At 40.3% G+C, this 72089-nt stretch overlaps 1 protein-coding gene across 2 annotated transcripts; it reads left to right on the top strand.

The window, feature by feature from the left end:
• Window positions 1–14644: 14644 nt before the first annotated feature.
• Window positions 14645–68716, top strand: LOC124795824 (acetyl-coenzyme A synthetase). Of its 2 annotated transcripts, XM_047259906.1 has the most exons (12): window positions 14645–15004; window positions 33828–34023; window positions 40980–41106; window positions 41184–41329; window positions 42977–43081; window positions 51758–51873; window positions 52207–52399; window positions 52505–52638; window positions 52743–52932; window positions 53631–53820; window positions 59477–59722; window positions 68379–68716. In XM_047259906.1, the coding sequence occupies exons 1-12, from the start codon at window positions 14697–14699 to the stop codon at window positions 68582–68584; spliced, it is 2157 nt and encodes a 718-aa protein (XP_047115862.1). In that variant the 5' UTR covers window positions 14645–14696; the 3' UTR covers window positions 68585–68716. The 2 variants fall into 2 exon arrangements, with proteins under 2 accessions (XP_047115862.1, XP_047115863.1); XM_047259907.1 differs by lacking the exon at window positions 42977–43081.
• Window positions 68717–72089: the final 3373 nt, after the last annotated feature.

The raw sequence follows: 72089 nt of genomic DNA, 5'->3' as shown, positions 1-72089 counted from the left end.
TATTGCTCGAGGAAATCAAGGAGAATGACACCCGCTCGTCCCAGAACTCTGTGGCCACCTTTCTTGCAGAGAGTGATATTTTTTTGCTCCATTTCTGCATTGGCTTGGAAGTGACGTCCGAAGAGTGTGGCTTTCAATACAGGGAAGAGCTGAAAATCCGTTGGGGCAAGATCGGGACTGTAAGACATGTGATCCAAACTCTCCCATCCAAAGCGACAAATCCGATCCTGTGTGAACTTTACTGTGAGTGGTTTTGCGTTGTCGTCCAAGAGCACAACACCGTCACTCAAGAGCCCTGGTCTTTTTCGTCGAATGGCGGACCTGAGTTTGGTGATGGTGTTGCAGTAGTGGGTCGCATTACTGGAGGAGATCAAGGAGAATCACACTTGTCACGTCCCAGAACTCTGTGGCCATATTTTAAATTTTTTCTTCGCTAGTGAACTGGGATGCTCCCACGTCATTGAGGCGGCCTTGGATTCTGGGGCAAAGTGGTGCACCCGTGTCTCTTTGCCAACAGGAACTCATTTCCCTCTCACGCCTACTGAACCAAGCGATTGAGGGTGATTCCTATTTGTGCACTCTTGCGATCCGGTGTAGGTTTCTCGGCACCCGTCTTGCAGACGCTTTCGGTAACCCAGCACATGATGGAGCAGGTGATGGGCCTGAGAACTGCCAATGCACAGTGTGGACGCCGCGTCTGACACTATGTCTTGTACTCTAGCAATGTTTTCATTATTGGATGTGACTGGACGCCCACTTCGATCTTCATTCTCCACACTCTGCCTTCCGTCTCTGAACACGCAACACCAGCGACCAAACCTTTGACAAGACATGACCACTTCATCACCTTCGTTAAAAGGCGGATCACTACACTCTTTGCCAAAAAATTTCTAAAAATGAATCAGTCTCTATTCTCGAAGACTTACTCCCGCTGACGGACACACCAGTCCCATGTGCCCATTCATACCGCACCAGCACGCACTTCCACTGGCGGCCACATTGCCAATACACGTCCGTCTGCTATCGTGATGTATACTCGAATAACCTCGGTCACTCCAGTTGACCGAGAGAGGTGGCGCAGTGGCTAACACAGTGGACTCGCATTCGGGAGGACGACGGTTCAAACCCGCGTCCGGGCATTCTGCTTTCAGTTTTCCGTGATTTCTTTAGACAAATGCCGGGACGGTTTCTCTGAAAGGGCACGGCTGACTTTCTTCTCCATCATTCCCTAATCCGATGGGACCGATGACCTCGTTGTTAGGTCCCCTTCCCCAAATCAAGCAACCAACCAATTACTCCAGTCTGCTACGACTTTCTCTTCTTGGGCCCTCTGCGCATGCGTCATTCCTCGCCATTTCCAACCAGTTACGTGAAAGTGATAGTGTAACACCAAGACAATGTAACAGAAGGAACCGAGTGACGGCAGAAAAGATGAAAATTAATGTTCCTGCTGCTGTTGTGGTTGATCAGCAAGTTAGTTCCCGCGCAATCGCACGAGGAAGTGGCATGAGTCAGGCAAGTGTACTACGCTTTCACCATCAACATACATTCCATCCCTGTCGCACCTGTCTCAGTCAAAGGCTGGATGGAGACGATCGTGATAACCAAGTTAACTTCTGTACATGGGCGTTAAAAAAGGATACTCCGGATGTATTATGTATCTTGTTTAGTGATGAAGCCACATTTGCCAATCACGGTGCGGTAAACCGCCGAAACGCGCACTATTGGTCTGTTGACAACCCCAAACGTCAGCGCCCATGGAGTGTGAACGTGTGGTGTATGATGATTCTTCTACGCAGTAGTTTCGCAGCCTCCTAATAGACAATCTCCCACGGACTTGTAAGAGGTTCCTCTGCAGACGGGTTATCCAGCCAATAGTGCCAGAAGTACTACATCATATCTTGACGAATTGTTTCCAAATCGTTGGAATGGACCTCTACCTTGGCCGACCCGTTCCCCAGATTTGACGCCTGGAGACTTTTTTCTTGGGGAAAGCTGAAAGACGCTGCTTACAAGGACATATCAACTACACACCAACGACGGATTACTGCAGCCTGCAAGGACATCTACGTGTTCAGGAGTCATTCTATACCAGACTGGAAGTGTGTATTGCCACTGCCCGTGGCCATTTTGAACACAACCTGTGATGGTCAGCCGGCCTGAATGGCCATGCAGTTCTAGGCGCTGCAGTTTGGAACCGCGCGACCGCTATGGTCGCAGGTTCGTATCCTGCCTCGGACATGGATGTGTGTGATGTCCTTAGGTTAGTTAGGTTTAATTAGTTCTAAGTTCTAGGGGACTGGTGACCTCAGACGCTAAGTCCCATAGTGGTCAGAGCCATTTGAACCATTTTTTGTGATGGTCAATTGTCTCGTTACTGGTCAGAATCAAAATAACTAATGTTTGTTCTTTATACCGTGCTACCACAGGTACTGTACAAGTGTTAGCGTGGCAACTTTTTAAAATAGTATAACTCGTAAATGACTCGCACTAAAATCCTGCAACAAGCACCACTGACATTCTGATTTACCCTCTTTTACTTTGTTAATGCCAGTAGGCATTGTTGCACAAAAAATACACTTTCTATGTATTATTACAGTCTGTTTGTTGGAGAGCAATACGAGCCCCTTACTACCTATCCATTCTCTGAAAACCGTACTTCAATAGCACTTTTCATTTCCGCAATATTTGCGGTGAAAGTTCTAGGTGATTCACCCTGTATATTAAAAATATGCCTTTGCCCGTCCGAATGCTTATTAGAGTAACGTATGTAAATTTGAAGTTAATCGGTCAGTAACTCTTTCAGATTTTTTGGTAACAACTTTAAACAATGTCTTGTTTTTATAGCCTGCTGATTAAATTGTCTCAGTGATGTCGCTTAAGCAATGTGACGCACTCATTGAGACAACAGCTTCACTTTCGGCAGGAACAGCATAGCAATCCCCGTCCATCATCCAGATTTAAGTCTTCTATGATTTTGAAAACCGTTTAAGAAGGTGTTTCCTTTGATCAGGTTACGGACATTTCATTCCGCTGTAACGATGAAGTGGTTCAATTCTGATGACTGCACTGTCGTTGAGGCGTCAAACGCTAATCTCCATTTAGTGATGTAGGATCGAAAAGCTTACGTCACTCTGTGAACCACACGGAATATAAATTCACTCGTGACATTATGCACATGTTAAGGCTGCAACACTGTGGAACGACTTGTGTGATTAATTAAAAAAGTCTTATTTATGTCATTGTAAATCTTATAAATAATGACTATTCTGTGACAGAATTTCAACAGTTCTGTGAAAATAGCGGTAATAAATTTTTAGGCTACTTAATTTGTGGTAGCGGGATTAGAAAAAAGTTAAAATCTTTTCCAGGTTGTTGTCCTTATTTTGCTGTCATGGTGTTCTGTACGTTGGGAAATGCACACGACCAGCAAGGCTGAAAAATAGAGATCAGTTACGGTGAGATTTCACGTGCATCAACTAACCGAATTCTATCAAGGCACAATGGTTAAAATCCCTGTCCGAACCATTTAGGTTTTCTGTGAACTCTCTAAATCTCCAAAATATATGCCAGGATGGTCAATTTGGAAGGGCATCCCTGATTTCCTTCCCCATCACCCCAAATATCAGATCCTGCCCTGTCTCAAACGACCTTAAAATATCGTTAGAAGTTTACGAACGAACCTAACCAAAATTACAGACTCACTTTATTAAATTTAAATAAAAAATTCGATTTTCAGCCAACTCATCGTTTATTTGCACGAATACAAATATTAGTCTGTGGAATAATCGGACAAGTAGTGTTAATCGCTGAAAGTTTCATTTAGAGCTGATAACACTACACTCAACGCGTATCTAATTGTACTCCACAAACACCTAAAAACATTATTTCGTGATTTGTTAGTACGCGTCACATACTGCCTTCATCGTCTTTTGAGCAAACTTAATCTGCTAAAAGTAGCATTTCTAATGCCAGAGGCTTTACAACAAGGCAAGTACACGTACCGACTATACACATATCTTTGATCACTAAGGTTCTAAATTCTCAGTATTCCGCGAGAGCAACAGTGATTGATTCAATGTAACATTGAAGAGCTAAGTGTCATTTCTTGCACTACAAAAAGATTGAAGCGTCACTTATACTCGGTAAGGTAACACACTGTTGTGGATTACGTATATTGGTATTTCATCAGCAAAATTGTTAACGAAGTGAAAAGTAAATGACACTATTTCGTGTGCGCTATGTGCTTACACATAGTGTGCAACTCTTGTAAGTACCTGGGAACGAGCTTATATATTTAAGATGTTTATTATATTATTTACAGTGTCATGTACAACTTCATTTCTGCATTTAAGTTCAAGTAGGCAACGGTAACAAAATAATGAAATCCAAACAGATTGATAATAATATTACATCATATCTATTACTGTAAGAAGTCCTTGCAGAAACACACCGCGCTGTCTCTACATTCAAGAAGCCCTCCCCCCGCGCCAAACACTCACATACAAAAATCATGTTCATGGAAACCAGACTGAACGAGAAATTCCAGTGGTATGATTACAGTGCACTTCGTAGCGAAATCAAAAAGCAGCTAATGTAAACGGTTCCAGTATCCTTACACTAAGTAACGTTAATGGTAACTACTCCCGTGTGACAGCAAGCAAGGTCATTTACTTTTTGCTGTTTATTCATCGTAAGAATACACATTGATCCATCACTCTATTTCCTAAACATCGTTCGTTTAATCTATATGTTTAAATGATATATGTGTCTACAAATTATGAAGGAAGACAGCCGGCTGAATTTGAAATTGTAGATGGAAAATATGTCCAATATAATGTAATAAGGAAAGTGACAAATGACAGTTTCAGATAGCATAATGATCCTTTTATCAATAAAATATGTTAAATGGTATTGTGTTAGCTCCATCCCTACTAAAGAAACGACACTGATCCCTAAAAGTGAAAAATTACTATAACCCTTGTATTATGAAATGATCTATAGAACCACGTCAGTCGGAATTATGGGTCGTGCCTCCAGAATATTCCAAGCGCCCGTCTAAATTTGTACAAGTTCTTATAATTGTTGAGTAGAGATCTGGACGACGAACTAAGGAGCAAACTCCAGTCACTAATCAAGCTTATCTATTTATTATGTAGATGTAAATATCTACTCAAGAGATTTTCCAACTGAAAAAATCATTATTTCTGGGTATTAAAATTATTATTTTGTGATGGCTAAACTGGAAAATACAAAGACCACCAAACCCAGTTGAATGTTGAGCGAATATCTCTTGCTACATTACATATGTCACCACAAACAATATTTAGGGGGATATGAGCGAGTGGACACATGGCATGTGACTCCTTGCATTGCTCTAAGAATTTAGAACATACGAGAAGTAAATGCTCAAGATCAGATATTTCTTGATGATGCACTTGCAGGAGGGAATCACTACCTCTTAATTTGAACACGTGTGCTGAGACAAACCGTGTCCTAATCGCGCTCTAATTCAGCACATAATAATTTCTGATTAAAATTGATTGAAGTAGTTATATCTACTATCGATAGATGGGTACACAATGTCTGTATTTCTTGCTATGATATAAAGCAGAGATATTTAATACATGTTTATTGGGACGACATGGCAGCCTTGCTTTGTAATTGGTTCATCCATCTTAAATTTAGGACAGAATCCATTGTTGCCAATTTTCGCTCCATATTTCTTACACATGACTATATAAATAACTGAAATCGCAGAACTGGAGGATTTTAATGATGTTCATTATTTCTTTGCAGTCTGTGAGGCCATACACTTGTATGTGCTGTGCTCAGACGGATTGTCTTTAAACTCATTCAATGGGTTTTTATGTTTGTCATTGATGGCTTTCCCTACCGAAGAAAAGTATTCATTGAATATGCCTGCAATTTCAGGTTGGTCTTTTATATACATCCCATTGTGGTTAATAATAAATTCCATATAGGATTTGTATCTCCATGTTCTAGAAATGATTATTAGTGTCCAGACACCAATAGTAACATTTTGTCAACCTTGCTTGCAAAATAGTTGCTCCTCGTCTGCGTTAATAAATCTTCATTGTACTCGTGATAAATTTTGAAGGCTTCTTTCAGCTTGAGATTTTCTCTATGATTCAGCATTACACAGTGGAATTTTCCCTTTGCTTTGATGATGTTACTATTTATCCGGACACTTTCGTTTTTATTTCTTGCATGTTTAACTTGAACAGGTCTGGAACTCGGCTTTAGAGTTATCGCAGGGAACACTATCATTGTCAAACCATGGATTAGATTAGATTAGTACTTGTTCCATAGATCATGAATACGATACTTCCTACTGATGTGGAACGTGTCAGGTTAATAAAAGGTCTCTATACAAGATATGATATGACACTTAAATTTTTCAATGTATTTGTGGGGGGTGGGGAAATTACCCACTTACTATATCCAAAAATTCATCTAATGAGTAGAAGGAGCTGCCATTCAGAAATTCTATTAATTTCCTTTTAAACGCTATATGGCTATCTGTCAGACTTATGATGCTATTAGGTAAGTGACCAAAGACTTTTGTGGCAGCATAATTTACCCCCTTCTGAGCTAAAGTTAGATTTAACCTTGAGTAGTGAAGATCATCCTTTTCCTAGTGTTGTAGCCGTGTACACTGCTATTACTTTTGGAATTCGTCCGAATTGTTAATAACAATGGTGTGTGTGATAAAGTGCATTTCAGTCTACTGATGCTGTCATACTGAGTCTTTTGCTTATACATTGTTCCTTTCTAATGACAAAGAGACCCTCATAGAACTCCAAAGGTAGCTGTATTGCATGGCTGCAAAGATGGAGAGCTTTTGAACAGATGCACACAAGGCAAGTTGGGCAATGTTTGTTATCATGTCATCTAGACATACGGGGATGATTTCATTGGTCTGGTAAATTTGCTCGAAAGAATGGTACATTTTCGTTGCGCCTTCATGGTTGATAAGCTCGATTATTCCAAGGATTGTATAAAGAATTTCAATAGTGTACAGCGAACAGTTCACTGTTGACAGGCATGTGAACTAGTCAGCGTGCCGACTGCGATTGAAAATGGAGGAAACCGTGTTCAGTAATGTTATTAAACATTTTCATTTGAAGAGCTATACCACCGCACAAATCAAAAACAGGATTGGATCAAGTTTACACGGACTCTGAACCATCATTGAAGACCATTTGCATTCGAAGCGCGCTCCGGCTGCCTAACTGAGATCGCCAGAAAAAAAATCCACTGACAAAATCCCCGATATTATAATGCAAGATTGCAGGATAAAAATTCGTGAGGTTGCTGAGGCTGTAGGCATATCAACTGAGCGAGTGCATACTATACTGAACGAAGAATTGGCTGTGAAGGGGCTGTGGGAGAGATGGGTGCCACGACTGCCCACAATCAACCAAAAGTGAATCTGGCACAACATTTTCAACACATTGTATGGCGATGTTTCATCGCTATGCCCAGGACCTTTCGTGCCGATTTGTAGACTGTTGATGAAATTTTCTTCTTGTTTTACTTTTTTACTGTTTTAGTCCGTTCTATCTCCTTCCAAAACACGGAAAGCAAAGAGCTCGCAATAGATACGTCCACTGTCAGAAGTATCAGAAGGAGTTTCGATAATAACTTTCAACTCTGTTGTTTCCCGACCAGAGTCCCTTACCTCAAACTGATACATTCATCCCTTTTAATCATCGCTGGAAGTCTTTAACATCATCACGGAATCGCCCTATATGTACGTACATGGAAATTTCTGTTTTATGTGGTACAACGTTTTTGCATTTACTGCAAAGAAATAATGAACATCATTTAAATCTTCCAGTTCTGCACGGCACGATGGCCCCAGTATTAAAGTACTAAAAGTCTAGAAAAATGCCTCTTTATCTGCGTCTCTAACGCTAAATAATACAATAAAATCAAATACCTTTCCAGACACATTAAAAGTAGCCCAGGTAATACCGATCTATAAACATGGTGACAAATATAAAATTGAAATTGTAGACCAGTCTCAGTGCTGGTGTAGAGATCAAGCTTTTGTGGGATGTGTGTATTACACTTCATAAAACTGACATCGAAGACATCAAAGAAATATTGATAACAAACCATTAACTTACACCATAAACATCGAACGAAAATTGGCGCGCCAGAGTGCTTACAAAGGTTCGGACTATCAAGATCGAAGGCGAACTCCTTGGGAATTACAAACGGTTCAGGACGTTCAGGTACGTATCCACTCTTAAAGAATGCATATAGAATCATACTGCTGAAGGGGGTGATGATAACGGGTGGAATGTGGTGGCATGCTGCTGGATGTGTTTCGTGGAGCTTATCGTCAAACTGGCTATTCTTAAGGCGTAGCTGCAGGTAGTGCGATAATATGTTTTATGTTGTTGTTGTTGTGGTCTTCAGTCCTGAGACTGGTTTGATGCGGCTCTCCATGCTACTCTATCCTGTGCAAGCTTCTTCATCTTCCAGTACCTACTGCAACCTACATCTTTCTGAATCTGCTTTGTGTATATACCGAGAAAACAGACATCCAGAGACTGAATTTGTCCAGTGGTTCCACGTGGTATGAATTGCAATGTCACACTCTCTTCAGGGGGGATAGTTTGCTGAAAAGGAATAAGACTTTTATACTCACCAGGAATCAAGCAAAAGCAAGTACAGGCCAAAAGCAGTCCTCATATGGCAATTGTAGTTCTCTTACGCCCATTTTTCCACTCTTACTTGCTGTGACGTAAATATTCCTTAATATCCTTGCAAGATTACGCATATGAGAAAGTGCACTACGAGGCAGAGCCTCTCCAGCCAATTTACCACCCAGATTAACAGTCGGCATAATTGTATCCGAATGCATTAAGGTACTTTCTTGGTAACTCTAATTTTCCAGGGTTCCTTTCAAATGCATTTCCTTTTCAAATCCCAATTGATCGGAGTTGAAAAATAAAAATTCCTCACTGAACGATGGGATAAGTTTGTTTATCTCATTCACATAGTTTCTGGCCGATTCCTCAGTTTCCTGTGCATCGCCAAGTTGACGCTCTGTTTGAAATTTGGTTATCCTACGTCTTCCAATTCTGTAGCACTCTTTGAAGTTATGCAAACTTCACTGCTATCCTTGAAATCATTGTAATCTATGTAGCGCGCAATTTGATATGCATAACGTAGTAGTCAACAAGTGCACCTCGTTCTCCCATGAATATCCGTCGTTTGCCTTATGTACTACACGCACATATTGCTGCGATTTTATTCGAAATCTGCTCTCTCTCTCTTTTTATTTTTATTTTTTTAACTATGCCACGGATGACCTATGTATGTAATTATGTTTGATATTCGCTCCTTGGACAACGGTTGTCCTTTACTGCGTTTCACTGGAGATTGTCCTTTACTGCGTTTCACTGGAGATGGGATTTATGGCACGCTGTCTGACAAGGATGATGAACTACATGGCTCGACACCTGTTTAAGATCACTTCCAGTTGTTAAGCATGTATTGTCATCATTCTACTCCTCATGCATATTGTCCGCACAGTCGAGCGTATACGACACCACACATTTCACTGGCTCAACTGCAGAAACGTTAATAGTTCATCTGGCACTTTTTCTCACTATGCGGAATTCCTTGTGTTCCTTTCGTCAACTGTTGCTGTAGATATGATGCAACGTTTGCCTTGTTTGTCTTTGGCATTGCTCTGCTTTGTGTCAGCTCCGCTAGCACCGTAGTAATGTTATGAGTGACTCGACTAACCAGTTCAACCAAGCTCTGTAGTTTCATGCTGTGCTCACCATTGGATATTTCCTTTCCCATCTCCGTCGTCATTAGCAGCCAATATCGTGGGTGGGTGGTAGATAATATGTGCGACGTCCATCGTCGCGTCCGCAGCTCGTGGTCACGCAGTCGCGTTCTTGCTTCCCAAGCACGGGGTCCCGGGTTCGATTCCCGGCGGGGTCAGGGATTTTCAACTCCCTCGAGATGACTGGGTGTTTGTGTTGTCCTCATCATCTTTCATGAAAGTGGCGAGATTGGGCTGAGCAAAGGTTGGAAATTTGTACAGGCGCTGATAAATGCGCAGCTGAGCGCCTCACAAACCAAACATCATCACCGAATGTCGTGAACATTATTGGCATTTTGCGAATTCGCACTCAAGGGCCCCCTTGTGAGACAAAATGCGACACACGACGGATAAATTATCCGAATGGGGCGAAAACCGATAGGTGTCATGTGCAGACAAGCAGTTGATTTCAGAAAAATTGAATGATATAATAAACAGAAAGAGCTTCACAAACTGAGGAAGTCAATAACGCAATGGTCCACCTCTGGAGCTCGTGGTCTTGATGGTCTAACGTGCCAATTGGTCTGTATCTGGCACGATGTCCCTGAGGAAGACATCCAGTAACATTATCAATCAATGCCAAACCTTGCATAAGGGACAGGGGTGGACCGACGCGTTACTGACTTGCTCAATTTGTGAAGCTCTTTCTCTTGAATAAATTATCCTGTTCTTCTGAAATAGTAATCAACTGTTTGTCTGCACATGTTCATCACAACCACCGATTTCCGTCCCATTCAGATAATTCCCTTTCTTTAAAGATTTAATTGAAAAAGTTGCGTGTAACAGAGTTATAAATTATCTCAAAGAACACACTCTAATGTTTGAAAATCAAAATGGAGCAAAAATGATCTACATGTTGCAGATTTATATCTTAGCCTTGAGAAAGCTTTTGACTGTGTGAAAGCTACTATCCGGTTAGATAAACTATGGAACGTCGTCATAAGGGACACTGTAATGACCTAATCAGTTCCTACTGGAGTAACCGACAACAGTTTGTACTGCTTAAGACTGAAAGTGAGGTTCCTAATCTGAAAATGGGCTTCCTTCTGTTTTTGCTTTATGTGAACGATATTCAGTATTCTCCAAGAATCTGTTGTCCAACTTTAACGTTTAGCCCTTTAGCACGGCCATCTGCTGCGGTAATTACCTTAGATTTCTTTCTCTTTAAATGCGTCATTAGTGAGCACAGGGTCTATATAAACACATCTCAATTACTGTTCATGTTGGGCGACTACTGCTATGTCAAGTGGAAATCATATGGGATGCTTTTCTGTCCATGACAAACAATTCCCATATCGAAAAAGCCTCTTACTTCTCTCATTGCCTCTTAAATATAAGAATTAAATTTCAGTTGTGTCAGTGAGCAACTTTGCCTTACAACCTCTATAATTCCAACGGCCTTGGCTCATTGAACACACCAGACCACTGAAGTTAATCAGTGTCGGGCTTGGTCGGAATGGATACCCGACTGGATACGCCACGTGCTGTTGGCAGTGTTCCCTTTTCCTTCACAACAGGCAGGAAGGGGTGTAGTGGCGTAAAGTTCCTGATTACGAGACTTCGCACCAGTGTTCTGTTCCGAATCTCTCTGCAGTGTCTCACAAAGTGAGGACTCGTGACACTGTTGATGGTGATGCGTGCGTCCGATGGTGACGCTTGAGAGGAGCAGGCTACGTGGCAGCACTGGATTTCACCCCTCTTCCCTGCACAAAAATGACACCACACTACATACATACATAGCCCCACACGTTACAATCAGCGCAATAATGCCATACGACTGTACTTAATCCTCCTTAGTACACGGTGTACGTCAGGTTCTAATGCTGGGGGAAGGAAACGGAATACCCCCTCCAATAACACGATGACTACTGCAACACTGCACCGTTAAGACTACCCTCAGCTGGGCTCACATATGCAACTAAAGTGGCATCACAGCTAGTGGCACCACAGCTGCATGTGTGAACACCAGTTTCCAGTGGTGTCACTCAAGAGAGACAATTCTCGTTGTGCAACAAAAAGTTCATATTGTACTGTGTGACACCATTAATCCTCCCCCCCCCGACACACACGGCATACATCTCTGAATACCACCATTCGTATGCTCCCCAGTGGCTGTATTTCGTAACAGTGGCATTCTGACTTAGTTATAGTGCAATAATTACGGCTGTGTTTTCATTTTATTACTGTAAAAAATGTCGAAAGAGTGGTCTGTAGCGACGCTTTCGCGTCTTCTGGAAACACAACCTCATATTATCGTTCAATTTTGTGTAGCAACCATTATATATATATATATATATATATATATATATATATATATATATATATATGTGTGTGTGTGTGTGTGTGTGTGTGTGTGTGTGTGTGTACAAAATATTTGCAAATGAACGGCGTATTCCACAATCCGGAAAGATTTTTGGATGAATAAATAAATAAACTTAGAACGTATTGTAACCCAAACAGCGAGTAGTATAGCCTCGTAGTTTGAGAGATCGAGCACTGTATAAATGGTTTATTGTATGTAGGGAAACAGTCTCCGAGCGTGATGTGGTTGCAGTGTAACAAAAATTAGAGGTAGGTACCGCATTAGAAATGCCTATATCAACGAACGCAATAAACTTCTGAAATGTTATTTACATCCCATACATGGTTTGCCATAGCAGACAGCGTCTTCAACTTATTGTGTTATTTCTTTCAGAAATGTTTTTGTAGTCCCTATTTTATTCCTGCGTGATATACTGGGTGATCAAAAAGTCGGTATAAATTTGAAAACTGAATAAATCACGGAATAATGTAGATAGAGAGGTACAAATTGACACACATGCTTGGAATGACATGGAGTTTTATTAGAACCAAAAAAAAAAAAAGATACAAAAGTTCAAAAAATGTCCGACAGATGGCGCTTCATCTGATCAGAATAGCAATAATTAGCATAACAAAGTAAGACAAAGCAAAGATGATGTTCTTTACAGGAAATGCTCAATATGTCCACCATCATTCCTCAACAATAGCTGTAGTCGAGGAATAATGTGAACAGTATTGTAAAGCATGTCCGGAGTCATGGTGAGGCATTGGCGTCGGATGTTGACTTTTAGCATCCCTAGAGATGTCGGTCAATCATGATACACTTGCGACTTAGGTAACCCCAAAGCCAATAATCGCACGGACTGAGGTCTGGGGACTTTGGGAGGCCAAGCATGACGAAACTAGCGGCTGAGCACTCGATCATCACCGAACGACGCGTGCAAGAGATCTTTCACGCGTCTAGCAATACTTTGTTTTTTTTTTTTTTTTTTGTTCTAATAACATCCCATGTCATTCCAAGCCGTTGTGTCAGTTTTTACCTCTCCATCTACATTATTCCGTGGTTTATTAAGTTTTCAAATTTATACTGACTTTTTGATCATCCGGTATATTTTGGAATCCAACATTTTCATTTTGTTTTCCTTATTATTTAATTTCTGTCACAGCTCTAATGCCATAACGTGCACTATGACATTAATATTCGCCCACGATTTCCGTTGACGCCATATTGAAAACGGTGCAAGTAGCGGTACGTCGGATTTGTTGCGTCCCGTGTGAACGGTAGCTCATAGTGCCACTATAGAAAACATGATTTTTGGCGACACTTTAGTTGCATGTGTGAATCTGGCGTAAGGGTCTAGGGCAGATTTACCTTCTAACTCCGTATTCCGGTCCAAAGGCGATGCTTTCATGAGGTTGGTTATTTGTTGCTCGCATTCGGCTTTCCCTGACCGATTTCGCCTGATCCTTGAAGGCCTGAGAGCAGTTTTTGCAAGTACTACATTCATCTCCCATGGAGCTCATAAAGTTCACCTCCACCCCTCAAAATTATCAGCATAAACCGTCGCTCTACTCCTATTCGGGATAGCCAGATACCGCTCTGGCGTTACTTATGTTACGCTGTGGTGGACTTCCTCATTTAATTTGTACTTTTCAAATAGTTTCTAACTTGGAACCTCACTTTTTCTGCCTATAATTATATTTGTAACTTGTTTTGAGGCCGTGAGGTGTGGTCTTCAATTTAAGAAGCACCATGACGTGTGACACATTAATATTTCAAATTTCCGGTTCAAATGGCTCTGAGCACTATGGGACTTAACTGCTAAGGTCATCAATCCCCTAGAACTTAGAACTACTTAAACCTAACTAACCTAAGGACATCACACACATCCATTCCCGAGGCAGGATTCGAACCTGCGACCGTAGCGGTCGCGCGGTTCCGGACTGTAGCGCCTAGAACCGCTCGACCACTCCGGCCGGCTCAAATTTCCGGTTTTTTTTTCACTGATTACGTGTGAAAAGGAGTTAACACATCGTTTTTTCGCCCGAAAGTATATCCAGGCATTTAATTGTCATTATGGTTGCTAGAACTGAAATATTTAATGCTCTTCTTTCTAAAAAAATTAACACAATTATAGTAAATACTTGTTCTTTACAGAAACTGGAATATCATTGTAATGTATATCACATTTCAATTGCTCACGTTCGTTACTGCTATGCATTTGTCTGACGTCTGTTTTTTTTTTCTAGGTAGGAGAGAACACGCACACAGTTTTGTAGAGGAAACAAGCGCCTGGACCACGATTTGCTGCAGCACAATAGGGAAAGTAAGGAAACAAAGTGGAAGGGGAACCCGCGCGGCAGGCAGCTCGCTATGTGAAACGCAGGCGGTACCTAGCGGCGACCGCGACAACCACGCGTAGGAGCGCTCGTGCTGCGATATAAGGCAGGTCAGCGCGCAGCATTCGTTCACAGTGGCCGTTGCAGTGTGGTGTGAGCGAGGTCTGGCTAAGTTACCGAAATGAGTGATAGCGAGGCCGTGTACCATCCGGACCCCGCTCTGTCGCGGCGGTCCTACATAGGATCCATGAAGCAATATCAGGACATGTACAGACGTTCTATTGACGAACCTGAGGAGTTTTGGGGTGATATGGCTAAACAATTCCATTGGGAAACTCCTGTGACTTCAAAGTTTCACTCATACAATTTTGACATCACCAAAGGACCAATTTCTATAAAATGGATGGAAGGTGCAACGACAAACATAAGCTACAATTTGCTCGATCGAAATGTACGGAATGGACTTGGCGACAAAATAGCGTTTTACTGGTAAGTCAAGAAGCCTACTTTTCTTTGCTTTCCTTTCTAAGCTTTTGCGCTTTACACTCGTAGTAAATAAAGTGTTAGGATTTGTTTTCTAAACAGAACACAGAATATATTAAATAATGCTCATTCAATGAGAAATTGAAGTATTTGAATTAAAAACATCGTCGATAATTTTGCTACCGCGAAAGTGATATTTGAATAGCGCGGTGCCTTGTTATTGGTTGTTGCTTTAATTTCTTTTACCTGCAACAGAGCACCAAGTGATTGCAAATCAAGTTACGGCTGTTTTTATGTACTGTGAAACATACACGTATTTCCTGTGGTTTCTTTAGGTTGTATTTATTGATCGTAATTACAGTTCCTGTGTATTGTGTTAGTAGAACGGAGCTCCCATCTCACATCAGGACGCATCAGTGCTACCACAACACCAAATCTGAACCAATAGCAACTAAAAGGAGTACGCTACGATTGGCGTTGAGCTAAAATCGACCAATTAAATATGGCGTAATCATAAACATTAGGCTACGCTACAGGTCAATCTGATACCACATTCTTTAATTGGCGTCAACATTCGTTTCAGCACCTAACATAGACCTCGGACTAAGATACAGATCAGTCCGTTGCTACAACCAAATCGACAGATCTCAGTCGAACGCCAGTTGTATCGTATTCATTTTAGCGACTAATTAACACGTAGAGCAGATCATTTTCGAAGAATCGTGGTCCTCTTTTCTACGCCTTGGATAATGTTTCCACGGAATTTAAGTTGGTTCTATTTTCCATAGATATTTATAAGAACTGATACGAGCTTATGACGTATAGTATATACACCTGCCATTTAATTAAAATTTTGATATCGATCTGCTTAAAGAATGTATTTTTTTTAGACGAGGATTTTTTAGCACTATTAACTACCTACTTGCATTTCTGTACCAATAGATAAAGCGTATTGTTAGTCTATCGTTTTCTAACCTTTCTCTGTTGATATCGGCTAAATCCAAGTGTTCTAACATTTAAAGTATCTTAACGTGAAGTCCTCAGATGAAAGGAAATGTATACTATGAAGGCCAGCCGAAAACCTACCCTGGAGAACTGGCCTTGTCAGTACAAGGAAAGTGGCGCTAGGAAAAGTGTTTCCTTTCACTCTCATTCCAGTTTTGTAATTTGTCAACTTCGAGTAGCGTGCCTGAAACTATTGTACTGGCGCTTCGTAGTAATTTAGTTCTTAAATTTTAATCTTTGAAATATTTTTTTCATTAATACGTTTTAAGGAGTCTCGCCAACTCCTGTGTAGAAGACTTTTACAATGATTAGAGCCTATGAAGAGTGTACAGGAAGTGCCCATTAGGTCTTAATGTAGCGGATGGATTTATGAAAATAATTTCGAAATATGGAACCTGCTACTACTAGCTACAGACCGCACTGCCGCATACATTTTTCTTTACGATACTTGTTTTTCTATTTAGAGAGTTGTTATTAAGTTACTTTGACGGAAAAGTTAGCGGCAGCATTGTCTTTTGAGCCAAAACAGGAATAATATAGATTCGAAAAATCTTAGTCGACAACTCACCGAGGAAAAACTTCGTGTAGACTTGCAAAAAGTCATTCACTGCTTGCTAGTCGAACTGAATTTTATTAAAAGCCCCATGTGATCTTCAAAAATAGTATTTTTTCCTGTATTTGAAATGCAACGTGGTTATTTTCACATGATACACGACCAATAAGACGGTAGAAAATTTTTACTACAGCCATAAGCGTGGTAGTCATAAATTGGCTCGGTAATTGAAGTGTTTTCGTTGTGTTCAGCTGTAAGCGGTCTTCTTGCCTGCTGCAGAGTCGTAAGTTTTGAACCATGGGTAAAATTCTATACTGCCTTTTTAGAGCTCCAATGAAAGGACAGATTGCATTGGCAGGGAGTTGGGAAAGAGAAGAGACCGGCGGTGTTAACGTGTAACCAGCCACTCTTGTGCATGTACCTATATAACAGACACCACAGTAAGCTCTGGTCCATACCACACGACTCGTGAAACGTCAGTCGCCAAGTTATTTTGATCTAAGTATAATAAACAAACTGGTTTTAAAAGTGATCCCTGGCTCTGTTTCGTCCCATTAAATATTAAAATTAATATTTAATATCGTAATATTTAGACTACATATTGCGGTCAAAACAAAAATTGGCAAATACTGTGAGCATATTATATACATTTGAGTAGTTTGATATGTCTTAACAGTACGTGTTTTGACACAAGCTGCAATACACATAAGACAATAAAACCTATCATTACATATATGCTATTACCCTAGTCATCAAAAATCTTGCGTCTTCAGACTGTACTGTCCCATACTTTCAGTAGACATCACACTAAATCCAGAGATTCTGAATTTGTTTGTTCTAGTACGAAAATGTTAGAGACACATCTGGAATAGGAAAAACCTAATAACGTGGCTTGTAACGCTGAAGTGGCGGTCTGAATAAGGTGATTCGCCATGATGTAACAGATCTTGTTTGGCACTATAAACTAAAAACTGCCAGTAAAATATTACGCACACCCACACAATGTATTAGTACGCCGAGAAAGTATATGCAAACGAATAAATGTTTGGACGCGAAATGTGAAGCCTGATTAAAACCGTATATTTAGAACGTGGTCGTGTTCTTATTAACCAAATTAGTAGTTTTCGTAGATAGTTTTTGATATGTTATTTGAAGGCAGTTGTAGAGACTGATCCTCATGATGTTCCAGGATGAAAGTTAAGCAGCAGTTCGTCAGTTTCAATAAATATAAAGAAAGCATTTTCATATAAACAAAATGCCTTGAGATTTGTCCCAAAAGTTACTGAATGAAAGATCTTGGCAGCCCGAGTGTCCACAGCAAGGTAAACAGACCTCGTGTTCTTGTAAGGTAGCTTTGTCTGCTCGCCCAAGCATTCGGCGTAAAGTTTACAAAGTGCGCTATCTCGCATTTGAGGGAAGAGACTGGCGCCAAGGTTCCTTCACTATGACCCAGATTTAGTCCTTCCGATCTTTCCAGCCCGAATACTGTATCTTGTGATGCATCATGTAGCACTAAAACACGCGCGCGCCCACGTGTAGTCTTCCATTTGACGAACTATACTCGTGGTGAAAAGCAGTAGGCAGCCTAAGAGTACGGTATATAAAGATGCAACTGAGCTTTTACAATAGGCACGGGCGTCCGCGGAAATTTATCAGAAGAGACAAATTTCTGAAATTGCTGTTTATGTAACTTGAATTTGAGGATATGTCGACATCTAAAATCGAAATTTGACAGTGTCGAGACAGTTTATTGTATCTTAAAGCTGTTAAATAGCAACTCAGTATTGTAGGTAGGTTACTTTGATACCGAAATTTTTCATTAACATATGCTAAGTACGTATTTGAAGGCCAATATTTTGATTAAACGATCTGTAATTACGCCCTTCTTAAGATACTGAAAAGTCAGGGCTGGGAAAATTCTGCTGAATACCAACGAAAAAGCGTTACTCCACATCGCTCTCGCCTATACTATAGGCCACTGCATACGAACCGATTTATCGTCCGACTGACGGACCATCCAATTTCGTGGCAACCTACTCACGCCCCAACCGACTACTCGGCGATTGCAGCGCTGCCCTGTTATGTCTTGACGTCATTGAGACTGTATTACGAGATCCTCTTTCAATTTACACAGAAGGAAAATTGAGGTTTCCTTTGGCCTTTTTAGAGGTAACAAGGCTAAAAAAGCAGAGGAAGCTGTTGGAAAAGAAGCGGTTAACGCAAAGAAGGAAAATTACCCACGCTCTGTTACTTAATGAGCTGGGCGCTCTTCGCACTTATCTAAGAATGGATGAAATGTGAGTTTAAGAGCTGATCATCAAGCCGTTCTTGAAGAAAATTCATGAGGCTGTAAGCTGCGAGGACAGGCTGTTAGCTGCATGACGATCTCTTAGCCACCGGCAGAAGTACAGCGACTCTGATTCAGTGCTGTTTTATCCCCACAGTTACTAAAATGGTGGCTGCATGAGACAAATCACGGTGAAGCAAAATAAAACAATGTTCATGTAACCGTTATTAATTTGTTTGTTGCATAAGATACTCCTGTAAGTTTAAGAAACTCGTGTCAAATGAGAATACTGACTGCAAATGGTAGTGGCGCACACAATCTAATAAAGACGATATATATATATATATATATATATATATATATATATATATATATATATATATATATATATATATATATAAATGAAGCGTATAGCAACTGTTTGAATTGTAAAAAATTCTGCACTTTGCTCTTCAGAGGAGAAGTATCGGATACAGGCTGGATCCTAACACAACAATGAAGCAAGTATTACTTATGAATTAGCGTCCACTAGCTGTATTTCGGTCTTCAGATTTCCGATGTATCGGAAATAAAAGCTAAGAACCAGTATTAAACCCAGTTCATGCCTTTAACATTGCTATGCTAAGAGAGCTTCAATGTCTTTAACGTTTAGAGTTACATTAAAAAACTCCCATCGTACTTCTCACAGAGAGACAGCTTTTGTTGGCACATTGGATAGACTTGATAGTATGTGGGGTTCGGAAACACAGTCGGGCGTTGTCTCAACTGTTTGATAGTAAGTCGTCATTAATAAATGCAGATTTCGATGAATGTGTGCGGGGAAAAAAGAACGGTGGTAAGCGTCCGGGCGAACTCGAATTTTGCCTTGACCATATTTTACGTAGGAGGAAGTAACATTTTGGGTAACTAGCCTAAGAGTTTTAAGAGTAAAACCACACCGTGAGGTACAGCGCCTCTTCTAACGTCTGAAAATGGATTTGGACCATTATCTTCCTGACGCCCTCGCGCTTCTTACGTGGACCTGTAAAGAAACGCGTTGCTCTTCTTTGGTCCTCTTTCTTTGGGTGCTCAGTAGATAGATCCTACCTGCATATTTACTTATTTATTATGTTTAAAATCTGCACAAGGCACCATCCACAATTACGTGAATGTATTATCCCTATTGAAATAGTTTGTATTGTCCAATGTGCAGTTATATACTTAGACTTCAGTAAAATATTGGTAGATGCGATAAATTAAGTTACAGTCCTAGGTAACCGCGGGCATGGTTGGAGGGCGGGGGTTAGGCGGCGGCAAGAGGGACACCTGCTCCCTCCTGGAATTTGAGTACAAGATTAATATTAGTGAAAGAGTTCTCGCTGTCTAGCAATGACTGTCAGCGACTCTACTCAAATGCACATTTAACATTGCCGACCATGACGTGAAATACAGGGTGATTCAAAAAGAATACCACAACTTTAGGAATTTAAAACTCTGCAACGACAAAAGGCAGAGCTAAGCAATATCTGTCGGCGAATTAAGGGAGCTATAAAGTTTCATTTAGTTGTACATTTGTTCGCTTGCGGCGCTGTTGACTAGGCGTCAGCGTCAGTTGATGCTAAGATGGCGACCGCTCAACGGAAAGCTTTTTGTGTTACTGAGTACGGCAGAAGTGAATCGACGACAGTTGTTCAGCGTGCATTTCGAACGAAGTATGGTGTTAAACCTCCTGATAGGTGGTGTATTAAACGTTGGTATAAACAGTTTACAGAGAATGGGTGTTTGTGCAAAGGGAAAAGTTCTGGACGGCCGAGAACGAGTGATGAAAATGTAGCACGCATCCAGCAAGCATTTGTTCGCAGCCCAGGAAAATCGACTCGCAGAGCTAGCAGAGAGCTGCAAATTCCACAATCAACTGTATGGAGAGTCCTACGAAAAAGGTTAGTTATGAAACCTTATCGTCTGAAATTGGTTCAAGCACTGTCTGCAGCTGATAAGATTAAAGGAATCGATTTCTGTGATTTTATCCTTGCTCAAATGGAAACAGATGAATCTTTCGTTTCAGAGATTGTGTTTAGTGATGAAGCAACTTTCCACACTAACGGGAAAGTCAACCGTCACAATGTCTGTACATGGTGCACTGAGAATCCGCGGGAAACAACTCAGTATGAACGTGACTCGCCTAAGGTGAACGTTTTCTGTGCCATTTCAGCCAACAAAGTTTTTGTTCCCTTTTTCTTCGAAGGTGCTACTGTAACTGGACTACAGTATCTGGAGATGTTAGAGAATTGGCTGTTCCCTCAGCTCGAACAAGAAGCACAACAATTCATATTTCAGCAGGATGGAGCGCCACCACATTGGCACTTATCTGTCCGTAACTACTTGAACGTCAACTACCCGAGGCGACGGATCGGCCGCCAGGCAGCCCGTGACAGAGCACTTCATCACTGGCCTCCAAGAAGCCCTGATCTTACCCCCTGCGATTTTTTCTTATAGGGGTATGTTAAGGATATGGTGTTTCGGCCACCTCTCCCAGCCACCATTGATGATTTGAAACGAGAAATAACAGCAGCTATCCAAACTGTTACGCCTGATATGCTACAGAGAGTGTGGAACGAGTTGGAGTATCGGGTTGATATTGCTCGTGTGTCTGGAGGAGGCCATATTGAACATCTCTGAACTTGTTTTTGAGTGAAAAAAAAACCTTTTTGAATACTCTTTGTAATGATGTATAACAGGAGGTTATATTATGTTTCTTTCATTAAATACACATTTTTAAAGTTGTGGTATTCTTTTTGAATCACCCTGTACTGTGACTTCAGCGGTCACTGTAAATTTCTTAACACCCTGATGCACGGATCCCCATCACAACATACACGTGGCAGCAGTCTACTACATGCCTGTCATTAGTCCGCAATTCTTTTCAGAAAAAAACAGAAGGCATGAAAATAATGCAATAAATAGTGTCATTAAATGAAATAAGATGGCTAAATATTTTTTCCCAATTCTCTAGTTCGAGGACCAACTTTTGTTAACCAACAGCATTTTCTCAGTCGTTCAGAGATGTTTCTCTACTTAGGATTTTTAACGTTTGGTTTCAAACTGCTGTTATGAGAATGTGAAATTTTTTTATGAATATTTGCTAGGTTTGTTTGATAACTCTTTGTATATCGCAGGTAACTTCAGACAATTCAATAAAAATGTGACTTCCATAATCATATTAATAATATAAAAGATGTGCTTCATATTTACTGTTGAGTACAGCAACTGTTTAAACAAAGTAATTTTAAAAATATTAAATGAGGGTAACTTGTTTGAGACACAATACCGTGTACTTGAAAGTTCTTGGAGCACAACTTGATTCCAAATTCACCGAATAAGTTAAAATGTGGAAAAAAAAATCATAATGTTAGAATTTTACCCTTCTTGGCAAAATTTCTGCGGGCGCCTAGGGTTGTACTAGGCGCAATTGTTACACACATACACGCAATAGCTGTCTGATTAAACCTGTTACCGCACCCGCAATTCTTTCAAGAATCATATTTATAACAAAAACAGTTTCAAGAAAAGCCAGTTTTTCGCGCATCTCAGTATTCATGACGTCATCTCCTGGATTGTCATACAATGGTACAATTTTGCAGGTACATTCAGTTGTATGAGTAGACACTGTTTGCAAATATGTTGCGAATAGTAGTAAAGAAGCAATAACTTAAAACGACATGCCTGATGCTTAATTTCTGTACTGCCCGACTAGCGAAAATGTAATAAGCGATGAACTGTTCCTTTCATTATTTTGTGTGGGGTGTCAGCGAGACAAAGTTTCGAATAAGTTTGAAATTGTCAAGCTTATTGGAAGTTGCTAAATGCTCTCTAAAATACTTAATGAAAGTAATCTGGATAATTTGTGTCTGTGAGTTGCAGTGCCTCAAGGCACATACTGTAAAGTTTCAAACTTAAATGGTCTTGTGTTCAATCTATAACGAAAGACTGATAGCTGTAATGACTAGATTACAACACTTCAAATTTTTAAATTCGGTCAGTAATTGTATGAAATAATGAAAACAATTTTTTTGTTGCCCTGAAAGCCATTAGATAGGCAACCTAAAAATTGGACCAGGTAGTGGTTATCTCACTTACGTCATTAAATAAAAATTCATAAACAGTACAGAAAGTTATCTTTCAGACAATTCTATAGATTTTTGAATTTATTACCTTTAAACCGCCTCATTTCATTGAGCAATTTTACAGCTTTTTCTGCGTGCAGATAGTCCAGTGAATAGTCCCTGCTCCTAGTTTTGTAAAACTGAATATTCGGTCTAGTGACGTGTATTGCTCATCCGATCTTGGTGTGCATATGCGGTGTTAAATATTGTAGAGACATGGAACTAAAGATGGCGATTATCTTTGAAATAACCGGTTTTCATATATATACCGGGTTTTTCATCTCCAGTTTAGCCTGACTGCTAAAACATCTCAAAACAAACGGTTTCTGAAGTAAGCCTTACGGTATTTTATTTGATATTATTTCCAGAAATAAAGTAATACGTCGAAGATTGACTAATTTTGACTCTACCAGCTTTTTGCATAATATGTTTAAAGATACGTACAAACATGTTTGATGCGTTGTTATTAAAATAGCACTGATCCCGTTTTCTGTAAAATGTCAAAATTTCAGAACATCGGGAATTTTACGAATCAACATTAAAGGCGCTTGAAGTTTTATGGGAAAAAATACTGGTAACACTGTTGATACGGGAAACTGATTTTTTTTACCCTGTTATTGATAAAAATGTTAAAGAGCAAATAAATGCCGAAAAATACTGGTTATTCAGCATTAAGATGTCGATATCGGCTTCAAAGTCTTTATTGTCCCCATCCTCACTGGGACAGTCGTTTTGTTTTCAGTGAAGTGTATTTACCAAAGAGCATATGTGCGTCGAATAGCTTTCTTTCTATCAAAGGAAAGTTCTCCCGGCTCCAACATTTACCCATCATTCTACCATAATTCACCTGCGTGTGGAAAGACCAGATGAGGTGGTTGAATAAAGTAGCAGCGTCACCATCAGAATTAATTTACTGGCAATAAAGGTTGGAGGGTTGGCGACATACTGTGTTCATGTCCCACGGTCATAGATCGCTCCCGATACTGCCCTGTAGGCAGCAGTCTGACATCGCTGCAGGTGTTCAGAGGCACAGACAACGTCGTCAGAGGTCGCCAAAGAAGCTGGTGTAGGCATGCGTATTCAAATACAGAGATATGTAGACTGGCAGAATACGGCGCTGCGGTCGGCAGCGCCTATATAAGACAAGTGTCCGGAGTAGTTGTTAGATCTGTTACTGCTGCTACAATCGCAGGTTATCAATGTGGTGTTACAGACGGCGCACGAGCAATGAGACACAGCATCTCCGAGGTAGCGATGAAGTGGGGATTTTACCGTAAGACCATTTCACGAGTGTACTGTGAATATCAGGGGTTCGATAAAACATCAAATCTCTGACATCGCTGCGGCTGGAAAAAGATCCTGCAAAAAGGGGACCAATGACGACTGAATAGAATCGTTAGACAGAAGTGCAGCCCTTCAGCAAATTGCTGCAGATTTAAGAGCTGAGCCATCAAGTCAGCGTGCGAACCATTCGACGGAACATCATCGATATGGGCTTGCGGAGCCCTTGATGACTGCACAGCACAAAGCTTTACGCCTCGCCTGGGCCCGTCAACACCGACATTGGACTGTTGACTGGAAACATGTTGCCTGGTCGGACGAGTTTCGTTTCAAACTGTATCGAGCGGATGGACGTGTATGGGTATAAAGACAACCTCATGAATCAATGGACCTTGCATGTCAGTAGGGGACTGTTAAAGCTGGTGGAAGCTCTGTAATGGCGTGGGAGGTATGCAGTCGGAGTGATATGGGACCCTTGATATGACGGGTGACATGTACGTAAGCATCCTGTCTTATCACCTACATCCATTCATGTCTATTGTGCATTCCAACGGATATTTGCCAATTCCAGCAGGGCAATGCGACACTCCACACGTCCAGAATTGCTACAGAGTGGCTCCAGGAGCACTATTCTGAGTTTAAATACCTCCGCTGAGTGTATCTTGGATGCCTTGCAACGTGCTGTTAAAGAGATCGTCACCCCCTCGTTCTCTTGCGAATTTATGGTCAGCCTTGCAGGATTCATGGTGTGTCTTTCCTCGAGCACTACTTCACATTAATAGTCTATGATGTCATGTTGTGGCACTTGTGCGTGTTCGCAGGTGCAGTTCACGATACTAGGCAGGTGTACCAATTTCTTTAGCTCTTCAGTGTGTTATGTGAATGAAGTAGGTTAGATTGTAACTTCCAAGGGTGGGATAGATAAAACATTGTTCAGAGAGATATACCATGATACCACTGTGCTTAGAGAAAAGTGCTGCAATGCGGCATTTGCTATTAGAAAGATACCAAATCCATATAAATGAGCTATCTGTCTCGAAAAGAACGTGGCGAGTACTGTACCTGTACTCACTGGAATTACCAGATAAGTTTAACGATTATATGAGATACAGGGAAGAACGCCATGCCACAAAAGCTGAAAACGCTTTAGTTCTGTGACGCCATTTCCTTTTTCCAACCACCCATTAGAAGGGGCCGCCACCTTTGAAGTTAACATGCCATATTTGATGTTTTTCATATATTTTATACGCGTATATTGCGAAAATATTTAGTTTCAGTGGTATACCACATTGAGGATCTCTCCAAAGCATGTTGTAATTATTTTTTGAGGTTATAATTTATACCTAAAATTTCCGATAAATATTTTGCCTCCTTGCAGTTTCCAATACATCTGAGATTTCAGTCCATAGATTTCGAACTGCAGCCCTGTTGTGCTATATTCATCCTCAGGATGCCGCAAAACTCCTTTGACTAAACGTATCAGTTAATCATGGCCTTCGTTTCATGTCGTATCGGTCGATATGTGGCCCAATTTAAGCTGAATTCAGGTGAAGTTTTCTAGGCAGCCCAACTGTTCGCGATGATTTTTTTTTCTAGAGGGCGTACTGCATGCATCGTAAATGAACTTGAATGTCATCATAACAACAGCGGTTGCGTCACGGTTGGGCTAACAAGGCGTCGAATGCCGGTAGTCGACGCGTTGCTCGGTCATCTGGGAACCTCCTCCCGGCGGGTGGAAGCTAATTTGACGCCGCCGCAAACAAGCAGACAATGGCTACTGCCGCTGAACCCTCTACGTAGACTCCCACGCTACAGCGGCTTTGACGCAATCGAGGCGACCGCTGTAAATGTACCGACGTTCCTTCCGTCATTTCAGTTGGCGCGCTTTTAAAAGTGGCGTAGACTTGACTACATTGGCAGGCAAACTACTGAGTGGGTTCTGTCTTAACTTTCCTCTTCCAGTGCTAACTGCTGTGGAGATATTGTCAAGTATAGCATCCCTTTCGCCTGAGGCTAACATTGTCAGCTAGTTCATGTTGCTTCGTAAATTATGACCTTCTGAGGACAAACTTCCACACTTTGCCTGCTCCCTTTTAATATGGCCATTGGAATTCTATTATGGTGAAAGTCCAGTGGCGCAAAAGCTTTAAAGGTCAGAGAATGGCAGTTTGATGTATGGTGGTGACTTGCACCACAAGAACCTTAAACACATTTGTTTGAGGAACTTTACATTACGCCAATACCTAGTTTAAAGTTGTTCGGTCACTAGTAAATACAAAACACGTTAAACTAAGAGTGTATGAATAATTTAAAAATCAAAAATATAGAACACTATACCATTAAGAGCTTACAGTATGATGACCTACTTCTGTGGTGATAAGCTATTTAAAATAGTACCGTGTGGTTATAGTTACTCACAGACATCCAGTGTGGGTTATAATTATCGTATAGCAGCGAAACTTGGTAGATATGATAATGCGTTGATTCAGAACAGATTCAGACTGAAAAAATGTTTGCCTGCCGCAGTGGCCAAGCGGTTCTAGGCGCTACAGTCTGGAACCGTGCGACCGCTACGGTCGCAGGCTCGAATCCTGCCTCGGGCATGAATGTGTGTGATGTCCTTAGGTTAACTAGGTTTAAGTAGTTCTAAGTTCTAGGGGACTGATGACCTCCGAAGTTAAGTCCCATAGTGCTCAGATCCATTTGAACCATTTTTGATACCCGTCGTACAGCAGTGAGCATGTGCGATCGTGCATACATATCATAAACTAGGTGAATTTTTAACTTTTTTACAAAAGCTACCGTCTTTTGAGCTTAGAGGCCATCCTGCATCACAACAGTGAATGTAAACACAAGAAAATGTATTCCAAGCCTTGAGGAGACATGCTTCCAGTTGAATTTCCCAACGGATGATAAAATTGTAGACCAATATTTTCTATCACAAAATCAGGAAAATCTGTTTAGAGTTACACCTCGGCAAGGAGTTTCTTGAAACACTTCAGTTTCAGACTGTAGAGCACATGGTAAAATCGTTGGGTGTAAACAATAACTCTGTAGAAACGTTTTTAAAAACCTAAAGTTAGCTGTAAAATTATCAATTACTGTACCAGAAAGTGTGAAGAGTCTAAGAATGTAGCGACTGGATAGCCTAGTAATTGTCACATCTGGTGACAGCTACTGCGCTTTAAACTAGATTAAGGAAACGAAAGAAACTTGTGCCTTGATCGTGCTGGTGATCATATGCCGAAGGATACCTGTGATCCACCCTCTGATCTGGTTCTGTGACAAGTAGTGGGTATCATTTCTTTATATTATTTCTCTCATGCTTATCATTCGCAATTAAGACGAAAAGGTTTCCATAGAGTATCACTAGTGTTGCATTAAGAGTAAATATCTCACCTCAGGTCCGTGTCAGCAGGCAGAAGGTGTGAAATTCGTAAATTCAAGATCAGTATACAGAAACAGTCTGTATAATGTTCTAATGCCCTGCCAGCCTGGTTCTGGTCGGTATGTGTCGAAAAAAATATCTATTTCGTGCCGTTGCCATTTCTCGGTTTTCTGGCCGCAAGAAACAAAGCAAAACGTCTCATTTTCCTAAATTCTACCTATTACTTTTAAACGGATTTTCAAACTAACATATACAGCGTGTGTAGTACAGTGCGCCTTCGAATAAAAAGTCTAGTTTATCCATAATTATGAATTATATTTAATGAACCCGCCTCCACAGACGAGAACGCGCAAAAAGTGGAAACAGCCATGTGACGCTATTGTCACTAGTGGCAATATCCACTACCCATGTCAATTTCGAAGACAGATCCCGAGAAAATGCCTAAAACTGAATAAAATTATTTGGAACGGGTATATTATATTAAGCTTATAGTAAATATTACTTGTGGTAGTTGCCATCAGTGGTTTCGTGTAAACATGTTCTTAATAAGGATTTTTTGCATTGTTACTCGGCTACAATCTGTGCCGTCAGTGTCGGGTCGACGCGACTACAATCAAACCCAGTCGTCAATCCAAGCCAGTCGTCAAATGTTTTAATACACTCACTTCAGCTAAAATTAAAACCCAAAGAAACATTTCTGCAGATGCAGTGTGATTCAGATTACAGCCACTGACAAAAATGCGTGCAGTAAACAATTAGAAGGGATTCATATTTTTTAATCAGGCTTTTCCGTATATCATGTGAAGTCTGCGACGCATCCATATTTAAATGGATAGCAGCTGTTTCCTCAACGATCCTTGCTAAAACGAAACTAATTTTTAGATTGATCCTGTAATGGCTGGAATTTAAGATAGTCCGTTGTCACACAAACCAACACTAAAGTGCGCGGCATTGACGTCACAAAACAGTCAGCCAATAAACAGAGAACGACGTTGCCAGAGCTCGACTGCAGCGGAGAGCACAGACTAGTGTCTTCAGTTTCAGAAACGTTCAGTCATAAATAAAGTAATTGAACAAAAGCAATGTGTTGATAGCAGACTTCCTTTTATAGAAAGTTTGGAAAAAGCATTCTTTATACCAATTGCTTCATATTCTATTAATTAATTAAACCAAACAAGCAATAAGCCTAATTCAGGCGATAGCAAGGAAAGGTGTTTGTATCATTCTCACTAACCGCTTTTTCGCAATAAAGAACAGCGTTAATTGTTTATTTCCTATTGTACTTTGACGAAACGTGAGTAATTCATAGTCATACCAACAGTGTTTGTCGGTATTTTGCGTGATATGTTACAGTGAACGACGAGCTCCGTTAGTGTAGTGGTTTTAAGTGTATAGCTGCCAAGCGAAAAGTTCTGAGTTCAAACCTTGTTCGGTGCTTAATATTTTCTTTATTTAAAAACAATATCAAAGTGTCTTACCAATTTTATTGGTTTGAATGTAATTTTTTGAAATTTCTAGTGGCAACTAAAATAGACCATATGGAAAGTATACGCTATGGACTTTTAACTATGCAAACTCTTCAAAATTTCGAGCAATGGTTTACTACAACTAATGCTGCACAAGTAACTGCGTTGAACATCGAAACAAAATTAAGTCATTTATGGGGGAAGGTACCAGTCAAGAAGATGTGTAAAAAATCAAATTTTTGGGCCAAATAGTTTTTGTGAAATCGAATGATAAAGTATGTCAAAGCAGTCGAAACACCATAATCTGCACAGGCGAGCAGTGCAGTGATGACAAAATCGCGCACAGCGCGGAATGCGGGGAGCGCATCTCTGTAGCAGCGAAAGGGTTAATGCGGCCGTGGTGGCTTTACTTCATAAACTGCGCGCTCCCCCCTAAACGTAAGTTTGCGAACTATACTATGGCGCTGCTTGTCTTGGCGCGTACAACTGGCAACGCAGCAATCTCCCGTGTCTGGGCGGGCATGCGCGAACCGCCAAGATAATAAAAGAATTGAACTATAGACTGCGATAAATTAATATTGAAAACAGACATTTCGGCTTTTTACTGGACACTCCCTAGGTTTTGAAAAATAAAAACGAGGTAAAAGTCTATGATTCATATTTTCAGTGCCATCCCAGGGAAAGATAATCTAAAAACAACCTTTTCATTAATATAATATGGGGTCCAAAGTTAATAAGGTTAGATATTAGCGTTCTTGTGTTTTCATGCTATACCTTGGGCACCAGTCATGGGCGATGCGGCGGACGAGCGGTTAGGGCAGTACACTACCAAATTGTTGGCCTGTGTTCGATTCTCGGTCATGGTAGTTTTTTCATTCGACATTTTAGGGGTGTCTGATAATATTATGATAGGAATATTTTGCTTTGCTCTTTCCGAAGTGTAACTTCGGGAGGTGTGATTAATAAGCACATATAATATAATGTATTGACAGTTATTTTTGGTACATAGTACAAAATTACACCTGAAGCATATTATTGTGTAATCATAGCTGATCGTCTGTTCATGAGCATTTTCGCAATCGGGGTGAAACTTATCACAGAAACAGGCGACACACGAATATTTCTCGTACCAAGCGCAACACACGAACAAAATCTCGCGTATTGACATGTTGTCTGGTACACTGGTCGTCCAAAACGTATCTGATTCATGTTGCTAAAACAGCTCTGTTACCAAGTTGGATGCGAACCAAGTGTAATTTCATATTTTGAAAGACAGGCGTGGACAACTAGTTATGGAACAACGCATCTATTTTAATTGGGCGGGCGCTATCTTGTAATTATGTTCTGCTGTGATCTCGCACGATTCTGAAATCGTGTAGTGAAATCCTTTACTTGTAGGAAAAAATAAAATCAGACTGTTGACAAAGAGAAGTGTATTTCGGTGGCATCACTTCCACGGTGCAGGTTGGTTGAGAATCATCTGCAAAAGCCCTACTAGAAACTCATATAGCACGATGAAAAAACTGTCAATATATTGTATATACTTAATTTGATTATTAATCACACCTCCCGACCTTTTATTTAAAGGGAATACATTTCTTTCCTTTTTATCAGAATATTATCAGATACACCGAAAAAAATATCGAATGGAAAAGGCCACTGTCAGGAATCGAACATGGACCATAAGTTTGGTAGTCAAATGCCAAGACCGCTCGACTGCCGACCTTGCTCTCACATAGATTGAATGGCTTGTGCCAAAGCTACAGCATGAAAACACAAACGTTAATAACTCCAACATTATTGACGTTGGACCCAACATTACACCAATAAAAAATGATTTTAGGCGATCTTTCAGTATATAGCACTAAAATAAACTTTTCAGTCATCAGTTTTGACCTAGATTTTTCAGAAACTAGGAAGTGTCCAGCAAAAAGTCGAAACACGACCCTCTCTATTTTCAACATTGAACGTCATTGCAAAACATGATCAAAATTGGTGGCCCTTACGTCACACCCTCCAATTTACAGTTAAAAATATCTGAATATACACGGGGGAGTCAAATGTAAATTTACATACTTCGTAGGTGTAATGTGTACGTCAAAAGAGTAAAACGTTAGTTTTGTCTGAAACAGCTTTATTTCAGAGTTATACAGTAGAACAGGAATCACAAATGCAACACACACCTCCTCATTTCTTCTCAGAAAGCAACAACACGAAGCGACCCGAAATTAAACTTAACAGCGCACTGTGCAACTCGGGACGTGTTCAAAATGATGACCATGTAGATGAAGCCAGTGACATGCCAGACTTCTTACCAGTTGCGAAGTGTTACAGGGTCTGTTCATCTCATACTGCATAACTGCAGAGCTTTTTCGATTCGTTGTAGTTGTACTAAATACTAAACTGCAACGCCATACACGAGCTGCTTAAGTCCCCAAAGCAACTGGTCCTGCATGACCTGTCCACTGATTAGGGTACGCAAATTAGAGATACTCTTCCCTCCCGACTGAAACGTGCGGGAACACTATCGACAAAGACAAAGCATCAGCGATCATTATGCAGGTGAACACGACATGCTAAAAACCTGTACTGGTCCATGATGGAATGCATACCATGAATGGCTCGGAAGTAAAGCACTTTCATCCAAAATTTTAACGTTTATTTCGATTCATACATTACACCCACAAAGAGTGTACAGTTACTTTTGAATCACCCTGTGTAATAGACGGCGCAAAAGATCCCTCAGCTGGCAGCACTGTTGCCAGTTTTCAATTGCGAAGCACTAACAGCTGCAGGCGGAAACAGTTGTCAGCCAGAGTTGAGACAACTCTGAGGCGTTGCGATAGATACATACAAAATCGCGGTACATGGTTGTGGTAGACGCTGTGTCTCTTGCCGACTGTACTACAGTTAACACGCGCAACAAGTGCGTCGCCACAGCTTGTGGCATACTGCAGTTGCAATGCATGCACGTGTGAACACCCAGTTTTTAGTGGCGCAGCTAAAGAGACGCAACTTTTGTCATACCACAAAGTTCAGCTTGATTGTACTTCGTCACTTTCTTCCACCACTGTTTACTGGTGGCAGTATTTCGAAAGCGAGCATTCTGTCGTTTCCGTGGAGCGCCACATTAGTTGCGTGTGTGAACCCACCTATGCTGTAAAAGTCATGTCATTGTCAGTTAAAGTTGATCCGGTGCCTTTATACTGAAACTAAACTTTCAGCTACCGGTATACAGCCGACAAGCTTTGATCTTCGATGCTGTTACATGGACGTGATCTTGCTTGGAGGATAACGGAGGAAAAATTCACGTTGCTTTGGGAAAGCAACAGGGAATGAGTAAAGACGGCAACGGGAAGCACATGCCAATAGCCAACTGGCCGCCTTTCATTTGCTATATCGTACGGTAAAGTTGTCAGAAGAAATATCAGGGCAAAACATACTATCACACGTGCACGACATCTAACCATCGGAACTGGACAAGTTAATATAAGGAATTATCCCCCACTAAAAATGACAACTGTTTTACCGCCTCCTCCTCCTCCTCCTCCTTCCCCCCCCTTCCCTCCCCACCCCCGGTAGCTTCAGTCATTATTCTTTGAGTAAACAGTTCAAAAATTCGTACCCTGTAGTTTATCTAATGTGACGCATAGCTCATCTGGCTATGTAGTTTTCAGGCTTTGTGTAAGTACGTACATGCGTTGTTTTCTTTTTGATACCACTGTAATGTGTTAACCTGCATCTTCAACTTTGCCCGCGTTTGTACTGGATGCTATCAGTTCCAGTTCTTATAAATTCTCATTGAAACTGACCCTCGTTAAGATATTCGCTGGCATACCGATAGAGAGCGCCTATACAATAGTTTGTTTGGCGGCGGGAGGGGGGGTGAGCTGGTAGACTTGGGGATGGGTATTTTTATATTTTGGAAGACGAATGGTGACTCATAGTTAAGCATAAAAACACTTCCAGTTCCGACCTGCAAAATACGGACTTTTAAATCATTTTATGGAAAGAATTTTTTTCCTTTCCCTGAGAGCTGGAGGAGGAGGAGGAGGAGGAGGAGACGAGTGAAGGGAGGGAAGCTTCTTTCCTCCTAGCTGCTGTGTATGGGTGCCCTTAATTTTATGGTGGGAGTTGGATGTGACTGGGTTTCTCACCTTGTATTAGCCCTAGGAGACACCCCATCTGCTTTGAACCATGTACCTGCCCAATCCACATACTTTGCCATATATTTTCTCAGACCTGGTATTAGTATTGCCTTAAATGTGTTGATTTTTACCGCTTCTGTGTCCCTACATCATCAGGATGTGCCCCTGGCGGACTGTACTATCTCCAGATGAACCACTGCTGATCTGAAGGACTGGTGACCTTGCTGTTAATTTCTGTACCCATTACATTATTTGGAAATAATGCAACATTTTCTGTGTGATTTTGTTTATATTTAAAAGAATAACCTACTTTGTATAGTGATATTGTTTGAACAGTTTCCTTTGGAAAATCCAAAATGTAACTTCTAAGACTAGAAGTAAGTTAAGACTTTTCCTTGATCATTATTTCCTTTGCTTAAAATAATGTGGCAGTATCAATACAAATAAGATGTTAAACTATTGTTAGTAAATGTCCATCCACTTTTAATATTGGCCACTTTATTTTTGCTCTTTATAGACATGGAAAAACTGACAAGTTTCCTGACATCTTCCTTTTCAGGGAGGGGAATGATCCAGAAGATTATAGCAGATTAACTTACAAGAAACTGTTGGAAGAAGTTTGTCGTTTTGCTAATGTGCTTAAATCCCATGGTGTTACCAAAGGTGACAGAGTTGCTATCTATATGCCAATGGTGCTAGAAGTTGTAATCACAATGCTGGCTTGTGCACGTATTGGAGCTGTACATTCCATTGTGGTAGGTGAATTTAGTGGTGCCACACAGTTGTGAAAATGATGTATGTTAGAAGCATCCGATGTTAGATATGTAGCTGAAATTTTGGACATGACTGATAACCTTAGATAATATTTTTTGACTGTTTTAAAGTATCATAATTAAAATAATCATTAACAAGCTGACAGTTATTTTTTAGCTGTTCAAAATTTGAGAAAAAGCAAAATCAATGACTCTGTACAATCTTACGTAAGAACACGCGCACAACTTAACATAATTACCACTACAGTCAAGCTTAAAGTATTTATTTTTTAGTTCAGTATGCTCTTACTCATATCAAAAACTCTAACATGAAGTACTCCTCTTTTATAACAAATATCTTGTGTTAGAATTTTTCCTCTGTCGTTTAGTAATTCACAAGGTTTTCATTCTGTCTATTTAATGTTAGCTGGTCACTCTTGTGCATTATAACTTTTGTTTTCTGCAACAATTCTCCACTTTTAACATTACACTTGCCTCAGATGAGTATATTAAATAATAAAGCATTCTTTCTTTAGATTATATTAGTTTATTTTATGAACATGTTTGCCATGCTTCCTAACTAGCAAAACTTGCTGCTCAGAGACTGCAAGATGTCACCTGACAATATTTGGGTCACTTGGAAACATGAATCATTCTCACTAAACTTTTTCATTGTGGAAGCACTGATAAAATAACTTTAAATCCAGTTTATTTACATGGGGCGATGGCTTGACTTAGCCTACACCAGATAAATTTAACAGAAATTAGCTCTGTTTAGCAGTAACATTTCTAGAAAAATCAGTGTGAGTAGATTAACATTGATTATTTGTTAATATTATACTTCATAGAAGATCACTGCAATAGTTACTTCTGTCCATTAATGTAAAATTTCACTTGTTCCATATCCTCTGAAACACTCCATAATGGGGTGTATGGAACATATTTATTAAGTGATCTCTCCCAGGTAATTCATGTTTTGAGGAATATGAGTGCCAGTAGTTTCCTAAAAATTTGTTGTGGGGTTATAGAGCTAGAAAAATGCTGAATGAGTTGCTTGATATCTTTACCAGTACAATGTCTGAATTATATTTACACTGCTGAGCAGAGTTGTTACACATACTGCTTATTAACTGGTGCGACACACTGCTAAAAACCCAAATAATGGTCATTAGAGATAATACCTGCTTCTTTCATAATTTTGCATTTGATTTGAAAAAGCCTGACAAGTAGAAAGTCTTAATTGAGTTAAGACTGTGCTTAAGTTGTAAATTATGTATCTTTCATTGCAAGACTAGCTTCATAGGCTTATTAGTCAGTCATAGGTGCCTCCCATTGTAATGAGGGGAGGAAATAACACAAAATGGTAGAAAAATTCTTACATACAGGGTGACAATTATTGAACTATATGAAGAAAGAGTAGAGTAGTTAAAAACTGTGGTGTGCACACACTTTATTCAAAATTTAAACATCACTACAGATACTAAGATTTAGGTTATGGCAAGTTTAATATGCCTGAATGGCTGTTTTCACCTCGGCAAAGGTTTTGGGGTTATTTTTGTACACTTTTTCTTTAATATAGTCTCTCATAAAGGAGTCTCAAGTGTTCAGATCCGGAGAATATGGCAACCAATTGAGGTCCATGCCATTAGTCCCTGGGTACCCCAGAGCCAGAATGTAATCCCCAAAGGGCTCCTACAAAACCTCTCCCACTCCATCTTTCTTCGAGCTCTTCAAATTACCCGCCAGCGTTTCTCCCGAAGAAACGTGCAGCGGAAGTGCGACATCTTGCTTTCTCCTCTCAAAATCGCGAAAGCTACAATACTGTTTTCTCCATGCGCGAACTCCAACATGCACTCTCTTCTTCTCGCTCCTCCGCCCCAGGACCGGATGGTATCCATGTCCAAATGTTGCTGCATTTATCAACCCATAGCCTGCGCTACCTCCTTCGCCTTTATAATCGAATTTGGACCGACAGTACCTTTCCCAGGCGATGGCGGGAAGCTATTGTCGTTCCCGTTCCGAAACCTGGAAAGGACAAACATCTCCCCTCTAGCTATCGCCCCATTTCTCTCACGAGTAGTGTCTGTAAGGTTTTGGAGCGTATGGTGAATTACCGTTTAGCTTGGTGGCTGGAATCCCGCAGTCTTTTAACACCAGCCCAATGCGGATTCCGACAACATCGTTCTGCCGTTGACCATCTTGTTGCTCTCTCCACTTATATCATGAACAATTTCCTCTGGAAACGCCAAACGGTAGCAATATTTTTTTGATCTGGAGAGAGCATACGATACCTGTTGGAGGACAGGCATCCTCCGCACACTGTTCTCTTGGGGCTTTCGAGGCCGGCTGCCCCTTTTTCTTCGCGAATTTATGGCAGAGCGCACATTTAGGGTGCGGGTGAACACTACTCTATCCCGTATTTTCTCCCAAGAAAACGGGGTACCCCAGGGCTCCGTGCTGAGTGTTGTACTGTTTGCCATTGCCATTAATCCAATTATGGATTGTCTCCTTCCTGATGTCTCGGGCTCCCTCTTTGTGGACGATTTTGCGATCTACTACAGCTCTCAACGGACCAGCCTTCTTGAAGGACGTCTTCAAGGATGTCTCGATCGCCTCCACTCGTGGAGCATCGAAACCGGCTTCCGTTTCTCACCCAGTAAGACCGTTTGTGTTAATTTTTGGCGACGTAAGGAGTTTCTTCCGCCCTCCTTACATCTAGGTCCTGTCAACCTTCCGTTCTCCGACGTCGCTAAATTCTTGGGTCTTATGTTTGACAGAAAACTGTGCTGGTCCTCCCACGTTTCCTATCTTTCGGCTCGCTGTCTGCGTTCCCTTAACACCCTCCGTGTCCTGAATGGCACCTCTTGGGGAGCGGACCGAGTGGTCCTTCTCCGCCTCTATCGCGCCTTAGTGCGCTCGAAATTGGATTATGGAAGCATAGTCTACTCCTCTGCTCGGCCGTCTATTCTTCGGCGTCTCGACTCTATCCACCACCGTGGATTACGTTTAGTGTCTGGAGCTTTTTACACCAGCCCTGTGGAAAGCCTTTATGCTGAGACTGCTGAACCTCCGCTATCCAATCGGCGGGCAGTCCTTCTGAGTCGTTATGCTAGCCATTTGTCTTCCATGTCTGCTAATCCAGCCCATGACCTTTTTTTCGACGCCTCCCTTGATGTCGGGTATGCAGGCCGCTCCTCCTCCCTACTACCCCCGGGAGTCCGCTTCCGTCAACTGCTCCATTCTCTTTCCTTCCGCTTTCCTAAAACCTTCTTGACAACTTGGGGTACAGCACCGCCTTGGCTCCGTCCCGGATCGACTTGCTCAGAGACCTATGTCAATTTCCCAAGGATGGTACCCCTACACTTGTTTACCGTCGGGCATTTGCTGCTCTATGTGCACAAATGACGGAAGCCACATTTATTTACACCGATGGCTCGAAAACATCGTTAGGTGTAGGGAGTGCCTATATTGTTGGCGACACCCCAAATCACTTTCGGCTTCCCGACCAGTGTTCGGTTTATACTGCGGAGCTTTACGCTATTCTCCAGGCTGTCCACTACATCCGCCGCCATCAGCGGATATAGTACGTAATCTGCTCAGATTCTCTCAGCTCTCTCCTAAGTCTCCAAGCTCTTTACCCTGTGCACCCTCTGGTCCACCGGATTCAGGACTGTCTGCGCTTGCTCCACCTGGGGGGCGTCTCAGTGGCGTTCCTCTGGCTCCCAGGACACGCTGGTATCTGTGGAAATGAGGCGGCCGATATAGCGGCCAAGGCTGCAGTCTCTCTTCCTCGGCCAGCTATTCAGTCTCTTCCGTTTACCGATCTACGGAGCGGTTTATGTCGCCAAGTTGCTCATTTATGGCATGCGCATTGGTCAACACTTCCCCATAATAAATTGCGGGAAGTGAAAGCCCTTCCTTGCGCATGGACCTCTTCCTCCCGATCGCGTCATCGGGAGGAGGTAATTTTAGCTAGACTCCGGATAGGGCACTGTCTTTTTAGTCATCGACATCTTTTAAGCGGTGATCCTCCCCCACTCTGTCCCCACTGCTCTCAGCCGTGGACGGTCAGACACCTTTTAATTGAATGCCCCTATTTTAATCCGTTACGCTCCCGTCTACAGCTATCGCCTGATCTATCGTCGATTTTAGCAGATGACACGCGCTCAGCTGACCGCGTTCTACAGTTTATTAGTGACAGTGAAATGACGTCAGTCATTTGAAGCCTTTTTTTTTGGGGACAACCAACCCCTTTCTATAGTGGATTTTTAAGCATTCCTTCTGCCTTTAGTTTCTTAAATTTTATGACTTCATTCCCATTGCTGCTGATTTTAAATTTCGTTTTTTTCCTGTTTTCTACGTCACGGGCTGGGCGCTAATAACCATAGAAGTTTTGCGCCCTAAAACCACAAACAAAAAAAAAAAACAAAAAAAAAAAAAAAAAAAAAACTCCATCTTTCACAAAATACATCTTCTCACTTTGGATAACTGGGATGAAATAGTCTTCCAAAACCTTCATGTACTGTTTGATAGTCACCGGGCCATCAAGGAATATCACACTGATTATACTGTGACTGGACGTTGCACACCACACAGTCACTTGTCGAGTGTGAAGAGACTTCTTCATCATGAAATATGGAGTTTCACTATGAACCCATCTAAATGAAGTGGGCTTCATTGCTAAACCAAACCATATTCATATCAAAGTCCTGTTCAGTTTTGTGGACAATCGTGTTGGCAAAACACAACCACTGTTCTATGGCCCTGGGGCTCAATATCTGATGGGATCGAATTTTGTATGGGAAGAGATGGTCTTCAGTTTGTCACAGTATCTCCCAGTTGATTCCTATCTGCTGTGCAGCTCATCTGATCAATTTCCTGGGGCTGGTCGGAAACACAGCGTGTGTCTTCTCAATGTTGTCAGGCATTTTCACCCTTTTCAGATGACCGATACTGGCAACAATGTCATGACGAACACTACCTGTTCTCTCGAACTTGCAAATCCAATTTCTGATTGTTAGCACACTTGTACCGGTTGTCTTCAGCCATAATATGATTGTAAACTTCCTTTGACCCACAGCAGGACCATTATCGCACACATAGTAGGCCTTCACAAGTGCTGTATGCTTGGGCACACTGTACCATGACATTTTCATGTGCAACTGGCTGACAACAAGAAGGTGCATGCACATACTAATTCATATCATGCCTCACGGCCAACCCTGCAGTTCAAACATCCTAATGCAAACCATTTAGAAGGTATTGGGGAAAAGCTAAAATTGACACTAAAAATAATTTTCATGGGTGTATGGCAGGTGGGCCTGTCAAAACGGATCAAACTGACTGCTATTCAGCAAATGGGAGTGTATCAGAAATGGTAAAGGAAAGAGACGTGAACAAAATTGACAGGAAATAAATGAGCAAGTGCACTTAGTGTCAATACAGCGAAAGGGGTGCGTTTCTTGCCAAAAAAAAGGAACTAAATGGCAAAACCTTATGGCTTGCCAGCTGGGTGTTGTGTGGCAGGTGACCATTGTAAGAATAAATACATGAGAAGAGAGGGAAAACTGCAGGCATTCGAAAGAAATATAGGCAGTTTGGACTGTCAGCTTACATGTACATAACAACCTGAGAAAAATGGGGATGGAACCAAGAAAAAATGAAATAAATAAAATGTTAATACATGCTAGATGCAATGTGAAGTGTAAGTATTGTGTGTACAAAAAATTACATTATGTAATAAGTGGACAAATATATGAAAGTTTAATGCAAAATAAGATGTAAGGCAGTAATATGGGTAAGACAGAAGAGGGATTATATACAGTGTACAACACACTTGTCTGTGTGGCCTATGCGGCCACTAGTTCTCTCTCTTGCACACAGGCTACCTATGATAATAGACATCAAAGCTGGATTTTTCCTTCCACACTCTGTCAGATATCTTTCTTGAAAAATACACGATGGAATGTAACAATATCAACAGAAAACTGTGTTAGACATTGTACATTTCCTCTCTTGTTGTCCTCTTACTGCCTTATTTAATTTGTACACTTTTCATTAAACCTATTTATATTTGTCCACTTCTGTCACTTAAATTACGTGTGAAGACAACTTAATTTGTCTGACATGTATTAACATTTTCTTTAATGATATTTTCCTTGGCTCCAACTCCCATTTATCCTCTTATGTACATTTAATTCGATGGTACAGTTGACCCTGATTTCTACCACATTCCTGCAGTTTTGCTGTCACCTGTACTGCCGAACCTAGCTGGTAAGCTGTTGGGGTGCACAATTTAACTACCTTTGTTGGCAAGGCAGGCACCATGTTCACTGTACTGACTCCTTTGTGCACTTGCTCATGTTTTCTTTTTGAATTTTATTCATGTCCCTTCCACTTAACATTTGCTACATTCCCATGTGTTGCATAGACTTCAATAGCATCTCTTGTGATTGACTAGCCCACCTGCCATATGCCCATGAGTTTCTAAATTATGAAGTAATGCTATTAATTGTAGCATTTATCTGTGCTGGAGTGTGTGTGCGCCATTTTGTAATATTTCCTCCTCTCCTCTCTTCCAAATCAGATTTTGTGCATTGGAAAGTGGCTGGTGCTTATCACTGGGCACAGCACTAGTAACACTATGTAAAAAATGAAGAAAGGAATCGGTATGGTTCACTGGTTCTCAAGTATGCACAACAATAAACTTAAATTGACTAAACAATAGTAACAGAATTTTTAAGTTTTTCACTGTGTCAGGTACCCTTTACATTGGACGCATAACAAACACCACACCACATCACATTATCCCCAAAATACTAATGTATTGCAAATTTTTGTCACTACAGAGTAAAACAAGTGTCTCAGTAGCAAAAAAAATTGAAAAGTTAATAGATTTCTCATGTGAAAATTAGATTTTAAGTGTAGTAAACTGTGTTTAAAATTAATTTTTTTTCCAGTTTGCTGGTTTCTCTGCTGATTCTCTGGCAGAGAGGATGCTTGATTCAAAGTGCAAATTACTTGTTACTGCAGATGGAGCATGGCGAGGAGAGAAATTGTTGCACCTTAAAGAAATCTGTGATAATGGTTAGTTCATTGTATTCAGTTGAGTAAAACATATTACTGTTGCTGACAGTGTACTAACCCAATTCCTTTATTCGTAGCTATGGAAAGGTGCAAGAAATTAGGACATGAAGTGGAAACCTGCATAGTTGTCAGACACTTGCCAAGGTTAAGTGCCTCGCAGTGTCAGAATGGTTGTGAAAAAGCTAATTTCTCACCAGAAAAAAGGAAAGCATATGATGAAAAGGTAAGTACCAAGTAATGAATACAAAAATAAGATAATCTAAATAATAATAATAATAACAATAATAACAACAACAACAACAACAACAACAACAACAACATCTCTCGTAGGTGAAATTAGGATACAAGAGTTTTTTAGATACTTTTCTCACTGTGCAGAAAATTCAAGATCTCTTGGCTATTAGGCACTTCAAAAGAAAAGTTTGGTTTCCACCAAGGGAAAAAACACAGATGCAGTGAAGTTTTGTTGTGAAAAGAAGCAAATTGTTAGACAGGAGTAATAAGGTTGCAGGAATCTTCTGTGGCCTCACAAAGGGTTCAGATTCTGTAAAACATGCATTGCTTATTTACATACTTAACAAGTATGGCATCAGTAACAGTGCACTAAAACGGTTTAAATTCAATTTATGGAATGAAAAACAAGAGTTGTTAATTTAAATGAATAATAATTATTCTATCCTACGAACTCCACAGATGCTCTAGTGTCAATTCTGCTCTATGTGAATGATTTACTGTTAAATATCAGCACTCCATCACTTCTGTTTGCAGGCAACACATCTGCACTAGTTGAAAATCAAAGTACAGAAAGTTCTGAACTGTGTTTTAGACCCTCAGTAGCTTTATAACTTGAGTTTAGCTAAACAGGTTGATTCTAAATATATCACACAATTATGTGATGCTGTTCAAAACCAAACATTCAAAATGCGAACAAATTAAGATCATTCATAACAACTAAAAATAAAAGAAATTGACACAAATTGTTAGGATTAAAATCAGAGCTGGTGGCCATAGACAGAGTACATAGTGGAGATCAGCATTTGTAACAAAAGTATTAACTCCTGCTAACATGGACACTTGAAAAGTAGCATACAGAAATTTGAATCTATAACTTTTTTTTAGGGGGTCGGGTCATCACAAATAACATAATGTGTATAGCAACGGCACAGAAAAATCATTCAGAATATGTACACTGTAAATTAGAAAGAACCATGATGCTCATTATTTAGAGAACTACAGAGATTAACTCCCCCATCCCCTATATACTTGTAATTTATTTTTTCCATACAGAGCAGCAGGACTTATTTAATGGAAATCATTTTCTTTATACATAGGTACATGAAATGAAATTTTGCTTCTCCCTTACTGCCTCTAACTGTATGCCCAGGCTTCTCAATGCATGGTAATGAAAATTTTAAAAAGTTAATACAGATGAAGTCAACTTTACTGAGATGCTCTAGTCCTCAGTAGATGAGTTCATGATATATATGTTAACTTGAGGCAGGACAGAACATGTTGCATATCTAAGTACAGTATAGCTCTTAATAAAACTATCAGTTTCATGTTATATTATTTGTTAGTATTGTCGTAACTATAATTGAGGTTTCTGAAGTATCTCCTTTACACAAACCAAATGTACGTCATGAGATGAGGAAATCACAATTCAGATATCTTCAGAACTTCTTGATATCTGCATCAAGAAACATTAAATTACTCTGTTGTGTTAATGTCTAGTAAATGTAAAACTCATTTCTTTTGTATAAGTGCTAAGCAATTAGGAAATGAGTGGTTACCTTGTAATTACATGGTTAAACCAGATTTGAGCAGTCTTTCAGCGTGAATAAACATTTTATATCTAATCAAAATTTTATAGGCTGTGTTCGGAGAATCATGGTCATCACTTGCACGTGGGTTTTCCTTAGCATTTTGCTGCCGTAGGAAGAAACAAAAGAATCTGCACAATGACAAAGAGACAAAGGTGAAAATACTGAATGTGTAAAAGCTTGGTTGTGGTGTCTGCATACTGTTAAAGGAAAGTGGAAGATTAGACTGTTTTGGTCTTTGTGTGTGTGTGTGTGTGTGTGTGTGTGTGTGTGTGTGTGTGTTGGCTTTGTTTCTTGAAGCTACTTTAAACTTGACAGATATCACCAAAATGCCATGTAACAAATGGGTTTTAGCACTCCTTCCTCCCCGCCTCCATACCTTAATTTAAATTTAGATAAAATACTAGCATAGGAACCTTGAAGAACTGAAAAAAAGTGACTAATCTTACGTGTAGTGGTGGATTTATTGCAGTTGAATTAATAGTAGTTAATTTTCAGTGTGTAACTTGGTGGTGGTCTAAAATAAATTCTCACAAATTGTCCAAATCATCATGTGTAAATTAAATTTAGGGAAAATGTACCATATTTGGACACAATTTAATAACTCTGCAATAGACTCCCCCCCCCCCAAATTGGAGCATACACACATCATAAGCCTGTTGCTGATAGATACGGTTTGTTATGTAAAAGTTATGCAGCTTAAGACTGATGTTCACTTCTGGATAGAATGTAAACTCAGCAGACTTATTACTGGGAAATTGTGCTGCCTAAATGCAATTTTTGTTGGATTGTTCTTGTCCAGTTGCTTTTCTATTACCTCACATTCTATTTTACTCAATAGGACAAAAGGAATTAGTCATTTTAACTTAGTTTTTCTAGTGTGGATTCATGATTTCTTCTCTGCCTACCTTACAAAAATAACACCTCATGTACATCTGTAACTAGTGAAACTATAGACTTTCTCCTACTTCTAAATTCCTGCAACTTGAATACTCTCATTCATCGTTTATTGAAGTCCAGGTAGTTTCATTAATATTATAGAATTTGCTTTACTGTTCAGCATAGTAACGTGCATTTAGTCTTCTGTGATTATCTGAATGTTTACTGTAGCCTTTGTACCTTGTTAGTACTGGAGTTTCATATTCTTTCATATTTTCTTTAATTCATGAATTGTCACACAAACTATATTATACAAATAACCTGATTTCCCTGGTGTCTTCACCATGGGACATGTCTGATTAAGACTAGTTAAGTACTTAATTATTGTGAAATTTGAATATCTGCAGGCAGTCTGTGAGTTTCTTCTGAACTTAGTGGCGAATTTAACTTTTATAAGTGAGTCACTAACTGGAACTCCTTTTTTGCACAAGAAGTTGTGCAGAGAAAAAAGTAAAATGTATTCAGTACTGTACAGTAAACAAATTGGAAGAACTACCAGGACAATAGAACACAGCTGTAATCCATCCTTCACACAAAATAGACACAAATCAAAACCAGACACCTGTAGAGGAATTTTCCCTTAGGATACTGCATATAAAGTCATCTTAAGAATTCTATACACTCGACGTAAAAAATAAACTTGAAATGGAACTAAGAGAGTTTAAGGATAATTTATGCTGAGGCAAAACTATCGAACAGCTAATCACTTCGAAATTGGTAGTGGATTATTCTAAAAGAAAACAAAAACAAGTAATAACTTTTGTAGACTCTATAAAGCTTGTGATTGTCTCAAAAGATTTCCAGTGATGAAGACAAGAAAATTTGCACTCTATTCCAAAGTAATAAGAATTATAAAATTAACTCCAGATGTGATGTTTGTTAAAGTTCAGAGCAGGAATATCTGAAGCATTTAATTAGAACATCGGTAAGATCGAGAGATGGTTTATCACCATTAGTTTTCATCTGTGCTCTGGAGCACAAGGGGGAATGGTATGAGGAAAATCCTAAAAATATAAGAATTGAAACCTAGAAAGATCAGAAACTTAAATTGCTTGGGTTTCAGATGACTTGGTGTTACTAACTAATAACATTAAAGAAGCCAGAAATCAGATACTCCTACAAAATATATCTCAAAAATAGGGCTCTAGATTTCATTCAAAAAGACTGAGATAACTGTAGCAGTTCCACTAGTAATAAACCACATAACAGTAAGCAAGAGGAAAGCAAAGATAGTAGAAAAAAGTTAATCACCTACCAGAAATTAAAGCACCCAGCTTGGATGAGAAACCTGTGCAGCAAGCAAGAAGTAATAAAATGATTAAAGTTCAAAAATTAACATGGTCTACATAGAATAAGTGTATCAATAAAATCTGAACTAAAACATTAAAAGATGGTAATTGAACCAGAGATGACAGAAGTGAAACTTTTTTCAAAGTCCCTCAGAAAACATAATTGATAAAATCCTAAAATTGGAGAGAACAATAGCTAGAACATGGATAAATAAGAAATGTCAGAAAGATGGGCAGTGGTGAATAGTGCCAAATGAACTGGTGTACAGTGAACTGGAAGCCATTACAAATACTACATGGAAGAAAGGGGTATTTCTTTCTCTGAGGATTCAAGAAACCAGATCACCAAGAAAAACTGTAGAAGCTTTGGAACATGAAGCAACAAGTAAGATAGATGAAGGAACTTGGAGAGTGTGTAAGAGAGCTAGAACTGAATAGTTTGAAAAACAAAACAGAAAATTTAAAGAAAGTGAAAAGCATAAAAAAATAATACAACCGAAAACAAATGACGTATAATGAAATTATTTACATGGGTGGATGGATGGTACTAGACACTTCAGAAAGAAAACTGGAAGAAAATGACCAGGAAATGACATAACTGGTCCAGGAGGAGGATGAAGGCTGCAGTTATAATAAAAATTAATAGTAGTGTTTTGTAAATTTGTACCAAAGTACAAAATGTCCTAATAACAGTTAAGATACTTATGAATGGGGAGGATTACACAGCCACCAGGAATATCCCTACCATGACTAAAGGCAACTGAGGAGTAATTAAGTTTCTTAAAACCCTGCAACTTGAAAAGATGTCTTACAAAAACATTGGTGTAAGGGGAGTTAATCGTGGATAAGACAAACTATAATTTCTTTAACATTAAGTTAATGGAAACAAATGTAGTAGTCAAACTTGAAAAACAAAACTATGGCATTGATTACAGAATGTGTAGTGTTTGAGAAAAAGGCTGTAAAATTTATAATTTTCTTTAACAGACATATGTTAAACTCAAAATTTTGTCATACATACATACATACATACATTAGTTTAAAAAAGTTAGAAAGGGTGCACATGTATAAAATGTTAATTAGAAATGCCATACATAGTCGAAATAAAATTCTAAGCCTAATCAGATTATGTGCTGTGTATTGAAATATGCTCACTATTTTTATTTACTTAAATTTGGCATATTTCGTGACAGTATCTTTTCCGTGGAATGTTTACAAAATATTTGTCTTGGCTTCAGTTATCTAGTGCACAATGCAGTTTCGTCAGCTGCAGAAATGACCTGGTTCAATATGTTTGCCTCATCTTTGGTGTTTCAAATACCATTTCTTCGAATGTGGTTTCTTCTTAAAGTTTATATAAAAAAAAGTAGTAACATAATTCATTTTTTCCTGTTCACTAGCAAATTATTTGACGGCGACCTGCACATTGTTCTACCGTCAACACACACAAAGAGTTCACTGCCGACTGACTACAGTCAAAGACGACTCCAGCGTCAAAGACATTTTACACAACACACAAGCTTCCACTTGTAATCAGTCTCTTTGATATTCTTCGTCACATCTACTAATAGTAATCAATATGCTGTCACTCTCAAAAATGTAAGTAAATTAACATAAAGTAAGGCAAATTACAATAAAAAATTCTGACAAAAAAAATAAGAAAACATTTACAATTTGGTATCGACAAATCCGGTAGAAAATAACACATCTCCCAGATCCATTACAGTATGGAGTAGTGAACATGAGAACATAATAGAATGAGTGTGAGTGCACTCTGTTCTCAGATTATATCAAGCAGCTTGTCAGTCTCTCAAGGTGTTGCTGTCTGCCAGCAATCCATGCTGACCTCAAGGTGATGCTGCCTTAAATGTGTGATCGTACTACTGCCTCTCGCCTGGTTCTCTGCTGTAGAGTGCTGGCATGGGCGAGATGAATTGTGAGGATTAGAGCCAATGCCTTGTGTCCCATTATGGTAGCAGCTGCAGAAGTGCTGGTACGATGAGATTGATAACATAGGGTTACTATAATTGCCTCCCCTTAGTGGGGCAACAGTGAGCCAGTGCAACCTCAGTGTCCCTCCTGTGCAGTATGGTATGCTGCAGGGTACCCTGGAAAGAGATGTCAGTGTTCTCCTGAGCACCACGAATGGGCACTCTTGGTCTGGTAAAAAGCTCTCTGTTGGTATCCTTGGGAGAGTAGGACTGGAAGTTGCCCTGGCATTGAAACTGTCGCAGGCAAATGCCCAGAGGTGTGAAGCCAGCAACAGGCAGTACCAGTGCTAGAGCTGAGCCCATGGGATGTCCTGTACCTTTGGGGGCAGGAGCTGGCTGGGATGATACCTGTGGACCATCCAGTGGCTGTCTGCCACAGCTCATCTGAACTGGGTCTCTGACACTCATGTGGATAGCTGGAAAAAACGGCGGAGGAAGGTGAAGTAGCAAGGTTGTGCTCAGCACAGGGGTTGAGCAGGGGTGAGTGATAAGGTGGCTCAAAGGACAGGACAGAAAAGAGAAACAAGGCTTGGGAGGTGGCACCCGAGTCTGGTCCCCAACTGCAGGTGTAGTCAGGTGAGATTGCAGACCACCAGCCTGACTTCCGCCTGCAGCATGAAGACACTGTAACCTCTGTGACCAAGCATGACCACCAGAAACAAATCATGGTGATGAAAAGCACAAGCCCAGTCAGTCATCCCTGGCACGTATCATGGTGGTGTAGGTGCCCTTACAGGTGGAGGGTAATCAGCAGAACGTGCAGCTTTTTGTGTGGCTGGCATCTGTGTAGCAGCTCAACTGGACTCTTCTTACCAAGTGAGATGGCCCTGTAAGAACTGAGAAAGTGAGAGTGCTGTTTTTATTAGGGTGTCTCCTATGTACTGGGTGTTTTAATTGAAGTGCAGAGCTGCTCAGAGGTCCAGTGGGCTGTAATTGTTGTATGGCAGCAAAACTTGGTAAACATTCTATTACATTAATGTGGAACAGATTTCCACTGTATAACAATTAGTTCCAATTTTGGCCAGTAGGTGCAGATCTGGCACTGAGAATGCAAGAAAGACGTATAAAAATGTTTCCATATATAATGGATTAGGAAAGGCATGTGGGTAGAAAAAAAGTAAGAAAGGCTAAATGTTGTTTTTTATTATTAACCACCACTTACAGTTGGTTCAGTATGAGCGCTGGAGACATTGACAAGACGCTGCACCTGTAAAAATGACATGATCAGCAGTTCCATTAGAATTTGAGCAATATGTTTCTGTATACTGGCCTTCAGATCAGGTAGGTACTTAGTGACTGGTAAATTTTTTCTTCTAGATAGAGCCAAGAGTCACATGTATTCAGATCAGGGATTTCCACAACATTGTGGAAACCACTGTTTTCATGCAGGCTGGGGCAACTCCTCGTCTCACTTGCGTAGTGAAAGATCTCCTTAATGCAAACTTCCATGAACTTGTTATCCCTAGAGGTTATCCGGATGCATGGCCTACAGTATGAATCAGTTCTGCATTAACACAAAGTTTTGCTGCTATACAATAATTACAGGCCACACTTTAATTATAATCTCCCAGTGTTGCTTGAATCTTGAATGTCTGTAAGAGTTCTACCTCCCTGTTTGACCAAGGGTGGAAAGAGAGAGAGAGAGAGAGAGTGTGTGTGTGTGTGTGTGTGTGTGTGTGTGTGTGTGTGTGTGTGTGTGTCAACATTCGAATGTTCAGTCTCATGTGATCTACTACCAGCCACTAGACATTTCAATGAGCCAGTGTCTTAATCTTGATGCCCCCCCCCCCCCTCCACAACCATAACCATGGTACATGAGACAGAGGGTGTCCCACCTGAGGGACATTGGAATGACCAATTGTGACAGTGTGCATTCTGTGAACTAGTGATCCATAACCAAAAGAAACTTGATTCCATATAGAAACCTATGAAACATATAGTCAATAAAAATATTGAAAGCATCTTTCTCCATTTGAGAAGAATTATTCTGTGCCACACTGAGCATCTGAGGTGAAGGCCGTCATTGCCTGCTCTGAGTCATTGGTATTGTGATGGGCCTGTATGGTCACCAGGCCATACTGAGATCCATCTGTAGCCACAAATTTTCAACTTGACTGATATGTGGCCAGACATGGGGCCAAACACTTCTCTATAGAGTGCTTGTTCACAAATTGGTGTCCAAATTAGCTATGCACCTTTCTTGAGCAACACAGTTATCTGATATGCCATGGTAGCTGCTCATGGGATGAATTTGTGGTAATACACAACTTGGCATAAAAATGCCTGGAACTCCTTCACATTAGCTGGATGAGGAAGGTCTTTAATAGTGCTCACAACTGTTTCTTGGCTGGATCTCCCAACAAGAAATGACATGTCTGAAGTATTCAATAGAGGTTTGGAAGAAATGAGATTTATGTAGATTGCACGTGAGACCCAGGTCCCACAGGGTCTGAAACAAAAGCCAAAGTGTTTGTATAAGGGGCGTTCAAAAAGAAATGAGCCGGAGACATAATTACAGAAACCGGTACCTGAATGTTAGAATTGACTATGGCTGTTGAGACACTTGCCCCACTATGGCACAAGGCAGTGAATAACTGTCTCGTAACATTCCCGGTGCTGCGATGTTGTTCAGTTCTGCATGTACAACTGAATGTCGTCATCCAAGGTGAATTGTTTGTGCCTCAGAGCCCTTTTAAGGGGGCCAAAAATGGCATAATCACAGAGAGGTCCAGACTGTATCGGGGGTGGCCAAGAACCTCCCATTTGAATTTCTGCAAGAGTGCCACAAATGTGTCAGCCGTAAGAGACTTTGCATTGTCATGGAGCAGAGTGACCCCACGGGTGAGATTGCCCGTCATTTTGATTTTATCGCTTGGCGAAGGATAGTTAAGGTTTGTGAGTAACACTGGGCATTCAGTGTGTCCCGTGCTGCAGGAAGCGAATCGGAAGAGGGCAATCTTGGTCAAAGAAGAATGTCAGCATAACTTTTCTTGCACTCGTGGGGACGGAGATGTCCAGCTGTACCTGCGGAACTGGTTAACATCACAGCCCCAGGAATTTTGAGACAGCCATTAACTGCCTAGTCACAGTGGAGCAAGTGTCTAAACAGCTAGGGTCAATACTTCTATCATACAGGTATTGGTTTCTGTAATTACGCCTCTGGCTCATTTCTTTTTGAACACCTGTTATAGATGGTACTTGGTGGCAGGACCTGTGATGACATTGTTGTCTAGGTGTTTTCTACAACTAGGAAAATTTTGTGGGTTGTTCCAAAAAATGTTGAAAGATTGGGCTGAGAGCCCAAAAACCAACAGGTAGCACCTGTAGAGCATGTTGACGACAAATGACTGTTGCGACTCCGTCCGATGGCAGCTGTAAATATGACTCAAACATTTTGGAAAAAAATATTGTTCCACTGCAAATTTTTATTTTTATTTTTTTTGCGGCATGATGTATGTGTCAAGCAGACGGTGTGCTAATTGTCACTTAGAAATCTGTGCAAAGATAGAGCTTGCCTGTTGGTTTCTTGATAGTCATGAACAGCATAGCCCACTGGTTGCATGATATAGGTATATTTCATCCAATGAAAGTAATGAAAGATCCTAAAAGGGGACCCGCTTTACTAACAAGTGGTACCTTTCAGGATAAAGCCATGACAGAAAGAGAGCTTTAATGCAATAGGCATCCATTACCTCGAAAGCTGTAATTTGTTGTCGTAGACATTTCTCATATGCCTCTGTCCTTGGCAGCCTCATTATTGCTGGGGGAAGGGCAATGGGTAAGCTGACAAGTGTTAAGTCATGCTGACAGGTGGGTCAACACTGACCAACATGGCTGTGTACTCCTGCTGCTGCATTTCCATGTGCCTCTGACTTTCCAGCTATAGATGTGCCTTCATTTTAGCAAATCAAAAAAAGTGATAGTTCAGCTGCAGTTGTTGCCACTTGTGTAATACCTACATACAAATAAATATGCATGCTGAGTGGAAATCACTTTAATGAGAACCGTTTTAATTCCCATACGCAGAGTGCAATACCAAGCTGAATCAGAGTATACATAGTCCTAATAGCAGTGTAAAGTGAATTCGAGACCACACCACACCATAACAGAATGAGGCAGAGTGCACTCTGCTTCAGTATTATACCAGGTAGATTCTCAATCTCTTGAGGTGGCACTGTGATTGGTTGTGCATGCTGACCTTGGTGTGATAGTGCCTTCAATGTGTCATCATGCTGCTGTCTGACAGCTGGTCTTGCACTGCTGGTTGCTGGAAAAAGCAAATTGAATTGTGCTGAACAGAGCCAGTGCCTTGCATCCTGTTCAGGTAGCAGCTGCTGAGGTGCTGGTACAGTAAGAGTGGTAAGAGTGTTATCACCGGGTAAACATTTTAGTAAAGCAGTCTGAATTGGCTTTCTGATGCCTTAGTCAGAATTATCATTATTATTCTTGAGGGTGTTGCAAACTTTATATACTCTATACTAAAGTGTATTTCACAAAGTTATTGCCTAAATTTCAGCTTTATTGTGAATTCTTTTGTTCTTCAGACTTGTATGTATTATGAATTTATTTTGCACTTCAAAATTTTGGAAAGTGACAACTATTGTTTCATTAGGTACCCTGGAAAGATGGGAGGGATCACTGGTGGGACGATGAAATGGAAGATGCTTCTTCTTCATGTTATCCTGTGTGGATGGGAGCTGAAGACCCACTATTCATGCTGTACACCAGGTATGTTTCATTTAGTTAATGCATCACAATTTAATTCTACAAGCACAATAATACACGTATTACAATAACACAATGTTCATGACCTTAATTAAAAATTCATCACCTTCATAGAGACTGAGTTGGGATAAAAATTCTTCAGACTTTTATTTTGAACTTTGCTCTGGAAGTTACATGAAACACGCAGTTTTGACACCAGTTAAATTTACTTTTTATAATTACTGTAGAATAACAGATCATGTTTGTCTGGTATTTGACTTTTGGCACTCATTATAGTGCGGGTAACTGCTACAGACCTTGATTGCATCACACATTAGTTTTTATTTTTTGTTTTAGTGGGTCCACTGGTAAACCAAAGGGAGTACTTCACACCACGGCAGGGTATCTTTTATATGCTGCAACTACTTTCAAGTATGTTTTCGACTATCATCCAGGAGATGTCTATTGGTGTACTGCAGATGTTGGTTGGATCACAGGTCATACATATGTTGTTTATGGGCCCCTAGCTAATGGTGCAACATCTGTAATGGTAAGTGGTGTGGCTTTTTAAAGGCTACATCTTCTTATGGTGTAAAATGATGTAGATGTATATGATCTTTTTGTATGTTTCCTTATTGTGCCTCCATCATTACAGTTTGAGGGAACACCATTCTACCCAGAGAATGACAGGTTCTGGCAAATAGTAGACAAATACAGGGTGAACCAATTCTATACTGCACCCACTGCAATCAGAGCTCTGATGAAATTTGGTGATGAACCAGTGAAAAAGTAAGTTGGCTGCACATGTAAAATACTTAAATTTACTTCAAAATCATTCTCTCGAGAAATAGTTGCACTTTATAAATTTAAAATTTTGTTCCCGTCATTTTCAGACATAGTTTAAAGACACTGCAGGTACTTGGTTCTGTTGGTGAACCAATCAATCCAGAAGCATGGATGTGGTATTACAAACTTATAGGCCATAGCAAATGTTCGATTGTAGATACTTTCTGGCAAACAGAAACAGGAGGCCATGTTCTTACGCCAATTCCTGGATGCACACCAATGAAACCAGGATCTGCTGTAAGTATTTAATGTAATGTATAAGAATTAATTTTCCCAATGGTATTTTCAATTCATAGCAATTAAAATTGAACTCTAGTCAAAGAAAAATTATCAAAGCCAAACATAATAATGAAGTATTAAATGAATGACATTAAGAGAGAATTTTTTACGATCTCAAAGGCCTCTCTTTGAGATAGGAGTGATGGGCAGTAGCCCTTTTTGAACTATTAGTCACTGAATTTATGACAATAGATAATTTACAGACTGTTGTTCGGTAATGTGTTAGTCATTAAAACGGGAAAATATTGTGTTCAGGCGCCTAGATAAAGGGGCTGAAAGAGAATTCAAACCAGCAACATCTTTACATCCCACACTCAGTGGCAGCATGTTGTCAACTTATTCCTTAGGACTGGGAAGAAAAGGGTCAAAAGATTCCATTATCATAAAAATGCTTCAGAAATGTAGTAGAAAAAAACATTACAAAGTAACAATGTACTTAGAAAATGTTTAAGGTAGACATCCCATCACCACAGTGTTTTGTTTACAGAGCGATTATCTAATTTTAATGTTACTGTAACTTTCCTTAGTATTTTATCTTTTTGTACAAGAAGTTAACATAAGCACCAGCAATTTGGCTTGGAGCTGGAAGGAATGAGTGAATCACACTACATTTTCCAAATGAAATTTACTCAAATACCAACAAATATTTTTTCCAGACATTTCCTTTCTTTGGCGTTCTCCCAGCCCTACTGGATGAAAATGGAAGAGAGATAACTGGCCCAGGTGAAGGGTACTTAGTTTTCAGGAGGCCATGGCCAGGTATTATGAGGACATTATACGGAAATCATGAGAGATTTGAAACGACATACTTCAAGAAGTTTCCTGGATATTATTGCACTGGAGATGGTAAATATCTATCAAAAAAGAGCACACATTTTTATTTTCACAACACTAAAAGCTTTTTCCTTGTAGCTTGAAACTTATGCTTCATTTCACTGTCAAAGGTACCGTTTAAGAAAAATGTCGGTGCAGAATTAAGTTGCATTTCACTTTTTTTTTTTTTTTTTCCAGACAAGATATTGAAAATGACTTACATCAGAAATTAAGTAGGGAAAGTGTATGTTGACCTCCAGTGCTCTTGTTCTATTGGGAACCAAAGCTGTAAAATGCTCAGGTATATTGCAAGGTTTTTCATGCTGGAGTATCTGCACATAATCTGTAGCCAAGGGTTTTCTAGCTGATCAGCTAACTATAGTGTAACTGAGTTTAGACTTCCTAATATGATGATCAGTGCTTCAACCACATAATAATGGTTAAATGGAATTCCATGTGTTCATTCAAGCAGAACTGTCCAGGAGTTGCATATGTTACACCATTGTTTTCATGAACAGTCATTCTTTAAAACTGATCTACCTGATCAGCATTCTGCTGCTTAGTGGTCATGGGAAGTAGGTGGTCTGAAAGAGATTGATTGAGATCATAGGAACATTGGGAGTCATTTACAAAAAGCTCACAGGCTGTTCAGTGTATGTGGCCTGGAATTTAATTTCAGCTTGTCAGGATTTTGAATGATCCTCATCTTGGCTTACTTCCATTGTAGGGGGACTGAGTGAAGCAATGAACAATAGTTCTGTATAATAGCTTTGAGTCTGCCAAAGCCATAGCCTTCAGGGATGGAAATTAAAACTGAAATTGTTAACCTAAGGAAGCAGATTAACAGCAAAACAATAGAACAGTCTGACAACATAAGCAAAGCATATTGGAAGCCGATTGACAAATACCGAAAGGGTCCCAACAAGATGAACATGGAACAACTCAGCATAAGACATGATAGTAACATTATAAAAAAACCAGATACTATATGGAATATTTTTAATAACTACTACATTTCTGGTGAACAGTCAACCCATATTATAGATGCACAGGTAGACCCGATGCCATCTCACCCAGTGTGCGGAATTTGAATTTGTGGAAGTGAATGAGCAGGTGGTTTGCATGGCAATATACATGCTAAAGAAAAAAAATCATCTGGATGGGATGGTGTATCCAGTGCTATTACTAAAGTGTGCTTAAAAGAAAATCTCTAAACCTATTACTCACCTGATTAATTGCAGCATTAGAGAAAACATATCCAACAGTTTTAAAAATGAGTGTAGTGAAACCAGTGTATAAAAAGGGAAGTAAGAAAGAGGTCTCCAACTATAGACAAACATCATTAATTCCCACTTTTAGTAAGATATTCAGAAGCATTATCCTTTCTCAGTGCCTTTTTCACAAAACATAAACTGCTTGTAGATTCGCAGCATGGCTTCAGAAAAGAGCTAAGTACCACCACAGCAGTTACACAGTTCATCCATGAAGTTTACTGTCTGTTGGACCAGAAGATGCAGACTGCAGGTATATTTTTGGACCTGACAAGAGCATTTGATATGGTAAACCATAGGGTACTTCTTAAAAAGCTAAAATCTTATAGTATTGGGAATCAAGCCATGAATCTTCTAACCACATACCTGCTGAATCGTCATACAATCTAGATAATAAAATCATGAACTCCTAAAGTGCGCATCATTTATGACGGCGGCCGAGTTTAGGTTCGTTCTGCGCATCTGACATCACAAAACAGTCAGCCAATGAACAGAGAACGACGTTGCCAGAGCTCGACTGCAGTGCAGAGCACAGACGAGTGTCTTCAGTTTTAGAAATGTTCAGTCATAAATAAAGTAATTGAACAAAAGCAATGTCTTGATAGCAGACTTCCTTTTATAGAAAGTTTGGAAAAAGCATTCTTTATACCACTTGCTTCATATTCTATTAATTAATTAAACCAAACAAACAATAAGACTCCTAATAGCGATAGCAAGGAAAGGTGTTGGTATCATTCTCACTAACCGCTTTTTCGCAATAAAGAACAACGGTAATTGTTTATTTCCTATTGTACTTCGACGAAACGTGAGTAATTCATAGTCATACCAACAGTGTTTCTCGGTATTTTGTGTGGTAGTTTAAAGTCCTCCGGGAGATGTATTAAATGTCGAGGTGCGTTAGCGTAATGGTTAATGTGTAAGGTCGTTAAACGAAAGGTTCAGAGTTCAAACCTTGTTTGGTGCTAAGTATTTTCTTTATTTAAAAACAATATCGAAGTGTCTTACTTCATGAATTTTATTCGTTTGAATGTAATTTTTTGAAATTTCTAGTGGCAACTAAAATTGACCATACGGAAAGTATACGCTTCGTGCAATGGTTTACTACATCAAATGCTGCGCAATAACTGCCTTGAACATCGAAACAAAATTAAGTCATTTATGGGGGGAAGGTATCAGTCAAGACGATGTGTAAAAATCAAATTCTTGGGCCAAATAGTTTTTGTGAAATCGAATGATAAAGTGTGTCAAAGCAGTCGAAACACCATGTGTCTGCAGAGGCGAGCAGTTCAATAATGACAAAATTGCGCACATCGCGGAATGCGGGGAGCACGTCTCTGTAGCAGCGAAAGGGTTAATGCGGCCATGGTGGCTTTACTTCATAAACTGTGCCCCCCCCCCGAAACGTAAGTTTGCGAACTATACTATGGTGCTGCTTCTCTTGACGCGTACAACTCAACTGGCAACGCAGCAATCTCGCGCGTCTGGGCGGGCATGCACGAACCGCCAAGATAAAAGAATTGAACTATAGTCCACCAGTGAACCTGTATTACAAGGTGTACCACAAGGCTCAATTCTTGGATCCTTTCTCTTCCTTAACAACATTGCACAAACCATTAACTCCCATATTGTAAGCTATGCAGATGACATGTCAATCTTATTCTATGGGAGTGAATCTAACAAGCTAGAATCTCTTGCTACTAGTGGTGTAACAGAAGTAACAAAATACTTCAGTGATCAGGGACTCAAGGTGAATGTCACCAAATCTCAACTACTGACATTTAAAACAGGCAGTTCTCACCACAACAATATGAATAGTGTGTGTAATATCTCTGCAACAGAAAATGGTAACTGTAAATTCCTGGGTGTGTGTTGATGAAAATTTGCGGTGGACATACCACATTAATTTCGTATGCAGAAAAGTCAGTCAGTGCCATATATTTCCTCAGCCAGCTTGCAAAGATAGTTCCTAGCCAAGCACTGAAATTAGTATATTATGGAACACTTTACCCCTTTCTGAAGTATGGAATTGAACTATGGGACTGTGCAGCTGATGTACATTTAAAAAGAATATTACTACTACAGGAAAGAGCTATGAGACATGTACATGGGATGGGACATATAGATTCATGTTGTGAAGTGTTTGTGCAGCACAAATATCTGACAATATATTCTCTGTACATCTTCAAATTGTTGTATTTTTTTATAAGTCAACCAACAGAAGCTATCACAGTCAGTGATGTACATGATCACAAGACTAGAACAAAGTGTAATTATTTCCATAACAGAACAACGTTAACAATGACTGATAAAAGTCCATATATCATTGGTTTGATTTGGTATAACAAGCTACCAAACTATCCAAGAACATACATGGGAAATGTTTTTAAAACAAAATTAAAATAGAAAAACATTTATATTCTTTCAACAAATTTTAAGATAGTGATCGTAACATGAGGCATTAGCATATCAGTTGTAATGTGATAAATGTAAAAAATAGACACAAGAAGCAACTGCTACAGAATATAGTGTATTTTATAAGTGTAAATATAACCATAGTATTAAGTCTGATGTTTGCAAAAGCCATCATTACAATGGCTCCATGCAAATAAAATGTAAATAAAATAAATAAATTTTGCAATTGAGCATGCCTGTTAAGATTTATTCCCTAACTTCTTGGAATAGGATGTTAAGTTAGTTATTACAACCTTTTTAAAAACAGTAATGTGCATACCAAATTTCTTTGTGTGTGAGTGAAGTTGTACATCTTCAGTATGTTTTCCAAAAACATCTATTTTGTTAATGTTGGAAATTGTCAGTAACCTGCTATCTGTGATAGGTAGAACCTTTGAGGTGGTAATTATCCACAGTTAATTTTCAGCCAGCAAAATGTTTTTATTTACACCCTGTTCTGAGTGCATAGTATTATAAATGGTCTTAAACACTGAAATTCATTGTTCAGATTCTCACATGTTGACATTTTCCACTCCAATGGTGAGTGATGTTAGATATTGTGAATTTTGTTTTCCACTCAAATGTTGAACCTGATTAGACAAAAGTTTCTTCGTAGCTGTCACAAGCTCCGTTCTCAAATCTGACTGTGTTAAGCATCAATGCTGCACAGTTCTGACGTCTAGGAAAACCTAACTGTGTGTCCAACTGTAGCATTTGTGTTAAGAGAGATGATGTAATTATTAAATTCAAGTTAGTAAGAGTGAAATGGCTAGTTCTTCACCTTTAGTCCATTGTGAGGAAGACATTGTAGAGATTTTAGAAGAAAATGTAATTATAGTATTTGTAAACAGTTAGTGAACTGGTGGCAACAGTCCACCCTGAAGTTTCAAAGAGCATCACACAATGAAAAATATTGCAATGCTTATGTAAATATATTAGAATGAAAGTGCAATTTTTGCTTCAATGTTGGCTCTAATTATTGGTGAGTGACCTCATTGTTTCAATAGAGATCCTGCACAAGTTTGTGGTGCACTCACCACCCAGATGGTGGTGATTTAAATAAGTGTGTACACACACACCCTGTCTTTGATTACAGAGTGCAGAAGGTTAATGATAAAGAAAAGTTCTTTACATACATAATTATTCCAATGTAAATACTCTGGTTCCTAATTTGTTTACCTATGTACAAAGGTTGCCCAGAAAGTAATGCACCGCATTTTTTTCCTCAGCCAAAAATAATGCTATGAATGTGAAAAGTTATGTATTATTTGAACTCTCCTTAGTGAGCGCACCAAGTTTCCGTTACTTCAAACAGATAGCGTAGCTGCAGCACAGTTTCAAAATGGCATCTGTAGGTGATGTGCGTTAAAAGCTATGTGCCACCATTGCAGAGAAAGAAACTTTGGGAAATATTCACAAATGCTTGTGCAAAGTCTATGGAGGATCTGTCAACAGCAGTATAATCAGTCGCTGGGTACGGAGGGTGAGATAATCAGAAGGCGGTTTGGCTGAACTCCACAATTTGCAGCAGTCGTGGAGACCATCCACAGCTGTCACACCTGACCTAGCCCCCTCGGACTTCCACTCGTTTGGTCCATTAGAGGATGCCATTAGTGGAAGACATTTTGAGCACACCCTTGTTTCATGCTGGAGGAAAGCCATAGAACATAAAACAGCATTCTTTTGTGTGTGTAATTCTCATGATGTTCAACAAAGAATTGTTGAAGAAAAATGATGTGGTGCATTACTTTCAGGGCAACCCTCATAGTATGTCCCCTGGTGACTGAATGCTTTCTAAAAAGAATTCATCTTGGCACAGTACTTTTCATGGAGAATAACATTAAAAAAACACTCTAATTCAGTTTGTTATGCAATTCAGAATAATACTGGTTTCAGTAGTAAATAGAATTTATTTTTAAAGTGATACAAGAATTTCTTAATTTAATTTCTTAATATCCTGAATTTAGGAGCAAGAAGAGACAAAGATGGATACCTCTGGATAACAGGGCGTGTAGATGACATGCTAAATGTCTCTGGGCATTTGCTTAGTACAGCTGAAGTGGAATCTGCTCTTGTAGAGCATGCATCAGTTGCGGAAGCTGCAGTAGTATCACAAGCACATCCTGTTAAAGGAGAGTGCTTATACTGCTTTGTGACTCCCGTCGAGGGAGCAGAATTTTCGAAAAAGCTTGTTGATGATTTGAAACGGAAAGGTATGAATATTGCCATATTCTTTAATGTACTGGTATTATTTAATTATGAAATAAACACAAAATCACGAATGTAATTAACATTTGAAAGCTGCTCCACATAGAAGAGCTGTTGAGTTGCAGATTGTGCCCATTTGCGACTCATCTGCGCTATATGGTGAACAGAAATCCATCCTTTCCATAATATTCTCATTATTCCACCTTGGATTTTATATTGTTTAATGTTGGAAACTTGGTATATCTATTGCATCTAAATTCATGTGTGAATGCAGGGTGTATACGCACCGGGACAACTGGGAAATCTGGAAAAAACCTGGGAATATTTGCATCCGGGAGAAAACTGGGAAAAACCTAGGAATTTTTTAGAATTCAGAGAATTTTTCATTATTTTAGTTTTCAGTTACATTTTTTGTAATTTTGACTGGTAAGAACAGACACACTGACAAAGAATTTTACTGCATCCTGCCACTGCAGAACAATACTGCTGCCATAAAACAAGAGAGAAAAATGAAAACAAAACTTAAGTTGCAAAGGAAATGCGCCATTTACAACAACAAAACACAGTGCACACACGTGTCTGCAAACAGCGAAACGTGTCAAAGGCTGTAGGATGAAGACTATGCAATTGTTCATAATAAAAAAAAAACTGCTTCCGATGACCGTGACGTCGCAACTGTTAACATCAGGTTCATTTGAAGAGTCGCTAGTGGGCTCTTGTGCATGCACTGTTGAGTTGCGTATGAGCAGTACCTTCTACTGCTTCTGCCTACTTGAAGTATGACTATTAAGAGTGTTAGCTGTATCAGCAGAACCAACAAGCAGCCAGATGCTACCCAGAAAAATTTCTGTGGCAAACGCAGGCTGCTAGACTCCCACATGTGCAGAGAAGTCTGAGTTGTAGTGGGAAGGGGAATAGTCTCCACTTTTTTAGTGATTTTGCTATTTACTCTTTATTTACAGCTATCATGTTAAATTAAAAAAGTATATTTCTGTGGCCGGGAGCTATCAAGTCACATAATTACGGAAGGCTAAAATATGTTGTTTGTTTTCCGATTTTATTTTATTTCCACATTTTTGGCAGTTAAGCATTAATCGCCTTGCAGAACAATGAAGTTATTTTTGTCGATCTGCTAAAGAAATTTGCCTTTTATTAGTCTTTTTTTGCAGAGGCAGCAAATTTATTTGAAATGAAGTGTTTCATTCCACACCACTGGCTGGTTTCAACTATTTGCTAAATTTCAAATGCATGTTTTCATCTTCCGGCACTTATGGCATTATGCCATAATAAAGAACCAAACATGAGATATACAGTACCGGTACTCCAAGAAAATTTGCATTGCAAAAACTTTGTATCAGGTTGGGGCATACATCTTTGTGATTCCGGGCACACTTTAAGCCTAATTATGTATTCTAGTATTATTTATGAAAGTCTGATGTTTTTGGAGTATCATATGATGTCCTGTTTCATTTATGATGTAATGTAAGATCTCTTAATGCTATGCAAGATCTGTAAATGCTATATACATATGAACATATGAGCTTCCTACGTAATCGTAGTTGCACATAGCAGTAACACATGTTTTCTGATGTTATCTGATAATTGGTGAAACAAATTCTAACAGGTTGCAGGAAAATATTGCGAATGGTGGTTTGAAAAGCATTACTTTCAAAGTAAATTTAATTTTATGCAAAGTGAATTATATTATGTACAGTATGAGAATGTCCTTTGAATGTCTCAAATCACAGTGTGTTGGACTCTCGTTTAAAGCTTAACACTTTGAAGAACAGACATTTGAGTCATTATTTGAAATTTTACTGGCACATTTGAGTGATGTATCTTAGTGTCACACACACACACACACACACACACACACACACAGACGACAAATACTATACGTGAAGGCTTAGCTTTTCTTGTAGCTACACTATGTACATTTCGTCCCCCAGGGGGTCCACAACTCTTTTGTGGATACGTGCGTAGCGAGCACGGGACCCCGAGCTAGTGTGGCCCTCTTTCCTTTCTGGGCTGCATACCTTACTTTTCCACATCCTTCCCCAACCAATCCATCTCCCCCTCCCCCCTCGCCCCCCTCTCACCTCCGCCCCTTCCCTTTCTCCCTCTCTAGGGTATGTTTAGTGTCTACATCCAGAAACTGACACTTGAAACTGTCAAACAGTCTCTCTTCTTCACTTTTTCTGCTGGCAAGTCTCTGTCCTCCTCTTTTCCTTACTTCCTCTTTACCCTCTTCTCCGCTGCGGCGTTTGAGACCCCTCTTCTTTCCTTTCCTCTTCCTTGTTCCTCTCTTTCTCCTTTTTCCTCCCTCAGCGTGTCTGAAGGCCGACCCATGCATTCCCATGCATAGCCGGTGATGGGGTAACGTGTAATTCCCTGCCCCAGATAGACAGGTAGAACACGTACATACCCCCTGGTAATGGCCAGGCCCAGGGAGGGGTAATTAACCAAGCTGGTACCTTCCGAAAGTGCCGATTGGTCCGTCTGTCAATTTTTTGGGAGGTGTGAACAATCACCTAAGGTGGGAGTGCCCTCAGAGAGGGCCCCCCCACAAGGAAGAAGCGCGCCATCTGAGACGACGGTTATCATGGGGCATACTTCGGCAATGATTTCCTCATCATCTACTATGTCTGCTCACAAGTGAAAGTTAAATGAGTCTCAGCCATGGACAATTCTTCCATCAGTGCCCCAGTTCCTTGTTTCTCGGTTGGATGAAGGTAGAGACTTCTCCACAGTCAACCCTTTCATTATTCAGAAAGGTGTCAATGCAAATGCAGGTCCTGTAAAGTCTTGTTCCCAATTACGAAATGGCACCATTTTATTAGAAACAGTCAGTGCCCTCCAGGCACAAAAATTGCTGTGTACTTCACTGCTACACACCTTCCCTGTCTGGGTGGAAGCGCACCGCACTTTAAATTCATCACGTGGGGTGGTTTACACACGCACCCTCGATGGATTGTCCGACAAGGAAATTCAAAACTACCTGTCTGACCAGGGTGTAACGGCTGTTCAGTCATGGAAAGGGTTGACAAGGACTTGGTTCCAACCCATACTGTCTTGTTGACATTTGACAGAGTTCAACTTCATCAAACATAAAAGCGGGCTATGAGAGAATTTCCATTTGCCTTTACATACCAAACCCTACGCGTTGCTATTGGTGTCAACAGTTCAATCATACCAGCCAGTCATGTTCCAATCCGGCCAAATGCGTTACATGTGGCAAGGATGCCCATGAGGGTGCATGTCCACCTCCATCCCCTCGTTGCATCAACTGTATGGGTGACCACGCTGCTTCCTATAGAGATTGCCCCATTTTCAAAGACGAATGGCTCATTCAGGAAATCAGAATGAAGGAAAAGGTGTTGACCTTTGCTGTTCGAAAGTTATCTGCCAGTCAAAAGCCCACTGTGCCTAACGCCAGTAAATACAGCACTGTTCTTGCCTCTCCTCGGCCTACAGAGGAGGCAGCCACGCAGACTTGTGATCTCACCTTTAGTGCCATGGTCGTCAGATCAGCCAGCGCAAAGATCGCCCATTCAACCTCCCCACTATCACCTGCTCACTCTATGGCTCACCCTTCATCGGGTTCTGCTAAATCATGAGCCCCAAAATCAGACACCCAGACTTCCAAAAAAGAGCCTACTCGTGAAGATTTTTTTTATGTGCACAGACTTCACAACCATTGATTCCTCCCTCATCTCAATGTCCTGTTGCTAAGAAGGCTAATAAGAAACCCAGTTCCTCTCCTCCGCCACAGCGTCTCATCTACAGCACCACCTAGCGGTAACCGCCCTCGACCGTCTTCATTGTTACCAAGGCCCACTGCTGGCAGCCGATCAACCGGCCGATCGCTGGTGGCAGGAGCTGCTCCTGAACAACCTATGGATCAGGATCTTCTGCCTTCAGCATGAATGCTATTCCATGCTGTCGGCCGCCGGCTCTGAGCAATCGTTGAGTTGAGGGCAACTTTGGTCACATTCTTCCCTTTTCTGTCCGCCCTGTGTCCATTATCAGTTGGAATATCTGCGGCATTTGAGCCAGTCGGGATGAATTGTCGATCCTCTTACGATCCTACTCGCCGGTCATCTTCTGTCTTCAGGAAACAAAGCTGCATCCTCTAACAACCCTACCACAACAAAGGTCAAAATTTTAATAACGATTGTGGTGTTGCTCACGCTGCTAAATACTGCGTTTTCGAGCAACATAAGTCATATTATGTGGCAGGTGTCATTAGAGCACAGTTAAGTCATTTCATGTAATACTGAAAAAACTAGGCACTCATCTTTTTGTGTTTCCGATGCTGGTCTCGTCGTAAAATCGTGGATCAATCGTTGAAAATCTAGGTGGTTATGATTCCAAGCTCGGATGCAGAGGCCTAGGTTTCATTCTGCTATATTCAAAAGTTTTGTAGATGCACTTCACAAACCATTCTTGAAGATTACACTTTTACTGGACAATGGTGATGTAAAAAAAATAATCAGCACTCCGAATTTAAGTTACACTTCCTTTAAATTGCAATATCACGTGACACAAACATCACTTCACAATACAAAACATACTTGAAAACGTCTTCCTCACATTTTATAAGCCAACTACAAAATGCATCTTTCCAACATGATGTCCAAGACTTGACCTTTTAAAGATCAGACTCTCTAACATCTTAACAACTAATTAACTATCGCTTACGTGCCCAAAAATCAGAGTTACAAGTATGTCAAAGATCATAGTGACAAAAGAAAGAATACACATAAGAATAATATCATTGCAATATAAACATATTGATGTATCACAAATGGAATCAAATCTGAATGTTGTCTCAGAAATATGTTAACTACTTTACAGAAACACAGTAGAATATTACTGGTATCGATAAGTTCAGGTGAGGTGCTGTAATAGTTGCATAATTAAAGTACCATTACAATCCCCACGATCACTTTGTTTTCCCTCATTTTCAGTCAGTCCGATTTGATGGCACTCCGGCACATGGGACTCGTGATTCTTCTCCATGATAGTGTCCATTACCACCCAATTCCCTTAAACAGTTCCTTCCAAGCTGTAGCTGTCCCATCTTTTCCTTTCTGGATACACCTTCTCTCTTTGTACTTTGGACATTCCATCATCCGCACCAATGGCAAGAGCTGATCTCCTTCATCTTCTTGGTCAGCTTCCGCCTCTCTATTTGCTGGTTGGGGACTTCAATGCCCACCACCCGCTTTGGAGATCTCTGCATCCTTGTCTGCGCGGCTCACTATTGATAGACGTCTTCCACCAAGCGGATCTTGTTTGCCTCAACACTGGGGACCCTACAGTTTTGTCTGCTTCCATGACAAATTTCTCTCATTTGGACCTTTCGGTCGGTATTGTTCCGCTAGCTTGGTGCTTTGAACGGTTCACTCTTGCTGATACACACTCAAGTGACCACTTTCTATGTGCCCTTAGATTGCAGCCACAACTGCCACATATGCACCTGAGACGCTGGAAGTTTGCCCAAGCTGACTGGACACTTTTTCATCTCTAGCAACATTCGATGACCGTCACTTTCCTAGCGTCGACAATGAGGTCACTCATATTGCAGAAGTTATTCTTACAGCTGTGGAATGTTCAATACATCACACCTCTGATTTGCCCCGGCGCCCACCAGTTCCTTGGTGGTACGAGGCATGTCGTGACGCAATACGTGAGCGGCGATGTGCTCTTCACGTTTTCTGCCACTATCCTACTTTGGCCAACTCTGTCTGCTATAAGCAGTTCCGTGCACGATGCCGTCGCGTCTTCTGCAATAGCAAGAAGGCCAGCTGGGACTTCTTTACTAGTTCATTTAACACCTTCACTCCCTCCTCGGAAGTTTGGAATCTGATTTGACGGTTATCTGGTATGCCTAGTTTCTCCCCGGTCTCTGGGCTCACTGTCGCGTATGATACCTTAGTGGACCCCGTCGCAATTTCTAACTCATTGGGTCAACACTTTGCTGAGATTTCGAGCTCTTCAAATTACCCGCCAGCTTTTCTCCCGAAGAAACGTGCAGCGGAAGTGCGACCTCTTGCTTTCTCCTCTCAAAATCGCGAAAACTATAGTACTGTTTTCTCCATGCCGGAACTCAAACATGCACTCTCTTCTTCTCGCTCTTCTGCCCCAAGACCGGATGGTATCCACATCCAAATGTTGCTGCATTTATCATACCATAGTCTGCGCTACCTCCTTCGCCTTTATAATCGAATTTGGACCGACAGTACTTTCCCCAGAAGATGGCGGGAAGCTATCATCATTCCTGTTCTGAAACCTGGGAAGGACAAACATCTCCCCTCTATCTGTCGCCCCATTTCTCTCAAGAGTAGTGTATGTAAGGTTTTGGAGCATATGGTGAATTGCCTTTTAGCCTGGTGGCTGGAGTCCCAAAGTATTAAAACACCTGCCCAATGCGGTTTCCGAAAGCATCGTTCTGCCGTTGACCATCTTGTTGCTCTCTCCACTTATATCATGAACAATTTTCTCCAGAAATGCCAAACAGTAGCAATATTTTTTGATCTGGAGAGAGAGCATACGATACCTGTTGGACAGGCATCCTCAGCACACTGTTCTCTTGGGGCTTTAGAGGTCGGCTGCCCATTTCTCTTCGTGAATTTATGGCAGAGCGCACATTTAAATTGCGGGTGAACACTACTTTCTCCCAAGAAAACAGGGTACCCCAGGGCTCTGTGCTAAGTGTTGTACTGTTTGCCATTGCCATAAATCCAATTATGGATTGTCTCCTTCCCAATGTCTCGGGCTCCCTCTTTGTGGACGATTTTGTGATCTACTACAGCTCTCAATGGACCAGCCTTCTTGAACAACGTCTTCAAGGATGTCTCGATCACCTCCACTCTTGGAGCATCGAAACCGGCTTCCACTTTTCTCCCAGTAAGACCGTTTGTGTCAATTTTTGGCATTGTACGGAGTTTCTTCTGCCTTCCTTACATCTAGGCCCTGTCAACCTTCCGTATGCAGACGTTGGCAAATTCTTGGGTCTTATGTTTGGCAGTAAACTGTGCTGGTCCTCCCACATTTCGTATCTTTCAGCTCGCTGTCTGCGATCCCTCAACACCCTCCGTGTCCTGAATGTTACCTCCTGGGGAGCGGACAAAGTGGTCCTTCTCTGCCTCTATCACACCTTAGTGCGCTTGAAATTGTACTATAGAAGCATAGCTTACTCCTCTGCTCGGCCATCTGTTCTTGGACATCTCGACTCTGTCCACCACCGTGGATTACGTTTAGCATCTGGAGCTTTTTTTCACCAACCCTGTGGAAAGCCTTTATGCTGAGACTACTGAACCTCCACTGTCCAATCGGCGAGCTGTCCTTCAGAGTCGTTATGCTAGCCATCTGTCTTCCATGCCTGCTGATTTCAAGTGGCAATCCTCCCCCGCTTTGGCCCCACTGCTGTCAACTGTGGACTGTGAGACACCTTTTACTTGAGTGCCCCTATTTTACTCCGTTACGCACCCGTCTACAGCTGTCGCCTGATATATCTTCCATTTTAGCAGATGACACGCGCTCAGCCGGTCGCGTTCTCGAGTTTATTAGTGTCGGTGAGATGACGACGTTCATTTGAAGCTCTTTTTGGGGACAAACAACCCCCCCTTCTATAGTGGTTTCTTAAGCTTCCCTTCTGTTTTTAGTTTCTCCACTTTTTTGAGTTCTCCCATTGCTGCTGGTTTCCAGTTTGTTTTTTTTTACCTTTTCCTAAGTGATAGACTGGGCACTAATGACCATAGCAGTTTTGCGCCCTAAAACCAAAACAAAAAACTATGTACATTAACTTGAACTATTAATTTTTTCCTATTTGTATGTTAACCTGTCATAACGGTGATGTTGCTCTTGGCTGTCCGCTGAAGATCTGTCATCGGCTGGCAAGATAAGAGCTATGGCTGGCTTACAAAAGCATCGCAATCTCGATTTCACTAAAGTGCTGTGATTGGTGGAACTCGAATATATAATTTCGTGATACAAAAATAGACAGTGTACATGTTGCTGCACGTAGAAGCTTGTCCCAAAACAAGTGGTGGTGTCTCCCCCCCCCCCCCCGCCCCCCTCCTGGTGTATTCATTTTCTAAAGTGCCTGAAGTTTTACGCCTGAACCATTGAAAGATTGATAAGTTTAACACTTCCGAGGGAAAGTTTACTGTCACTTAAATGGGGAAAATGTGTGTTTTCACCCAGGAGAAAGGTTACTTTTAACTGGGAAATCAGGGATATTTTTTCCTTGTCCCCGTATACACCCTGTGAATGGTACATCATCACTTCAGCACAAAATAATTCTTGCAAATATTCTAAATTACAGTGGTAATGGAAGGTCCATGTTGGGAAAAGAAGGAATGACTAAAGGTCAAAACTTTCTGTACAGATGTCTAAAGAGCTCAAAGGTACATAAAGATTGAGGCTTCGACATGTGTTGTCCTTCAGAGCTAAGACTGACGGTAAACATACATCTGCCAAACAGTTTTTCTAGTTTTGTTTTTCTTTTGATTATGCAGTGCCTAAAATGTACAGGAAGTTGTTTCCTTCATTCTTTCCATTATTTTCTTGACCACATAATTTTAATTTACATATATTTTATTTTTCTACATTCAGTTTCTGAGAACCTACAGCTTTTTTTCTTCTCTATTCCAGTTCGTGAGAAAATTGGACCATTTGCAGCACCAGAAGTTATTCAGTATGCCCCAGCATTGCCTAAAACCCGTTCAGGAAAGATAATGAGGAGGGTACTAAGAAAAATTGCACAAAATGACAGAGACATTGGTGATATATCAACTTTAGCAGATGAAAGCATTGTTGAAATTTTATTCCAGAACAGGCCAGCTGGGCTTAAAGGTTAAAGAGCAACCAATCAATGTGCCACTGCATACCAAACAAATCAGTATTTGTAACATTTGTAAGTGTTGTGTTATACGTGTAAATGTTTTAGCTGCTAATTGTGTAAATAAAACTGAGAAAGGACTGACAATTTAGATGGACATTGTTAAATGTGACTTCTTCCATTACATCTTCATTGTGACAGCTTAAATTATGGAATGTGGGAAATTTCACTGTGCATTGACAGAAAAATATAGGTTAAATAGATCCCCTGAAAATTTTAAATGTTGTAGAACCATGCATGCACAATGAAATTGATAACACATTTCCTGTTTCCTGCCACAGTTCCAGTAACAAAATGCACTCAGTATTCTATAAATGGAATAAATGTAATATTATTTTTTGCTGGACTTTTAGATGAAATGACATCCACTTTAGTCATTTTAATGATCTCATTGCCCTTTGTTGAGGGTTTGTGTTTAAATGACACAACAAATGCATAACAATGCAGAAACGATACATATCATTTCAGGAACAATTTTGTAATTAAATGTGCAAGGTCATATTCAGGATAAATATTTATTGTACAGAACATGAAAAAATACGTCCAACTATTTTTAACTCATTTTGAGATTGTACAATTTATGCTTATTAAATTATGTTCAAAAGTTTTCTATTTTTGTGGTAAATATCTGTGTACAATAGGTAAATGAAAAATTAAATAAAATTTTAAAGTTTTAGAAAGTGATTTTTATTCCTAAAAACCAAGCTCATATGAAATTTTATTTTTTTAATGAAGTATGACAAATAATATTGCTGCTTTCAAATTTAAAATAAATCAAATTTTTCAGGAATCTGTCTGGGTTATAAACAGGAATGCCTCTGATTCAGAAGAATACTAACGAATGGAATCAAATTTTAACTTTTTTCCTCTCATTAGAAGCCTGCAAGTATGTCTCCCATAGTAGAAAAAAGCCTAACTCCATGGCCTAATGCCCAAATAAATAAAACTACCAGGTTGCAGATACAACACTGTATGACTCCGTATTACTGCCAATATCTGAGTCAGCCCCAGTGAGATAATGTTTTTAAGTAGCCTGTTTCTCAATGCTTTGGTACAACAGCCTTCTGTTGATATGAAATGAAATGTTTGGGCAGTGGAATGGGTGGGTGCCGAATGGTTCACAGAATGCTGTAGAGCACAATGAGATGGGTCAGGTCACACCACCACCACAATCACCAGGCACCCCCTCCCCCGAGAAGATTGACAAGTCACCCAAATGGCATTGCAGGGCACATCTGTGTTCTCCTTCGCTCTGACGCAACAGTGGAACATTATAACACATTGTAAACTATTAGTGGTGGCAGTCTGTTGCTTTTTATTATGTCATGTCAGTGTCGACTTATCTGCCTACTTGCGATGAATGTCCAGAAACATTGCTAGGTGGCGATGGTGTATGGAATATCACAGGGGACAAAAATGGCATTGGATAGTGTTATTGGATGAATCCAGTTTGTTGTTTTGAAAATGATGGCCACATTTTGATTTTGCCACAGAAAGGGGGTGAGACATCAGTGACCACATTAGCACAAGACATACGTTGCCTTAGGCTGTGGGGTGCTATTGGGTACAACCACAAAATGCAGCTGGTATGTGTCCAGGGCGCTAGGACAAGTGTGAACTATGTGATTGACATCCTGCAACTCGTAGCAATAACCTTCCTGCACAAGTTAGACTAAATTTTCACCAAGACAATGCATGACCACAAGCTGCTCCACAAACACATGCCGCCTTGGAGTCACAGGATGTTGGCCTTTTGCCCTAGCCCACTAAATCACCAGACTCGTTGCCAATTGAAAATGTGTGGGATATGGTGAAAGAACGTGTGCTGTGCTGTGACCCAATGTCAACCACCATGGATGAACTTCATAACTGGTTGAATACAGCATGAATGACTATACCACAGGAAGCAATTTGCGCCTTATACACATTTATGCCATCATGCATAGAACAAGTTATCAGGGCCCATGGCAGACCCTGTGCATGCTAGGCAACAGGACAAATGCTGAACTGAGGTGACTAAAGTGCTAATCATTTCTGCAGAACATACTAATGTACACATGTCCTGTGAATATGAGCATCCTATCTCTAGTTGTTCAAAACAGCTACCAGATTTAACAGCATGCAATAATATTTAATTACGAGAAACTTAAGAACACTGTGAGAACATAGAAATTACATTGGTAGTGTAACCATCTAATATTGTATGCAATTCAACTGAACTTCTCAGGATTGGTTCGATCAAAAGCATATTTGTGAAGCTGGTAGTGTAGTAATGGCCTAAACCCAAGCAAGCCATTAAGTGGAAATGGTACTGGAAAGTTCTTGACATCAGAAATGGTGTTCTGCAAGTTTTTCTGTACATAAACATGATTCTGGTATACTTAATGACATAAAAAATAATATATTAATAACAATGTGAGAACTGCTTAAGCCACCAGTTTTCATAAAATTGGCAGTAGCATGTGAAACAGTTGCATAAGACTACTGGCGTGGTAAAACTTGCTTTCAGCTATTTATTGAAAAGTTATAGCATCAGTGTCATTAAGCAGAATGGTATCACCAGACTGCTTTGGAGATGTATGAAAATTATATTAATGGGAATGGTAGGTTGGGAGTATGAAATGAAATGAAATTGAGTCTTTCTTTCAGATTGCTGAAAACTAGTCATTCTGGTACAATTAAAGGCAAAGTAATTTGTTTGTTGGAATAATTGTAATACAAAATTCGTATCTTCATCAATTCAACTTGGGAGAAATTGTCACGGTTACGACTGGATATTCTATGTGCACACAATTTGCAGGAACAAGAAGGTAGCCAATTAGTTTTGATCATATGCCTGGATGATTTCTTTTAGTATTAAGTCAAGATGAGCAACTGTGCTACCACTTTAACTTCATACATATACGACACTGGCAGATATGTAAATGATGAGATGCCATTCACTGTGACAGAATGCCCACCAGAGTGCATTAGTGTTTGGGTTTAGTGTTGCTACCAGATCCGATAGGGTATTAAGAAGTGTGAAGTGTCAGATATTGAAATGATCACTGTGGATGACAGATGTGGTGTACTGGCGAGACATTGTTGTCCGCACCAGACAGTTGGAAAGGAGCCTAATTGTAGATCTCCATTTGTCCTTCTGGTCAAATAATGCAATATCCAGATTTGTGGGGCATTTGGATGGGACTGAGTCAATGTTGTACTGCAGTGGAAGGTGATGGGAGGCATACTCGTCAGTATTCTGGTCAGTCACATCTGACAACGATGAGATCACTATTGTACACCAAGCACATCTTAATACCTTCACGTCTGCACCTACCATCTGACAAGAAATAAGAGACCCTGCAACATTTTAATCCCACACACTTTGTTGAAGACTAGCAGTTGCTGGACTAAGGAAATAGTTCCACGGATAGGCTGCTGTTAACTTAATAGAAACAGTAGCATTTGGTGTAGTACCATGT

The sequence above is a fragment of the Schistocerca piceifrons genome, chromosome 4 (assembly GCF_021461385.2).
Source record: "Schistocerca piceifrons isolate TAMUIC-IGC-003096 chromosome 4, iqSchPice1.1, whole genome shotgun sequence".
In the NCBI taxonomy this organism is placed as follows: Eukaryota; Metazoa; Arthropoda; class Insecta; order Orthoptera; family Acrididae; genus Schistocerca; species Schistocerca piceifrons.
This window is presented reverse-complemented; position numbering and strand designations above follow the sequence as displayed.

Coding starts and splice junctions, on each gene's coding strand:
- LOC124795824 (XM_047259906.1), top strand. CDS start 14,697: ATGAGTGATAGCGAGGCCGTGTACCATCCGGACCCCGCTCTGTCGCGG. Junction 51,874..52,206: donor CTATTCATGCTGTACACCAG/GTATGTTTCATT, acceptor TTTTTGTTTTAG/TGGGTCCACTGGTAAACCAA. Junction 59,723..68,378: donor TGATGATTTGAAACGGAAAG/GTATGAATATTG, acceptor TCTCTATTCCAG/TTCGTGAGAAAATTGGACCA.